This window comes from Gossypium arboreum, chromosome 5 (genome assembly GCF_025698485.1).
Source record: "Gossypium arboreum isolate Shixiya-1 chromosome 5, ASM2569848v2, whole genome shotgun sequence".
In the NCBI taxonomy this organism is placed as follows: Eukaryota; Viridiplantae; Streptophyta; class Magnoliopsida; order Malvales; family Malvaceae; genus Gossypium; species Gossypium arboreum.
The window spans coordinates 80,873,902-80,945,990 of record NC_069074.1 but is presented as its reverse complement, the minus strand read 5'-3'; the positions used below and the strand labels follow the sequence as shown (position 1 = coordinate 80,945,990).

The window sequence follows — 72,089 nt, the reverse complement described above, 5'->3', positions numbered from 1 at the left end:
CAATATTTTTTGGTTAAAATCAAGATATTCACTGTCAGTAAGCAATGACTAATCCCCTCATTACAAGTGCTCTCCAAAGTGGTAAACGACTTATCATGAAATGTGCTTCATTTTCATGAATGAAAATTAAACCCCTAACCTCATAATTAAAAGTTGGAGTGAACAATCATCACATCACACCTTATAATTATAATTATTAATAATTAATAAAATTAAAACCCACCATTATTATTTTTATAAACAAAGAAAAAACACGTAAACTGTTCTTAATTTGATTTATAATAGAAAAGGGAAATTTGGCATAGAAGGAATAGTTAGATAAAAGTGGCTAAACAATTTGGGAAATATCATAGTAGAAGGCTGTAAACGCAAATATGAAAGTGTCCCCACTCCCAATGCAACGGAGCTCATTCAAATTTGACTACTCTATTATTATTATTCACAACTACAGTTATAGAGGCTGATTTCCGCACAGAAGACAGGTGAGATCGTTTTCTCTGCCATAAGTATCAACAATTAACCCATTGTCAATAACAAACCCATTGTGAGTGTCCAGAAAAGGCTAGCAAGTTAAATATTTTATTTTTGTTTGTCCAAATTCGATTTAATTGTGGTTTTGGTAAATTTATATTTTTTTATAAAAATAAGTTTTTCAGTTATTAATAATTTGAAAATATATAAAATGTAAATTTATAAAATGCATACAATTAAAATTTTATAAAAATCTTATAGTATTTTGAAAAAAAACATATAAAATTTATAAAACTATTTAAATATATAAAGGAAATAAAATTTTCTAAATTTCTAAATAAATATATATAAATATTAAATCACTAAAAATCATGCTTGAACAAAAATAGTAAGTACTACATCATGAAATTTTTTACAAAAACATGAAAAATATGTGCTGTCAAAACAAAATATTAATCAATTTACAAATGTTAATGATAAAATTATAAAATTATTAAAATTAAGTGATCTAAAAAATTATTTTAAAATTTGTCAAACGTTTAGTTTTCTTTTTTTTAAAAAATTATTTAAAAAATATAATGCTATTTGACTTTGCCACATGGTAGTTAAATATAGTGACAATGTCATGTAAAATCTATTACATTTATGTCATTAACTAACAACTAAATGATTAAAATATTAAATTTTATTAATTTTAGTGTTTAAATAAAATCTAATACATTTATGTCATTAGCTAACAACCGATGAATAATTTAGTAAGCATATGTATGATTCAATTTTTCCTATCAATTATATACCACTAATTAATCAATGGTTTACAACTAATTTAGGTTATGATGAATTATCATTTTACAATTATTGATATTTATAATTATAAAAGTTACTATCAATATTCATTTTATATTCTATTATTGTTAAATATTTATTCTTTTAAATATGCAATTTAAAAATTTTAAATTAATTAATTATAAATTAATGAACTATATTTTAATTCAATTGATTTATTTTATTTTTAATATACTTAAATTAAGAAAAAAATTCATTTTTAATTTAAACAAAATTGATTATTATTATTATTTAAATTTATTAATTTTGAAGTAGAATAATATAATGTGAATTCTAATTTTAAATATTAATTAATTTAGTTTAAATAAAATATTAAAATTACTTATTTAGAACTATATTTTAATTAAATTAAACTAATTTATTTTTTATACTTAAATAGATAAACTTTATTAAGTTAAAAATTTTGAAAAATCTAATTAAATTTTCAGATTTAAATTTATTAATTTTGAAGTAGATTAATATATTGTAAATTCTATTTTTAAATATTAATTAATTTAAGTTTAAATTAATAATAAATTACTTATTTAGGTAGCATATTTTAGGTGATTCGCTTTTAGTACTTAAAATGAAGTTCACATATTTATATTATATAGATAGATAAAGAGATAGAGAGACAAAAAGAAACAAATATAAATTATTTAAAAAATTAATATCAATTTGAGAGAATATTTTCATAAAACACTTTAATAATTTTGGAGTTGCACCATATAAGATATATTATATAGATATAGATATAGATATATGATATATGATAGTTATTTGAAGAGAAACCGCATCCAAGAAACTAATATGAAACGACTCCAAACGAGTTAATATACTGAAGATATAAAGGCAATTCAACAACCTTAAATGGAAGTTTCTTTTTTTTTTCAAAACTAACCCAAATAAATTGATTATTTATGAAAGTGACTCAAATACAAAATTTTATACAAAAATAATATATTTTTACAATGCATATTGGTGTTGGCAAACTCACCGCCGACACCACCCTCCATCGTCTTGTAATGATTGCTAGATAATTACCTAGATTATAAAAAATGATTTTATGTGTTGACATTGTGTTCGCCAGCACTAGTATGATATTCTTTCAAATATGCTTAAAAATACGGGTATTCTGGGATTAAAATAGAAGAAAAAAAATATTTTTTATAGGTGTTGGCGTTCACTTAGCTGGCACTGCTTCAAATTTAAAAAAAAAATGATTTTTTGTTTTTTTTTTGTGTCAACATTCTCTTTGTTGGCACTGGTGTAGTTTTTGATTTTTTTTTGTTAGCATGCTCTGGTTGTCGGACTGGTGACCATTTAAAAAAGAAAATCCAAAGGCACTTTACTATTGACAAAAGACTGCAGCATTGCCATATTTATTACCGCTAACCGCACCTCCACCACCAGTGTCTTCTTCCTCTACTTGCTACTATCACCACACAGCGCTTTTTGCCGTCTACTTATTGTTCTTGAAGCGATCGACATCGACTTATTCAGCATTGTGGCTTGATTGAAAAAAGCTAAGGAAAAATGAAAAAAAAAAAGAGAGGAAGAGAAGAAGACAAGCCAAATTTGGGTACCCTATGTAGTCCCTGATTTGAAAGTCACTCGAATGTAGGCAGAGGCACTTCCTAAGTCAAGACATCCTGCATATGGGAAACTCATTCACCCAAATACGCAATGTGCATTCCAACATGTACACCTTGTCAATATATTGTTCAACATTCAGATTGGCTAATGCACATTCTACATGGACATGTGCACATGGATATCGAAGCGTCTGGAAACTTCCACACTCGTGTTGGCTGTTTCGGAGATTAACTGTGTAAGACCTATCTAGGACCCCCGTGCGGCGGTTGATGTACTCTTGCACCTGAAAAATTTCTAAGTTCTAGAAATATAGTTTTGCATTCATCGACCTCACCCTCCGAGCTTTGACTTCCATGACCTTCCTAACCTCCTCCACGTACATGTATCCCGCCTCCATCTGCTTCACTTTTTTCAACCCCATTCTTGGCATCAATGTTGCCAGCTTGTAGAACGTAGCTGAGAAAATAGATGAAATTGGCAAATGACCTATCATAGTAACTTTAAGTCCATTTTCACGGCTCCATGCTACCCAACCACTACTGGAAAGGATTCGTTACCCCCACCATATCAGCCTTAAGTCTCGCCAGCCTATGCCTAAATTGACATGGTTCCATCTCGTACTCTACTTATGTATTCCGATATAACACATTACAATTACTTTTAGTAAAGTGATTGAAACTATTTAAAAATAAAATTTTAAAGGGATTTTTCAGCCATGTTCATGAGTTTTTTGCACCAGTCTTTATTCTTGTACTCTCAGTAGAATTTGACAGCGATGTGGCAGATGCAGTAAACGGACCTCTACGGAACCCCAGAACACCTAATCGCAGCAACTAGTCCTTTCGATTTGTCAGAGATAATGCAAAATGTTTTCTTTCCTAACAATATGCTTCCACAAGTTCATTAGGAAATATTCCCATGGTTTTGAAGTTCTCTTAATCCATGATGGCAAAGGAAATTTGTAGTACGTTCTGGTTACTATCTTGTGCAACCGCAACTAGGAGTATTAGCGTATATTTCATTGGAAAAAAAATCTAGTTTGAAAATGGTTTTCTTACACAACGAAAAAAATTAAAATTATGAAAACCGACCCGATTTGTGATATTTGTAGCAATAAACCTTAACCAAATTTGTACTTGTGTTTTTGGATTAGCAGATCCTTGATGTTTCTAACTTTAACCAAATGATCTTTTCCACTATTCTCATACCATGAACTGCTTCAAGTGTGGGCTCGAACTATTTGAATCAAAACACAGAACTAGAAAAATTTTTCTCTCCTTTTGGGGTGAAAAAGAAAATTCTCTCTTCATAATTGAAATTGTTAAAATTGTTATTCTAGAAAAATATATTGAAAAGTTCATAATAAATTCTCTCTATATTTTGGCAGAATAATAATATCTCAAAAGTTCTGTTAATAGCTCTATTGGTGCCATCTATTTATAGGAAGAGAAAGTAGAACCCTTGTAAAGTTGTAGAAGTTTATTTTAATTAGAAAAATAACATCCTACTTAGAGTAGAAGAGGGTGAATGTCCCACCCTAGTATTTATTGTCGCCCCCTTCATGTTATATGAGGGGTTTTGGGTGTCTCTTACATTGGGTCCAATTACGAGTACTTCTTGAGCCCTTTTTGACCCAATGCTCTGTAATATGATCCAACCAGATTCAAATTTTCTATTTTCTATTTTCTAAAATAAATATTAATATTTATATATAAAAAAAATTCATCACTACTTTACCCCCAGCAAAATTTTAATGATTTTAACCCTGATAAATTTTTGAGAAAATATGTTCAATATGTCACAATTCAATATGTTCATTATGATCGAATGATTTATTTTTATTTTCAGGCTTCAAAATAGTCCAAAAATATAAACTCATTTTTCCATTTTTTTAAGTAATCCTATATAGGATTGTAAATTTCTATTTTCATTTTCATTTCCATTTTTGGAAACTTACATTCATTTCAAAATGATTCCATTTCTCCATTTCAGAGAAAACTATAATCATTCCTAAATGTTTCCTACTTCCATTTTCAATTCATTCCATTCATTTTTATTCAAACACGCAATTCATTTCTGGTTTCAACGAGCTAGTAGGTGGACCAGTTGGACATATGTAGTTGAGGTTCAAATGATTTATAATTAAGATCCAGTTTTTTGCCTATTAATTATAAACTCATTTAGTCACAAGTCATTCCACTATAGTATCGTAACTGAGCGGTTCCTTATATATTTGAACTCAGGCTTTTACTTACATCAAAGTGTACGAGTCACACATACATAGTCTGCCATCCATTCAAAATTTAGGTATAAGTTCGTTGTATGACACATCACAGTCACCTTACAACTACTCCACTACCATCTATTTCACCCACCATGCTTTCCTATACGACACCATGTACTTGAACTAGGCTTGCACGTCAGCGATAAGGATCGATACAATAATGGTGGTTTATGAGCGGCATAATATAGTTGCATATTGTTTTTACATCTACTTTGCGGTTGTCTTGTGTTATATATGCAATCGTGCATGTATGGGGCCCTTTTAATCTTCAAATTGTCCACAGTTGAGTCCTTTGTATTAATGCATCCCAAACTTGCTAGTTTCACCCTTCTTCAGCCCTCCAGCATTCCCTAACATATAAAGTCAATGTAAACTTTGCAACTTTGTAGTCCATTGGCACCTTTATGATATATTTCTTGATGGAAAATACATTTTCCACTTTATTCTCGAACTGTTGCTCAATGAACAACTCTCCAAAATATGAATCTACCCCCAATTGATGAGCAGGTATTATATATGGGTACTTAGGGAACTCGGGTGCAAGCATCGTAATTGGGTCTATGCTCAACATATGGGCCCCAGGGTCATTCTATATAAATATACAATGACTCAAGTTCCCGATCGAAAGGAGGTGTACATCTTGACCCTCTTCCATGCCTTAATTGTTGATATCGTCTAGGACTATATCTACATTCTGGTCACTAAATTCTTCACCATCATGATGAGAATGATTATCATTATTAGACCTTTCTTCACCATCTGCGTTGGTTCCCATCTCCTCTGGATGTATCTCTAAACATGGGACCAAGATAGAGTTTTTATACGAACTTCCACCATAGTTTGGATTTTGGGCATTTGTGATGTCCCTCCACAGCCTTACTAAACTTCCCATTTGACATTAAGATCAAACTCAAACCCGTGATGTTGAGTTATTGGAGGGAAAATTTTAACAGGCTTGGAATTGACTAACTTAGTGAATAACTCAACTGGTCGAGGGTTGTAGATCCCAGTCAGGCAATAAATTACAATCATAGTGCCCAGACCACCATCATCTACAAGTTTCATTTCCTCGAATTTCCACGGATCTGAGGAAACTGGAGATTTGTAGAATAATCTTGACATCATCTTCCCATAATGGATAAGTATTTTTGCATTGATCTTTTTTTTCTCAGTTCTTCTAGCATTACAATCTTATTTAATCTTATCCCTACTTTTTGACGACCTTGAAATATATAACCTTCTTCAGTTGTTTGTAGAATTGCTACATCGAAATGAACGTATACCAATAACATTTGGTTCTTCATCTTCAAAAGAAATTGTTTTCTCTTCAACTGAACATAGATCTTTCTTTCTTTTTTTTTCTTTCTCTCTTAAATAGTTAAAGCAAACAAAACTCAACAAAAACCCGGTCGGATGCATATATAGCCTGGTGGCACTACCACACAATTTGTCAGCACAAAAAAATTAATAATATAAATAAAAATCATGGAGACAAAAGTAAAAGAAAAATAAAAGCATGTGAATCTTATTTTTACTAAATAAACATTAACAACTCTCTAAATTCACCATAAAAATATAATTTATTTAAAAAATATAGGCACTAACAACATGTACTAATTTTTTTTAATGTCAATCTTCAAACTTATATTATCTTTTTAAGAGTATAATATAGCATGCCTTATCATTGCATTCAATATTTGTGTACGTATTAACGTTTGTTAATGTATGTAACAACAAAAAATACTTCTATCCATACAACTTCGCATTGTTCCAATTCATTTTCCATACCAAAGATAATGATCTATTGAGCAGTAGTTTGAAGCTTTGAAAATGGCTTTTTACCTGTTTAGTTCATTCCCAATGTACAGCTTCCCATATACTCAAAATGGAAATTTTTCTCATACGAAGGGTCAAGCTTCTGTAGGTTAACTATCTTTTCCACCTCACAAAGTGATGCTACAAACAAAACTTCTATTGGAGACATCATCATAACTAGACGATCGACTAATTACCACCTTCCTATTTGGGAATATGGTTATGTTCAGTCACTTAGAAATGATTTTATTCTAGTATATTTCACATTCTTAGTGCATATATACGTGGAAGTTGACACTATTTTTGTTTTGATTTTCCTATTTTGCCCTAATAAAACTAAATTTGGAGCAAGCTAACAAAAACTTGATGTGACTTGTGTGTATAGGATGAATTGTACATGAAACAAGTAAGAAAACTCAAGGAAGAAGTGAGGATGATGCTTGGAAATATGGTGGATCCTTTGGAAAAACTTGAGCTTATTGATACAATACAAAGACTTGGCTTGTCCTGTCACTTTGAAGCTGAAATAAACAAAACTTTGAAGAATATAAGTATTGATCGTATCAGCACTGTTGCATGGAAGAGAGACATTTTATATGCTACAACTCTTGAATTTAGATTGCTTAGACAACATGGGTAAAAGGTGGATAAAGGTAAAAAAAAAAATTAAATTTAAATGTATCAATTTTTATATCTAATTTAATGATACTTAACATTGAATTATTTTCAGCCACTAAATATTTTCACTTGCTTTATGGACGATGTTGGAAATATTAAATCAAGCCTTAATCAAGATTTCAAGGGATTGTTCAACTTGTATGAGGCTTCATACCTCCTATTATAAGGTGAAACAATGTTGCTATATTGAATTACAATATAGTCCAATCTATACACTATGAAGATCTTAGATATGTTTCAACGTAAGTCTGCCTACTACATACTAGTTCAAAAAATTAACTCGCATATGCGTCAACACAAATATGATTCCGATTGTAGCGACATAAAAATTTCTGCTTTCGGTCGCTAATTAAGGCGATTATTTGAAAATTTAAACCGACTTTTAATTTTATTAGCAAAGGGAGTCGCCACCGATCCTTTTTTATAGGTGTGATCAGACACCTAATAAAATTATTTTAAAAAAAGAAGGCCAAATTTAGGTCTACGTGAAAGTCGAGAGAAAAATTGGGGTTCGAGTCGATTCTGCTGAGGAAGGTATTAGCACCTCGCGACGCGCAAAATTGGTATCTCATAAACATGTGTTGACTTGATTTTCAAAAATACGAGTTCAATATAATATTTAATCGTGATCCGATTGAAAAATGAGAATTTTAGTTTTCGATTTTTTTTAGAAAGGGTGTCCTGTTTTTAACACAAGCCAGCTAATTTCACCCAACATAGCGATGAAATCGATGGCTTAATATTAAATCGGTACATTGCCTTATTTTTGAAATTAATTAAAACATGAGAAAAATATTCCTAAAGTGAGAAATTAAAATTAGATAAAGGACTTAAAAAAAAATGATATCATTAATGAAAAATATTAACATGGAATACTAGAATATTAGAATAACAATAATAATGATATTTACAAAATAAAAACAAATCATGTACTAATAATAAAATAGGAAAAATGATATATTTGGTAATAATAATATAAAATAATAATATGTACATAAAAATACATATATAAATATATGCATATAATAAAAGTATGTAATAATAATAATAATATCTACAATAAAAGAAAATATTAGGAAACGTACATAAAAATATATACATAAAAATTTACAATAATAATATAAAATAATGATATGTACAAATATATATATATATATATATATACATATGTACATAAAATATACACTAATATAATAATAGTTATAATAATACTAGCAATAGTAATAATTTGTAATAATAATATATACACAATATGGTATTTAATATATATATGTATATATAATAGTATTTAAGAATATATACATAAGAAATATATAACTAATGGCATTAAAAATATATACATAATATATATAAAATACCTAAAAAAGAAGGGGAAAGAAGAGAGAAGGGAGGGGGGAAAGGAAATCCGGCCAAGGGGGGGCCGGTCACTGGTCGATCTTTATTTTGTGTTCAAAATTTGAAGGGATTTTTGTGTTTGTCTCCTTTTTCAATCTTTGTAAAATCCCCCCTCCTTTACATGATTTTTGAATGGCTTTTTATAGTTATCTTTTACATGATTTTCTATTATTTCTTTTTCTATTTTGTAGGTGGTGGTGGTAGACAATGGATATCAAAAATGGGAGGAAAAATGGGGCAAGTGGGAAAGTGGCTAGGTGGCTAGGGTTTCTTAGTTTTGTTTTTTTTGGGTTAGGTTTTTCTTTTTTCTTCTTTTTTTTTTGGTTAGGTTTTTTTGGGGGGGGCTTAATGGGCTTTTGAATTGGGTTTAATATTTGGGTTTTGTAATGGGTTTGGATAGATGTAAATGGGTCATGGGTTAAGGGTTTTAATGGGTTTAGAGGTTTGGTTGGGTTTTGATGAAATCGGGCCCGGGCAATTTGGGCTTCTACAGCTGCCCCTCTTTGCTCATTGTCGTGCAACAGGAATAGAGCAAAGACTTTCAAGGAAGACCAAATTTGTCCGGTCTTGCTAGGTATTGACTTGCTTTAGGACTCTTCTTGTTTAGTTAGTCCATTTTCAGTCCACCGCATCTTGTAGCTTTGGGTCAATCCACTGCAAATTCGGAGATATGCCTTGTAGCTTCAATCTGTTCCAATGTAACTTCAAGGATATGAGATTTGTGGCTTCGATCCGCTTCACTGTAACCGGAAAGATAAGATCTACAACTTCAATATGCTCTTCTATCGCCCGGTGAGATAAGGTTTTGGTCTTCTCTTTTGCCACTTTAGAAAGGCAAGATCTGATATCCTCGATCAGCTCCACTGCAACTTCAATTAGCTTCATTGTAACTTCAGGGATATAAAATCTGTGTCTTCGATTAATTCCAGTCTTTATTCTTTACTCGGCATGTGATCTTGAGCTTAACTTATTTCTCGCAATATGAATTGACTCTTTAAAACTAGACATTAAAAACAGAAATTGAAAATAGCTCAAAGACATGAGCCAAGGCTCAACTCACTTCTCATAATATGAGTTGATTTTAAAACAAAATTTGTAAAAGCAGTTATGAAAATACCTCGATATGTGACCCGAAGCTCAACTCACCTCTCGTAATATGAGTTGATTTTTGCAAAGCATAAATTAAAAAAAAAACATCAATTGAAAATACCTCGGCATGTGGCTTGAGGCTCAACTCACCTCTCGCAATATGAGTTGATTTTTTTGACAAACATAAATTGAAAAAAAAAATTGAAAATACCTCAGCGTGTCCGAGGTGAACTCACCTCTCGCAATATGAGTTGATTTTTTGGAAAAACAAAATTTGAAAATGAATTTGAAAATACCTCGGCGTGTGAGTCAAGGCTCAACTCACCACTGCAATATGAGCTGATTTTTTGAAACACGAAATTGAAGAATGAAATGGAAAACACCTCAACGTCTTGAGGTTCAACTCACCTCTCGCAATATGAGCTGATTTTTTTTTGAAAGACAGAAATTAAAAATACCTCAACGTGTCTTGAGGCTCAACTCACCTCTCGCAATATGAGTTGATTTTTGAAACTTAACTTGAAAAGCAGATTTTGAAAATGCCTCGATATGTGACTCAAGGCTCAACTCACCTCTCGCAATATGAGTTGATTTTTGAAAAATATAAATTGAAAAAAAAAATACCTCAGTGTGTGATCTGAAGCTCAACTCACCTCTCGCAATATGAGTTGATTTTTTGAAAGACAGAAATTGAAAATAGCTCAGCGCGTGAGCCAAGGCTCAACTCACCTCTCGTAATATGAGTCGATTTTTTTGAAAGGCAGAAATTGAAAAACGAAAATTGAAAATACCTCGGCGTGTGATCTGAGGCTCAACTCACCTCTCGCAATATGAGTTGATTTTTTTGAAAGACAGAAATTGAAAATAGCTCAGCGCGTGAGCCAAGGCTCAACTCACCTCTCGTAATATGAGTCGATTTTTTTTGAAAGGCAGAAATTGAAAAATGGAAATTGAAAATACCTCGGCGTGTGATCTGAGGCTCAACTCACCTCTCGCAATATGAGTTGATTTTTTTGAAAGACAGAAATTGAAAATAGCTCAGCGCGTGAGCCAAGGCTTAACTCACCTCTCGCAATATGAGTCGATTTTTTTTTGAAAGGCAGAAATTGAAAAACGGAAATTGAAAATACCTCGGCGTGTGACCTGAGGCTCAACTCGCCGCTTGCAATACGAGTTGATTTTTTTTTGACAACAGAAATTGAAATTACCTCAGCGTGTCCTGAGGCTCAACTCACCTCTCACAATATGAGTTGATTTTTTTTTTGAAAGGCAGAAATTTGAAAAACGAAAATTGAAAATACCTCGACGTGTGACCTGAGGCTCAACTCGCCTCTAGCAATACAAGTTGATTTTTTTGACAACAGAAATTGAAATTACCTCAGCATGTCCTGAGGCTCAACTCACCTCTCGTAATATGAGTTGATTTTTTTTAAAATACCTCAGCACGTCCTGAGGCTCAACTCACCTCTCGCAATATGAGTTGATTTTTGAAACATACGAAAAATTGACAATACCTCAGCGTGTCCCGAGGCTCAACTCACCTCTCGCAATATGAATTGAATTTTGAAATAAAACATCAGAATACCAGAACATGTCATCTGGTGGAACTCATGTGTCTTTTCAGCTATCATCACATATTCTTGCTCTACTGGAGTACCTGTATATGTCATGCATGATGTTATCATGATATGCACATGTTTGTCTTAAATGCTTTTATGCCTACATGATTATGCAGTGCTCCTTAAGCATGTTTGTCGTATGTCCATTTAGCCACGATTGTTGAGGATCTGTGTTCATTGCTTTGATTCTCGACTTTCTCTTCAGGCTTTATACCTATCTTCAAGCTTCACGAGTAATTGACGTTTCTCAGATATCACTCTTCTGCCCCCGATTGAACTTTGTTCTTACTTTGAGACTCTTGTGCTTATCAAATTTTCATCCAGGTGATGCTTAACATTTCTTTTGTTTAGAGTATGTCATTTCACCATTTATCATGTAAATAATGAGATGCATGAAAAAGGTCAGATAGGGACAAAAATGATATTTCATATTCATCTATTTCAAATGTGGCAAACAAAGCAAGTTAAACAAAGAAAGAAAGGATCGTATTCAACGGATACAAATGCTCTAGATATTCAACACATGAACTCTTCCTTATTCCTCAATCAAAAATCTTTTCGAGCGCGGCTTCTTGCGTAGAAGATTTCGAGCTTTCAGAAATGCTTCAAATACTATAGCCTCACTGCTTAACCTATCGTTTGACCGCCAGGTTTGTTTCATTAGGACGCCCTCTCGGGTTTTCATCCTAATCTTTTTGTACTAATCAAGACGCCCTTTTCGGGTTTTCGCCTTGATCCCCTTTTTTTTTTTTTTTAAGATGCCCTTTTCGGGTTTTCATCTTAAGCATAATATTTCTTCACAGCATCTGAGTTCACTGGATTCGACAACTCTTTCCCATCCATCTCGGTAAGGATCAAAGCTCCTCCTGAGAATGCCTTCTTTCTGACGTCACGGTCCTTCCCAGTTTGGTGCCCATTTCCCTCGCAGATCTTTTTGTATTGGGAGAATTTTTCTCAGCACGAGTTCTCCTTCATGGAATTCTCTTGGTCGTACCTTCTTGTCATGGGCTGCTATCATTCTTTTTTGGTACATCCGCCGTGACAAATTGCCCCGAGATGCTTTTCTTCAATGAGGTTCGGTGATCATATCGAGCTTGTACCCATTCTCGCTTCTTCTAACTTTGATTCCATTAAGACTCGTAGAGAAGGGATCTCAACCTTGATAGGTAGCACGACTTCCATTCCATAAACCGAGAGAAAGGAGTTGTTCCGTAGATGTTAAATGACAGATGTGCGATATGCAAACAAAGCAAATGGAAGCTTCTCGTGCCAATCTTTAAACGTCTCAATCATTTTCCCAATGATCCTCTTAATATTTTTATTGGTCGCTTCAAACCCTGTTCATCTTTAGGCGATAGGCGAGGAGTTATGATGCTCTATTTGGAATTGCTCGCATACTTCCTTCATCATCTTGTTATTGATTCATGGTGTTATCTCGAAATGATTCTTTCAGCAAACCATATCGACAAATGATTTCCTTCTTCAAAAACACGCAACTGCAGTCTTGGTCACATTGGCAAGCAAGCGGCTTCTATCCATTTTGTGAAGTAATCAATGACCACAAAAATGAATCGATGTCCATTAGAAGCTTTCGGGAAAATAGGCCCTATGACATCCATGCCCCACATAGAAAAAGGCCACGGAGAAGTCATGACGTGAAGGGGCGAAGGGGCTACATGAATTTTATCGCCGTAGATTTGACATTTGTGGCATTTTCTGGCAAAACTAATGCAGTCGCTTTCCATCGTCAACCAGTAGTAACCAAGTCTCATAATCTTTCTGGCCATATTGAAACCATTGGCATGTGTCCCACAGATTCTTTCATGGACATCTTCAAGTATCTTTCTGGCTTCAACATCATCCACGCATCTCAAAAGTACTTGATCCTTTCCTCTTTTATACAGGATATCCCCATCAAGAACAAATCCCACTGCCATTCTTCTGATTGTTCTTTTGTCGTTCTCATTCGCTTGTTCGGGATAGCTTTGATTCTTGATATATTCTAAGATATCATGGAACCATGGCCGTCCGTCTGCCTCTTTCTCAATGCTACAATAGTGTGCAGGGACCTCGTATATGCTCATTTTGAGGGGCATTATTTCTGCTTCTTTACTTGCTTTGAACATTGAAGCCAAGGTGGCCAGCGCATCAGCCAATTGGTTTTCTTCTAGCGGGAAGTAATGAAAAGTTATTTCTTTGAATTCTTTGATCAATTCAGCTACTAAATCACTGTACGTAATCAATTTTGGGTCCCTCACTTCCCACTCTCCACGGATTTGGTAAACCACTAGGGTTGAGTCCCCGTACACCTCTAAGATTTCGATGTTTCGTTCAATAGCTGCACGAAGTCCCATGATACAGGCCTCATATTCTGCTATGTTATTGGTATAGAAGAAATTTAGCCTGGCAGTAAGTGGGTAATGATTCCCTTCTGGCGATATTAAGACTGCTCCAATCCCATGCCTCAATGCGTTCGATGCACCATCAAAGCTCATCTTCCATGACTTCTCTTTTGGTGACTCGCATTCTTTTTCCGTAATGCACATCAAGTTTTCATCTGAGAAATCAAATCTCAATGGCTCATAATCCTCTGTTGTTCGAGTTGCTAAGAAGTCAGCTATTGCGCTCCCTTTTATCGACTTCTGACTTACATAGGCAATGTCATATTCCGAAAGGAGGATCTGCCATCGTGCCATTCTTCCTGATAGTGCCGGCGATTCCATCATGTATTTTATTGGGTCCAGCTTTGAAATTAGCCATGTCGTGTGATACAACATATATTGTCTGAGTCTCCGAGATACCCAAACCAGAGCGCAACAGTATTTTTCAATGAATGAATACTTTACCTCATATTCAGTGAACTTTTTACTGAGGTAGTAGATCGCCTTTTCTTTCTTCCCTGACTCGTCGTGTTGCCCCAGTATGCAACCCATTGAATTTTCGAACACGGTCAAATACAATATCAATGGTCTCTCCGGAGTTGCCGGTACTAGCACTGGAGGACTAGACAAATATTGCTTTATCTTATCAAAGGCCACCTGACATTCCTCATTCCAATTTCCCGGGTTATGTTTTCGAAGAAGCCGAAAGATTGGGTCGCATTGGTTGGTAAGTTGAGCGATGAATCGGGAGATGTAGTTTAATCTCCCTAAAAATCCTCTAACTTCCTTTTGCGTGCGTGGAGGTGGTAACTCTTGAATGGCTTTTACTTTATCTAGATCAACTTCGATACCTCTTTCACTGACAATGAAGCCTAGCAACTTCCCCGAGGTAGCCCCAAACGTACATTTGGCTGGATTAAGCTTTAGCTGAAACTTTCTCAGCCTTTCGAACAACTTCTTGAGGTTCACTACATGCTCTTCTTCTCCTCGAGATTTAGCAATCATATCATCGACGTAGACCTCTATTTCTTTATGCATCATGTCATGGAATAATGTCACCATAGCCCTCGATATGTTGCCCAAACATTCTTTAACCCGAATGGCATCACCTTGTAGCGTAACGTTCCCCACATTGTTATGAAGGTAGTTTTCTATATCCTCGGGGCCATCTTGATCCGATTATACCCGAGAATCCATCCATGAAAGAAAACAATGAATATTTTCTTTGTGTTGTCCACCAACGTATCAATATGTGGCAAGGGAAAATTATCTTTTGGGCTTGCTCGGTTCAGGTCACGATAATCCACGCACATTTGTACTTTGCCATCTTTCTTTGGTACTGGGACTATGTTAGCCACCCATTCTAGATATTTGGAGGCTTGTAGGAAGCCAGTATCAAATTTCTTCTTGACTTCCTCTTTTATTTTCAACAGCATTTCGGGTCTCATCCGTCTTAATTTTTGCTGGATGGGCTTGCATTCTGGCTTTAATGGGAGCTTATGGACCATTAAATCTTCATCTAGCCCTGGCATGTCCTGGTATGACCATGCGAAAACATCTTTGTATTCGTGGAGTAAAGTGATCAAATTATGCCTGGTACTCTCTGAAATAGAAGTCCCAATCTTCACTTCTTGTTTCCTCTCTTCAGTGCCCAAATTTATTGTTTCCACAGATTCTTCGTGAGGCAAAATCTGTTTATCCTCTTGTTCCACCATTCTTAACAATTCAGGAGACGAGACGTAATCTTCAGCATTTTCTTTGGCTTCAAATTCTCCTAAGCAAACAGCCTTCTCAAAATCAATTTCAAGATTCATGACGGGGTTATTCATGTCGTCAATATCTGAGCACCTGAAAGTTGAATGGAAAAGGAAGCTATAGAGGGGCATCCAAGTATTGGAAACAACAAACAAAATGTTATGTCATGGCAATGAGGCAAATGTAAGGATAGGCTATGAAATGAGAAAATGATTATGAAATTAGTGATAATGCGAAAAATCGTGACAAAATGCATCTTCATTGATATTCATTTAAATGATAAAGAGCGAATGCAAGCTCTTACAAAAGAATTCTATTATATCTAAGGACATAATAGAAGGTTAATGTTTAGCATTACTCTGAAGACTTATAAACTACAAGAAGCTCCTCGGCGGTCAATTGTTCATCATGAAACCGGGAGGGCAAGGCGTATCCCGAGACATCTTTACTTGACCAGCCCCTTTGTCAATGACATTTATATCGACATTCGAAAACCCCTTTCAATTAACCCCAGCATGTTTCGTGGATCATCTTGTCCAGGGTATATCATTCCCGCAGATGTAAATGTTTTTGACAAAGGAGGGTACTATATTGGTTCCCATTCTGGTTCTCGGCCCAAAGTTCTTGCAATCCTTCTTTCCTGATCCTTCTTCCACTGTCTTCTTCTTTGACGCATGTCAGGCTGGAACCCCAAACTGTATCAGGCCTTGTGGTGCGCTGGCTTTAAAGCCCTGACTATTCCTTGCAGATATCTACCTAAACCTCTTCTTGCTCGAGCTCCCCTTCCTACGGTCAATTTGACCCCCATTCTAGTATTTCTCGACAGTTTTGGCACCAGAATTTTGTTTCCCTCAACAACAAAAGTGGCATTGACAAATTCAAGGGATCAAAAGGAACATTCCAGTGCGTCTTTGTTCACTTCCAAGTACGGTGCATCGGTAGAGACAGATGCGACAATATCTTCTTCGCCCTCGACTGTGACCAAACAGCCGTCCATGATAAATTTCACCTTTTGATGGAAGGATGATGGGACTGCTCCAGCAGAATGGATCCAGGGTCTTCCCAAAAGGCAATTATAAGAGGGCGTAATGTCCATGACTTGGAACTCAACATCATAAATATAAAGGCCCACCTCCAGAGGGATCTCAATCTTTCCCATAACTTCTCGCCTTGTCCCGTCAAATGCCCTTACCGTGGAATGACAGGGTCTTAAGTAGGACAAATCCATTGGTATTCTAGAAAGCGTGGCCAATGGCATAACATTTAACGCTGACCCATTATCGATGAGCACGTTTGGTATTATGTAGCCCTTGCAGCGAGTCGTGATATATAGCACTTTCACCGAGCCTCTACCATTTGGCGGTATCTCATCATCACTAAAAGAGATGAAATTGTCCACATTCAGATTGTTAACCCACCTATCAAGCTTCTCAATGGATATGTTGTTAGCTACGTAAGCTTGATTTAACACCTTCAACAAAGCGTTCCGGTGTGGCTCTGAATTTAAGAGTAGAGATAAAACTGAGATTCGTGCTGGCTGCTTGCTTAATTGTTCCACCACACTATACTCATCGTGCTTGATAAATTTCAAGAATTCTGAGCTTCTTCCTCGTTCACGTGCTTTTAGTTTCTTGCAGGTGGAATTTCTTGCTCGACTTTGACTTCGTGCATCACCGCTTTTCCTTTTGCTTCGAGTCACTACTTTTCTTTACGGTTCAATTTCTTTAGAATAGCACCGTCCACTTGTGTAAAATGACCTACCTCTCCCACATCTTCGATTATGGCTTTGAATTTCCAACTTCCGATGTGAAAATATTAACATCGTATCTCCACAGTCTTGTTTTATTGTTCTTATAAGGGAAAGGAGATGGTACTTCGATTATCATTTTGGCTTCACCGGCTCTTTCTTCACGTCATAATAAATTATTAACGGTCGGTCGGCGCTATATGGGAAACCTGATGATTGATTTTCAGAAGCGCATATTTCTCCTCTATCGGCCTCCTCGCTTTTATAAAAGATCCCAATCTCCTTGTTATCCATCATACTTTGCAGTAATCCTCTGAACTCATCGCAGGACTGAATGTCGTGCCCTTCAATGCCATGGAACTCACAAAAACTGTGACCTTTTGCATCTTTTCCTTCGAATACTCCGTTAAGAGGATAGAGCAACTCTTTTTCAACTAGTACCTCCCAGATTTTCTACAGAGGTGTTCTTATTTCAAAAACCCATCTTCTACTTTGCCGTTCGTTTTCCTCTTCTACTGCGCTCACATCCCCTTTGGTGTGATTTGGGAATAGATTCTCGGTTGTACTGCCAGTACCATCAAATCGCAAAATGCCCGCATCAATGAGTCCTTGAACTCTCCTTTTGAAGGCAAGACAGTTCTCCGTAGAATGCCCCTGATTCCCAGCATGGTATGCACAACTAGCGTTTGGATCGTACCATTTTGGGTATGGAGGTTTAACGGGTGCCATGTAATGGAGGGATATTAACTGTTTCTCCAAAAGTTTTGGGTACAATTCCCCATACGACACAGGGATGGGAGTAAACTGCGGTCTCTCGGGATTAGACCTTGCTGATCTTGGTTCATTTCTGGGTTGGCTTTGAGCGGGTATAGTGTTTTGTGGGAATGAGGTGATGGGTCTTTGGTTGTTCGTGGCGTAAACGGGATAGGAAGGAGGTGGTGCTTGGTAGTAAGGGTTTTGAGGGGGATAATAGAAATTTAGAGGTGGATAATTTCGAGGTCGGGGTTGGTTCGGATATGGATTAGAGGCATAACGGCTTCCCATTCCTACCATGTGGGCTTCTGGTTCTTTCTTCTTCATAGGTGCTGCCCTTTTTGAATCTTTTGAGCCTTCCATTCTACCGCTCTTGACGGCATTCTCTATGAGCTCACCAGATTTTACAATATCCGCAAACTCTTTCGTGGCACTTCCCACTAATTTGTCATAAAATGGCACCTTTAAGGTGTTGATAAAGAGAACGGTTATCTCCGTTTTTCTTAGTGGGGGTTCCACTTGGGCCGAGACGTCTCTCCATCTCTGCGCATACTGTCTGAAGGTTTCTGATGGCTTTTTCTCCATCATTTGCAAGGTCATCCGGTCTGGCACCATATCCGACACATGCTTGTACTGCTCGTAAAATGCTGACGCCAAGTCCTTCCAGGATCGAATCTTTTCTCTACTGAGTTGGTTGTACCACCGAAGAGCTGACCCTGTTAGACTATCTTGAAAGCAATGTATAAGTAGCTTATCCTTGTTCACATAACCGGTCATTTTCGTGAACATGATGAGATGTGCTTTTGGGCACCTTGTCCCATCATACTTTTCAAAATCAGGCGCCTTGAATTTCGGAGGCAAGATTAGATCAGGTACCAAACTGAGTTCTTTGGCACCTAGTGCGGAGAAGACTTCAGTGCCTTCTATTGCTTTGAGTCTTTCCTCTAGACTTCTATATTTTGCATCATGATTATCCAATTTCAACTTGGCTACCTCTGCTGGGTCGTCCGGATCTCGAACTAGTAGATCGCCAGGCTTGCCCTCGGTTCGACACGAATATTCCTTGCCCAGCATTAGTGGGTGGGGCGGTGGCATAGGTCGTTGTTCCAAGACCTGTAGGTTCCTCTTGAGTATACCCTCTTTGTGTTGTATATGCGGGTGGTGGAGTGAATCCCGGGGGATAGAGTGGATCCTGATCGTGGTGAATTCTTGACTGAGGTTCCATAACATCGAGGTTTTGCACGGGTCCTTTTCTTTTGACCAAAGTTGTCATCATCTCCATCATTTTGGCCATCTGATCTCTTTGCTCGAGTGATTCCTCTCGAGATCTCACTATTAGGTCTCTCGTTTCTTGTTGCGATTTGGCCAGTTGCTTTTGTAATTCCTTTTGAGCCATTTCCATCCTTTCAATTCTCTCATTGAATTCAGCCTCCATTACTCTAGCTTGTCGGCGCGTTTTATATGGATGACGTGGTTCTAGTCTTGTGGTATTACAACTGTGAATTATATATTTTATCTTAGCGACCGAGTATGGGATATGCAATGTATGAATGAATGCATGAATGTCAAATGAATGTCAGTCATGAATGAATATGCAAAAATTTGGTGTTAATTTCAAGATAGCCCCTATTTAGGCATTTCCTTAATCAAATGAGTATTACACAATGTTTCGGTCACTCGTATAATTGACTCCTCCATTAGAAACCCGTTTTTGGCAACCAATCTCTAATCAACACCTTCCTAACAAGATGCCTTCGATGCATAATGAAAAATAAAAATACAGACAAACGACCTTGGTTAGCGCAACACATATAAACAGAGAAAAACTGTGGAAAATCTAACAAATTAAGCTACTTGGTCCAGTGGACTCGATTCCCTTGCTTAGAAAGCACAAATGTAAAAGAAATAGAAGGTAAGATGTGCTTTTCCCGTGTACTTATTTCGGTGACTACTAAATGAGCGGAGGTTCGGCATGGCTCTAGTTGGGTGGCTCGTATGGTTCACTATATGCGGTTTTGGTTCTAGACAGGTACTCGAATTGCTCGTACTATCATCTACTAAGATTAGCACGAAGCCTCGGTCATAACCCATCACACGCTCACGAGTTCAATTCGAGGGATTACATTTACTTATGCCTATGCGGAGGGACAAGTTAACTCACGAAAGCATAAGTCATATGTAACTCGAAAGTATTCACTAGGCTGTGCGGAGGGACGAGTTAACTCACGAAGGCATAGCGTTTACTTTCACTTAAACGGGCAGAGCCCGGGTAGAGAGCTTATGTTATGCAAAATGCAAGTGCACGGTGTGTGGGAGAAACTTACAATCCTTCCATTTATTTTAAAACTACAAAACTAAAACGAAAGATAAAACAAATTAGGAGATACGTATGTATGATTTTTTCGAAAACAAAACTTAAGGATCATGATTAAATATTAATTTGAACACGAAAATTTGAAAGTTTTGACAACACGCGTTTAATTCAACTCGACTCTCAAAAATGGAGGTCCCCAGTGGAGTCGCCAGCTGTAGCGACATAAAAATTTCTGCTTTCGGTCGCTAATTAAGGCGATTATTTGAAAATTTAAATCGACTTTTGATTTTATTAGCAAAGGGAGTCGCCACCGATCCTTTTTTATAGGTGTGGTCGGACACCTAATAAAATTATTTTAAAACAAAAAGAAGGCCAAATTTAGGTCACGTGAAAGTCCAGAGAAAAATTGGGGTTCGAGTCGATTAAGCGAGGAAGGTATAAGCACCCTCGCGACGCCCAAAATTGGTATCTCATAAACATGTGTTGACTTGATTTTCAAAAATACGAGTTCAATTTAATATTTAATCGTGATCCGATTGAAAAATGAGAATTTTAGTTTTCGATTTTTTTAGAAAGGGTGTCCTGTTTTTTAACACAGTAATTTAATTTCACCCAATATAGCGATGAAATCGATGGCTTAATATTAAATCGGTACATTGCCTTATTTTTAAATTAATTAAAACATGAGAAAAATATTCTTAAAGTGAGAAATTAAAAATAGATAAAGGACTAAAAAAAATGATATCATTAATGAAAAATATTAACATGGAATACTAGAATATTAGAATAACAATAATAATGATATTTACAAAATAAAAACAAATCATGTACTAATAATAAAATAGGAAAAATGATATATTTGGTAATAATAATATAAAATAATAATATGTAAATAAAATACATATATATATATATATATATATATATATGCATATAATAAAAGTATGTAATAATAATAATAATAATAATATCTACAATAAAAGAAAATATTAGGAAACGTACATAAAAAATATATACATAAAAATTTACAATAATAATATAAAATAATGATATGTACAAAATATATATATATATATATATATATACATATGTACATAAAATATACACTAATATAATAATAGTTATAATAATACTAGCAATAGTAATAATTTGTAATAATAATATATACACAATATGGTATTTAAAATATATATATATATATATATATGTATATATAATAGTATTTAAGAATATATACATAAGAAATATATAACTAATGGCATTAAAAATATATACATAATATATATAAAATACCTAAAAAAGACGGGGAAAGAAAGAGAAGGAGGGGAAAGGAAATCCGGCCAAGGGGGGGTCACGGTCGATCGTCGATCGATGCTTGATCGCAAACCACCACATACACGGTGGCGGAAAAGATAATTTTTTAACAATATATGTATATATAAAGAAAGAAAAAAAACAACACAAAAAAAGAAAGAAAAAAGATTCGAAAGAAGAGGAAAAAAAGAAAAAATGCAACCTTTTTATTGATGTTTATTTTGTGTTCAAAATTTGAAGTGATTTTTGTATTTGTCTCCTTTTTCAATCTTTGTAAAATCCCCCCTCCTTTACATGATTTTTGAATGGTTTTTTATAGCTATCTTTTACATGATTTTCTATTATTTTTTTTCTATTTTGTAGGTGGTGGTGGTAGACAATGGATATCAAAAATGGGAGGAAAAATGGGGCAAGTGGGAAAGTGGCTAGGTGGCTAGGGTTTCTTAGTTTTTTTTTTTTTGGGTTAGGTTTTTCTTTTTTCTTCTTTTTTTTTTGGTTAGGTTTTTTTTGGGGGGGCTTAATGGGCTTTTGAATTGGGTTTAATATTTGGGTTTTGTAATGGGTTTGGGTAGATGTAAATGGGTCATGGGTTAAGGGTTTTAATGAGTTTAGAGGTTTGGTTGGGTTTTGATGAAATCGGGCCCGGGCAATTTGGGCTTCTACATCGATTTTTTTTTTAACTTGTATTATTTAGATGGTGGAAGGAACTCAGTATTGGTAAGAGGTTTAACCTTGCTAGAGATAGGCTGATGGAAAACTTTTTATGGGGCGCGGGAATGATAATTGCTCCTCAGGATGGAAAAAGTAAAAGAATTCTTACAAAGGTCAATGTGTTAATAACAATCATAAATGATGTTTATGGAGCCTTAGATGAGTCGGAGCTCTTCACGGATGTTGTTGAGAGGTCTGCACATCTGATTTTATCTATTCTTGACAATTCTTACCAATGCTTAATAAGTTTTAATATATATGTTCGTGTAATTTCAAATGGGATATAAATGCAATACAGAGGCTTCCAAACTATATGAATATATATTACCATGCTCTTTACAATTCCATAAATGAAATGGCTTTTGACACTCTTAAGGAACTAGGGATAGATGTCGTTCTATTTCTTAAGAAAGTGGTATTAAACCAATTTCTAGTCTTTTTCTTGTTTTTCCTTATCAACTCTATCTGTTATTCATATAGTGGACAGTTCTTTGTAAAGCATATTTGGTGGAGGCAAAATTGTTAAGAAATGGAATTTGAAGAATACTTCTCAAAAAATTAAAAAAGAGTAAAAGCCATTACATCTATTTATATACAAGAAAAAATAATTGAACTAACTACTAACAAACTTTTAACTAATTAACAGATCCTAATCATAACACTCCCCTTCAAGTTGGAGGTTGAAAGACATATTTAACTCCTAACTTGCTAACCAAATAACCATGTTGCTGAATTCCCAGAGCTTTGGTCAACATGTCAGCCAACTGTTCTTCAGAAGCAACATGTTCAGTTTGAATCAGCCCTTCTTGTATCTTCTCTCGAATGAAATGGCAGTCTATCTCAATATGTTTGGTGCGTTCATGGAAAATAGGATTAGCTGCAATTTGCAAAGCTGCTTTACTGTCATAGAATAACTTGGATGGCTTGATCAAATTCGCTCCTAATTCTTTTAGCAATCCATTTAGCTAAACAATTTCTAAAGCTGTAGCTGCCATGCTTCTATATTCTGCTTCTGCAGATGATCTTGTGACTGTATTTTGTTTCTTTGCTTTCCAAGAGATCAAGGAACTCCCCAGCTTTATGCAAAAACCTGTGATTGACTTTCGGGACATAGGACATGAGGCCCAATCTGAGTCACAAAAAGCAATAAGTTGACAAGAGCTTGAAGAACTTAATAAAATTCCCTGCCCAGGAATGTTTTTAATATATCTGACCGCCCTTAGTGCAGCATTCAGATGTGAGACCTTAAGATGTTGCACGAATTGACTCAAGCAATGAACAGCATATGTTATATCCGGCCTTGTGTGTGTTAAATATAGCAATCTGCCTATTAGCCTCTGGTAAACAGTCTTGTCTTGCAATAATGAATCTTCTTTCTCTTCTTGTCCTATTCGTTGATTATACTCGATTGCTATAAGTTTTGTATTTTGCTCAAGAGGGGTTGTGGCAGACTTAGCTCCCCCTATCCCACTGTCTGCAATTAATTCTAAGGCATATTTTCTTTGATTCAGAAATATTCCATCCTTAGATCTCAGAATTTCCAATCCTAGGAAATATTTCAACTCACCTAAATCTTTCATTTTAAAATTCTGATTTAGGATCCCTTTTAACTCTTTGATCAAAACCTCATCATTTCCAGTTATGACCAAATCATCAACATAAATGAGTAACAAAACTACCTTGCCTCCTTGTCATTTTGTAAACAAAGAGTAATCATACTTACTTTGCTGAAAACCAGCAGAAACCAATGCTTGTGTCAACTTCAGATTCCATTGCCTGGACGCCTGCTTCAGCCCATAAAGAGACTTTTGCAGTCTACAAACAGTGTTCCCCCTTTGACTGCAAAAACCAGCTGGCAACTCCATATAAACCTCCTCACACAAATCACCTTGGAGGAAAGCATTGAAGACATCCATCTGAAATAAGGGCCAATGGAAAATAGAAGCCAATGCCAAAACAACTCTTACAGTTACCAGTTTAGCAACAGGAAAGAAAGTGTCCCCATAGTCAACACCCTCCTTCTGACTATAAGCTTTGGCTACAAGGTGAGCCTTAAACCGTTCCACCTCACCAGATGCCTTGTACTTGATCTTATAGACCCATTTACAGCCAATTGGGAACTTTCCCAGAGGTAGAAGAACCACAGACCAGGTGTTATTTGATTGTAAAGCAGAAATCTCCTCTTCAATGGCTTTGATCTAGGCTGGATTCTAAATAACTTCAAAGTAAGACTTAGGTTCAACCAAAGAAGAAGTGAAGGACAAAAACAACTGGGTATGAGTAGGCAAATGGGAATAAAAAATATGATTTGAAATAGAAAACTGACTAGAAGAAGGACCAGTAGAAGTAATAAAATCATGTAACCAATTTGGTGCTTAGAAATTCGAGAGGACCGACGTGGAGGAACAGGTGGAGAAGAAGAACAACCTGAATACTTGTTGAAGTAGGTGAAGTGAATGAAGGTGTAGTGGCTGGATTAGAATCTAGAGTAGGTGGTAAAAGAGAGTTAAAGGAAAGAGAAGCAGGTGAAGGAGAAAGGTGTAAAAAATCAGAATCCAAGATTTGCAACTGTGGTGGAAAAAACACAGAACTGTCTGTAGGCGCAAAATGAAAAGGGAAAACAGTTCATGAAACTTCACATCCCTATTAACAAAAAAAGATTTTGTTTCAAGATTGAACAGAATGTATCCCTTTTGAGTGGGTGAATACCCCATAAAGATTGAAGGTATAGCTTTGGGAGAGAATTTGTCTTTGTAAGGAGTTTGTGCAGCATAACAGAGACAGCCAAAAACTTTGAGATGTGAGAGATTTGGTTGTTTATTGTAAAGAATCTCAAAAGGACATTTATTATGAAGAACAGAAGAAGGCAATCGATTTATCAAATAACATGCAGTTTTGACACACTCACCCCAGAATTTAAGTGGTACTTTAAACTGAAATTTGAGTGCTCTAGCAACCTCAAGGAGATGCCGATGTTTCCTCTCGGCAATCCTATTTTGCTGAGGGGTGTGAACACAGGAGCTTTGATGTATAATCCCCTAATCAGTAAACAAGGAAGAACACTCTGAATTAAAGAATTCAGAACCATTAACAATTCTGAAGTATTTTATAGAAGCAGAAAATTGATTTTTAACTAGGTGAATAAATTGTTTTAGGTAAAGAAGAGCTTCACTTTTATGCTTCAACAAATATACCCAGGTCATCCTAGAATGATCATCCACAATAGTCAAAAAATATCTATGGCCATTATGAGTTGATATTCTATAACGGCCCCAAATATCAAGATGAACTAGATCAAAAAGCTTAGCAGACCTAGTTACACTATTAGAGAAAGGTTGACAAGTTTGTCTAGCTAAAGGACACACAGCACAAGAATGAATCAAATTATCATCAAAGGATAAAGATTGCAGAAAAGGAACATGATGCAATTTAGAAGAAGGCACATGCCCTAAACGAGCATGCCAAAGACTGGTATTATTATCGAGCACAGAGTGCATACAATCAATAGAATGAATTTTAAACAAATGAGAGCTAGAAGAAACTGGAAAAGACAAACTAGAAGCTAGACTTGAAGAATCAAACAAATATAACCTGCGAGATTCTTTACCAATCCCCTTCATCTTTCTATCGAAGAGACCCCGTAAAACACAGAAGTCAGGAAAGAAAGTAACAGAACAATTGAAATCATGAGTTAATTTAGACACAGAAAGAATATTGTGCTTAAAATGGGGAACATGGAGAACATTAGTGACAGAATGATCAAAATCAAAGACATAAGAACCTACAGAATTGACAGGAACGATATTACCATTAGGAAGATGACCAAAGCGAGAACCACTAGCACAAGAAATTGGAGATATTAAACTCTGAGAATCAGATATCATGTGATCTGTGGCCCCCATATCCAGTATCCAACTAGGAGAATCCTCAGAAACAGAAAGACAGTGGGATAGACCTGCTATATTCGAAGAAGAATCAATAGAGGAGACCTTATTCAACAATTCAAAATCTGAGAATACTACTCCGATGTGAATGACGGAGCTGCAGCCAGAAGAACACCAGGTGAATCTATCGATCCAGAAACTAGATCAACTCTATAATGCTGGAACTAGTTGTCATGGACCCTGAAGGTCCTTTCTTTCAAGTAAATTTGAAAACGGCTAGATAACCAATGAGCCGATAACAGTTTTCTTTCTTGTGACCCCGAATCTTACAAAAATCACACAAACCATTGAATCGCCGACGATCCATGCCACCACCAGCAATAGAAAGCATAACGACAACTTCAGAGAACGGTGCAAGTCCCGATAGTTAAGTCCGTTGGGACTCCTCTTGAACAAGCATCGAATATGCTTTATTGACTAAAGGAAGCGGCTGCATAAGCAAAATTTGAGAACAGATGGCGGAGTATGTCTCATTGAGGCCCATGAGGAACTAGAAGAGTCGTTGTTGAATCAGATGCTTGAGATTATCCTGAGAAATCTCACACTCACAAGCCGAAAAAGGAACAAGAGTATGATACTCATCCCACAAAAGCTTTAGACGCGTAAAATAGATTGAAATCGTCATCTCACCTTGATGCAAAGTGGTGATCTCATGATGGAGAAAGTAAACCCTAGATCTATCCACTTTATCAAACCGCTCATTGAGGTCTTTCCAAACAAAAGCGGCATTGGAGGCAAATACTATTCCGGCAGAAAGTTCCTTGCTAACCGAGTTAAGAATCCAGGACAAGACGATTGCATTACACTGCTCCCACTGTGATTGCAATTCCTCTGCGTAATCCTCTTTCTTGCTGTCTCCGTCAACAAATCCAAGTTTATTCTTAGCGAGAAGAGCGATTCGCATAGATCGGCTCCAGACATTATAGTTGTCAATGCCAACGAGTTGGTGAGACACCAAAACAATCCCAGGTGTATCAGAAGGATGAAGATACAGTGGATGATTGAAATCAATGGTGGCTGCCATTGACGTAAAAAAAATGTGAGAGAGAAAAGAAATTTGAAAATGGCCCAAGAAACCCTTAAGTCGTGGCTCTTAATTCCATGTTAAGAAATGGAATCTGAAGAATACTTCTCAAAAATTAAAAATGAGTAAAAGCCATTACATCTGTTTATATACAAGAAAAAATAATTGAACTAACTGCTAACAAACTCCTAACTAATTAACAGATCCTAATCATAACAGGTATTACATTGGATATACGCCAACTCTAAGAGAGTACATCGATAATGCTTGGATTTCAGTAAGGTGTTCTTTAATGCTTGCTCATTCCTATTTGGTAACTGATGATATAACAGAAGAGGGATTGCAAAACATCCAAGAAACTTACTCTGATATATATATATATCAATCCTCCATAATTACATGATTAGCAAATGATTTAGGGACATCATCAGTAAGCAATATATAGTTGTAAACTTGAAATTTCCATTAATTAATTACTCTAATACTAATATGCGTGCCTTATTTTTTATTTTTTATTTTTATTTTTTGGGCTAGTATAAGCTAAAAAGAGGTGATGTTCCTAAATCAGTCCAATGTTATATGTATGAAAGAGGAACATCTAAGGAAGAAGCTCGTGATCACATAAGGAAGTTAATTGACACAACATGGATAAAGATAAATGAAGATCAAATGGCTAAACTTCCTTTCTCTTGGACGTTTATTGAAATTATTAAGAACATTACTAGAGTGTCTTTATTAATTACAAAAATGGCGATGGTCATGGTATTGAAGATAAGAAAACAAAAGATAGAGTGTTATCATTATTTGTCCACCCAATTTTTTTTCCCAAATGATTAAGAACATTGGAATTATTGCCAAAAAAATTCTTAGTTTTTAGTGAATGTGTCAAATCATTTTATGATCTGTTAGAATGGTTTACAATAAACTTAGGATAGTGTAAGGACTATCTTAATACATGTTGATCTCCTTTGCTTTTGATGGTTTCTGCTTCTCTCTCCTGTTCTATTTATGAGTCTTTTAAGTCTTTGCTTATAATTCTATTCTTATAAAAGGAATGCTACATGTTTACTAAAATTAAAAGAAAAAAAGAAAGGAAAGAAAAGATCAGTGCCAAACATATCACATGAGCCCTTGACCAAAAGAAATTTATTATTATGTAATTATTATTAACTTATTTTTAGATTTTAAATTATTTTTAATAAATAATAGAATAATTAAATATAATTTTAAAAGTTTATATAAGCCATTAATATCAATTATTTGGCATCAAACTATTAAACTAATCAATTTAACCACAAAAAGTAAAGATGTTGAATTTTTATTATTCATGTGTTAGTTACTAATTATTGTATAAAATGATAATGTAACAACATCGACCATATGTTATTTTCACAATGTTTAACATGCCACATATCCGCATAGCATTATTACTGTTCAAAATATTTTTTTCCTAAAATTAAAATTAAAATTTTGATCATTTATCTTTTAAATAATTTTATTTAGATCATTTAACTTTGAAAAGTTTACAATTTAGGTCATTAACTTTTTAAGGGATGGATTCTTTATTTTGATTTTATGAAATTCTCACATTTTGATTAGAATTTCTTTATTGCCTTATATAATCTATGATAAACACTTAAATATATGATGATTTAGATATCAAATACTTCACTAATGAATTTGGACATCAAATACATGTGTCATAACATTGCTACACCATCCAGTCGTTAGTCTCTAACGGTTATGTGACCAAAAATTTTTATGTACCATGTTACTGCCTAAATTGATATTTTTAACAGTTGAATGTTTGAGCCTAAACTCCTCGGATCATTAAATTGTTATCAATGTAATTTATACATAAAATATAATAAACTTCTTAACTAATAAAATAAGTAATTATAAAATAGTAGCATATGATAAAATAATAAATAATTGATAAATAGTTGTAATTCTTAATAGCATAACAGTAGCTAATAAAATTCTAGTAGAAATGCTATAACAGTACATGATAGATATTTGATAGTATAGAAATAAGTTATTGATTATATACCATAATTTTATAATATCAAAGTGTAGTTATGTTTTAGGATTATAATTTTAAAATTTGAATTGATGTCGATAACATGGACGCTGAAACTTATTAAAACCATTATTTTTATATCCCGAATACTAGTATTATTAAAGTGTATTTGAAAAAAAAAAATACACTGGTGTCAATGAACATAGTGCCTAACTCTAAAAATAATTCATTTTTATAGACCGAGCAATCATCAAGCGATGATTACAGGATGATGGAAGGTGGTGCCGGGGGTGAGATGACTGGCACCAATATACACTGTAGAAAACAAGTCATTTTTGTACAAAATTTTACTCTTGGGTTATTTTTAAAAATAATCAGTTATTGAGGACAATTTTGAAAAAAAGCCTGCATGATGTGGTGTATTACTGAAATTTGTCAGTTTGTCTTCATTAAAATAATTACCATTTGTGTAGAGGTCCACAAAGAAATAAAACTTCCGTAAACAAAGTTTGATCATAGATCATCTGAAATATCTTAAGGAATTATTTTTGTATTCTAATTATTTAAAATAATATAATATATTTTTACTTGAGAATATCACTCACATAAAAACGAGTAAAAATTAATAATATAAATAAAAATCATCAAGACAAAAAGTACAAGAAAAATAAAAGCATGTGAATCGTATTTTACTAAACAAACATTAACAACTTACTAAATTAACCATAAAATATAATTTATTTAAAAAATATAGGCACTAACAACATGTACTATTTTTTTAATGTCAATATTTATAACTTATATTATTTTTTAAGAGTAAAATATAACATACCTTATCCGCCTTCAATATTTTTTTTTTACATATTAATGTTTGTTAATGTATGTATCAACAAAAAATACTTCTATATATACAACTTCGCATTGTTCCAATTCATTCTTCATACCAAGTGATAACGATTTATTAAGCAGTAGTTTGAAGCTTTGGAAATGGCGTTTTGCCTGTTTAGTTCATTTTCATTGTGCAGTTTTCTCGTACACTCAAAATGGAAAAGCTTCTCATACAATGGGTCAAGCCTCCGAAGGTTAACTGTTTTTTCCGCCTCACAAAGTGATACTACAAACAAAACTTCTATTGAAGACACCAACATAACTAGACGATCGGCTAATTACCACCCTTCTATTTGGGATTATGGTTATGTTCAGTCACTCAGAAATGATTTTGTATAAGTATATTTCACATTCTTAGTGCATATATATGTTGCAGTTGACACTATTTAATTTTGTTTTGATTTTCCTTTTTTTTCCCTAATAAAGATAAATTTGGAGTAAGCTAACAAAAACTTGATGTGACCTGTGTGTATAGGATGAATCGTACAAGGTACGAGCAAGCAAACTGAAGGAAGAAGTGAGGATGATGCTTGGAAATATGGTGGATCCTTTGGAGAAACTTGAGCTTATTGATACCTTACAAAGACTTGGCTTGTCCTATCACTTTGACACTGAAATAAACAAAACATTGAAGAATATAAGTATCGATCGCATTAGTACTGTTTCATGGAAGAAAGACAATTTATATGCTACAGCTCTTGAATTTAGATTGCTTAGACAACATGGGTATAAGGTGGGTCAAGGTAAAACCAAAAATTAAAAAATTGGATGTATCAAATTTTATATCTAATTTAGTGATACTTAACATTGAATTATTTTTATCCACTAGATGTTTTAACTTGTTTTATGGATGATTTTGGAAACATTAAATCAAGCCTTAATCAAGATTTCAAGGGACTGCTCAGCCTGTATGAGGCTTCATACCTCATATTAGAAGGTGAAACAATGTTAGAGAGTGCTAGAGAATTAGTAGCTAAACTTCTCAAACAATATTTGAAGGAGAACAATGATCATCAATATCTTTGGATGCTTGTGGACCATGCCTTGGGGCTTCCTCTACATTGGAGGATGCCAAGGTTGGAAGCTAGATGGTTCATAGACGTGTATGAGAAAAACAAGGACAAAAATCCCATTATCTTAGAGCTTTCCATATTGGATTACAATATAGTCCAATCTATACACCGGGAAGATCTTAGATATGTTTCAACGTAAGTATGCCTACTACATATTAGACCAAAATTAACTCGCATGTGCTTTAGCACAAGTATGATTTTGTTTTTCTTTTTACTTTTATTATTTAGATGGTGGGAGGAACTTGATCTTGGCAAGAGGTCTAACTTTGCTAGAGATAGGCTGATGGAAAACATTTTATGAAGTGCGGGAATGATAATTGCTCCTCAAAATGGAAAAAGTAGAATATTTCATACAATGGTCAATGCGCTAATAACAGTTATAGATGATGTTTATGATGTTTGTGGAACATTAGATGAGTTAAAGCTCTTCACGGATGTTGTTGAAAGTTTTGTACATCTAATTTTATCTTCTCTTGGCAATTCTTACCAATGTTTAATAAGCTTTAATATATATAATATTGGTGTAATTTCAGATGGGATATAAATGAAATACATAGGCTTCCAAACTATATGAAGATATATTATCATGCTCTTTACAATTCCATAAATGAAATGGCTTTTGACACTCTTAAGGAACAAGGGATAGATGTCATTCCCTTCCTCAAGAAACTGGTATTAAACCAATTTCTAGTCTTTTTCTTGCTTTTCCTCATCAACTCTATTTGATTTGTTTTATTCATTTAGTGGACAGATCTTTGTAAAGCATATTTGGTGGAGGCAAAATGGTATCACACTAGATATACGCCAACCTTACAAGAGTACATTGATAATGCTTGGATTTCAGTAGGGGGTTCTTTAATGCTTGCTCATTCTTATTTGGTAACTGACCATATAACGGAAGAGGGATTGCACAACATCCAAGAAAATGACTCCGATATAATATATGGGTCCTCCTTAATTATACAATTAACAAACGATTTAGGGACATCACCGGCAAGCAATATGTAGTTGTAAACTTGACATTTCCATGAATTAATTACTCTAATACTGATATCCTTGCTGTATTTTTTTTTTTGGGGGGGGACTAGCATGAGTTAAAAAGAGGTGATATTCCTAAATCAGTCCAATGTTATATGTACGAAAGTGGAGTATCTGAAGAAGAAGCTCGTGGACACATAAGGAAGTTAATTGGCGCAACATGGAAAAAGATAAATGAGGATCAAATGGCGAAACTTCCTTTCTCTCGAAAGTTTATTGAAATTTGTAAGAACATTGCTAGTGTGTCTTAATTGATGTACCAAAATGGCGACAGCCATGGTGTTGAAGATAAGGAAATCAAAGATAGAGTGTAATGTGTGAAATCATCTTATGATCTTTTACTATGGTTTACAATAAACTTATGGTAGTGTAAGGACTATCCTAGTACATGTTATTTCCCTTTGCTTTTGATGGTTTCTGCTTCTCTCTATTGTTCTGTTTATTAGTCTTTTAAGCCTTTGCTTGGAACTATATTCTTAAAAAATGAATGCTACATGTTTTCTAAAAACAAAAGAAAGAAAAGAGAGGAAAGAAAAGAAAAATGTCAAACATACTACATGATCCAATGACGAAAAAAATATTTATTATTATGTAATTATTATTAATTTATTTTAGATTTTAAATTATTTTAATAAATATTAGAATAATTATATATAATTTAAAAATTTTACATAAACTATTAATATAAATAATTTCACATCAAACTATTCAAGTAACCAATTTAAGCAGAAAAACTAAACATGTTAAATTTTTTTATTATTCATGTTTTTGTTACTAATTATTCGATAAAATGATAATGTAACACATCTATGCTATTTTTACAACGTGTAACATGCCACATATCTGCATAGCATTACTACTTTTAAAATTTTTTTTCTTAAAATTTAAATTACAATTTTTATCATTTATTTTTAAAATATTTTATTTAGGTTATCTAACTTTGAAAAGTTTATAATTTGGTCACTAACTTTTTAAGTGATGAGTTCTTTATTTTGACATTATGAAATTCTCATATTTTGATTAGAATTTCTTAATTGATTAATGTAGTCTATAATAAACACTTAAATATATGATGATTTGGATATCAAGTACATGTGTCATAACACTGTTACACCATCCAATCGTTAGTCTCTAATGGTTATATGACCAAAATTTTTATGTCCCTAATTTTAATGCCCAAATTGATATTTTTAACGGTTTAATGTCTAAACTCCTGGAATCATTAAATTATTATCAATGTAATTTATACATAAAATATAGTAAACTTCTTAACTAAGAAAAAAGTAATTATAAAATAGTAGCATATGATAAAATAATAAATAATTGATTAATAGTTGTAATTCTTAATAGCATAACAGCAGCTAATAAAATTGTAGTAGAAATTCTATAACAGTACATGATAGATATTTAATAGTATAAAAATAAATTATTGATTATATACCATAATTTTTATAATATCAAAGTGTAGTCATGCTTTTAGGATTATAATGTAATATTTAATTGATTGATTCATTAAATTACATGTGTTTAGATTTAAAAATTATTAGTAAGTTAACTCAAAATTATTTTAAAGTTTAAATTAAATTAGGATATACTAAAAGTTACTTTTAGACATCCAGTAATAGTTTGGGCAAATTATTAAAATTTTTATTTTAGTTTGTCTCAGGATACATTTAATCATTTATGTTTGAAATGTTATGTTTTTGTCATTTACGTTATCATGTTGTAGCAGTTTAGTCCCTGAGCCATTAATTGTTGTTAACGGTGTAACGATAAGCTGACCTGATACATTAAATCATCATTTCAAACGAAAATTTTAGGCTAAATTCTACAATTGGTCCCTATTTTTTTTATTTTGAGCAATTTAATTTTTTTCTTTTATAATTTTTTAACTTTCTTTTTTTTCTTTTTTTTTCCATTCTCTTCTGCTTCTCTCTCTGTTTTCCTCCCTTCTTTATTTCTTTTAACGTAGTTTTTCTATATTTTCCATTTGTTAAAACTAGTCCACAAGCTCGTCTCACTCGAAAAAATAAAATTGTTCAAAAAAATAAAAGTATAGGGACTAGTCTTAACAAATGTAAAACATAGAAAAACTATGTTAAAAGAAATGGAGAAGGGAAGAAAACAAAGGGAGAAGCAGAAGAGAATGGAAAAAAAGAAGAAGAAAGTTAAAAGAAAAAAAAAGAAAAAATTAAATTGCTCAAAATAAAAAGAATATGGGGACCAATTGAATAAATTAATCTAAAATTTTTATTTGAAATGATGATTTAACGTGCCATGTCAGCTTACTATTACACCGTTAACGACAATTAACGGCTAAGTGACTAAAATGTTACAACACGATAGAGTAAGTGGCTAAAATATAACATTTCAAATATAAGTGACTAAAATGTAACCCGAGATAAGCAACAATGACTATTTTAATAGTTTACCCTAATAGTTTATTGTTTATATCTTTTAAAAAGAATTTTAATTAATATTATATATTTTCTAATAATAAATTAATTCTCCTTAATAATATTTAAATCTTAATTAGTGTTGATTAATTGGAAAAATTAATGTAAAACTTTTAATAAAATTACTAAGGGTTTAAATTATGTTTAGATGATTCTAAAAATCAATTTTAGACCTCTAATAATAATGTGTCACTTTTTATTTTTAATGGAATTTCTAATCAATATACACTATCTAACATTAGATTAATTCTCTTTTAACAATAATTAAATCTGTGTTAATTAATTACATAAAATTAGAGTAAAACTTTTAATAAAATCAATAATAATAGTAATGTAACGTTTATCAGTTTTTTTTCAATTAGATTTATAATTTAGGAAAGGGTTAGATTAGTAAGTAAGCTTTAAATGGGTTTAGAGTTTAGAGTTTTACATTTTATTTAAAAACAATTTAATTTTAGAGTAAAAATAATAATAAGAGTTAATTTGATATTTTTGATGTATTATATTATTTATACACCTTAAAAAATATAATATAATGTGACATGTTACTATTGGGTGCTTAAAATGTTATTTTTAATATCATCCTAATTTAAATTAAATTCATAATTTTGTGCTTATGTTTTTTTATGCTGAAATTTTTTAAACAATATTATTAGTAGAAGATTTATATATTTATATATATCTTCTTCTTTATAATATTGTTTTTATATATAATGATTTTATGAGACAGACCTATCTTTTCATATATAAAAAAAATTTGTGAATGCCAATATAAGGAGCGAAACTAAATTTTGAAAAATTAACGAACACCAATGAAAAGAGGGAAACACAATTTCACATCTCACACATCTAATATCAAATTTTATTGATATAAAAGAGGGAAACACAATTTCACATCTCACACATCTAATATCAAATTTTATTGATATTAAATTAGACTGAACGATTAGAAAATAACAATGGAAAAAATTATAAAAGAAATCTTTTAATTAAGAAATTGAAAAAAAGAAAACTAACAAAAAAAAGTTTAAATCTGTAACGATTCGAAGGTTAGTGGTGTTAAAAATTATGATTTCGGGACCTCGTTTTCGTAAACCAAACTCATAGATATTTTTATTAAATACTTATAGAGCTATGCTAGGAATGAGTTGAAATTTGAATTAGAAATTTTAACGGCTTAGTGATAAATTAGGGACAAAGCCTAAATCACAAAAATCGCAAAAGTTAATTTTATTAATTTCTAATAGTTATGAAATTTAAATATTAATGGTTAGAGGATTAAAATGGAAATTAGACCCTCCTAAGTTTTAGTGGACGGCAATGGCATGATGTACCGTAGAATTTTAGTTAGATTTTATATATTATAATAAGATTTAAGTTGGTAAAAGTGAAAGGAAAGAGAAATGCTGGTCATTCTCTTCTTCCTTAACCGATTCCACCATTGAAGAAGTGGGGGAGAAGCTTCAAAATTTCTTCACACATTCGACCCTTTTATGTGGAGAAATTTAAGATACGTTTTTCATAAAATTTTTTTTATGTTTTTTTAGATTGTTGTAGCTCAATTTAGCTAATCTGTGCATTTGTTTTCAAAAATGTTATGTAATATCTCAAAATTAAGGGTTCGAAGGATTTAAGTGTAACACCAGAAACTCGACCTAGAAGTTAGACCAAATTTCAAAGGTTACATTAACCACCTAAAGAGGTGGAAATAAAACCCTGTTATAAACATGGAAAATTCTTTGCTAAACCATTATGCTTCGTAAATTTAGTGAGTGAAATGAAACGTAGTTATCTTTTGAAACAACATTCAATAGGTGTTTAAAAACAGTTAGGAGTAAATCAAATTGGCGTTCTTGAACAATTTCAAAGTAATAAAAAAGTCCTCGTACCACTGTGCACTTAGACTTGTGTGCATAATTTGAATAATTTATCACAATATTATTTGAAATCAAATTGATCAGAGAACTTCGAGACCTCCGCTATGTCGAGTCCAGCTTTCGAATATGGAAAGTACCTAAAAGAAAGAAACATTAAGGTTAGGTGAGCTACGTGAGCTTAGTGTGAGTCCGAAATAAAAAAAATCGACAAAACAGAGTAACATAAAATATTCCAAATAAGCAAATGCACACGAATCACATACAAAGAAACTCAACCCGGTAATCCAGTTTACAAAAATGTATTCAAAGCATTTCAAACACATATTAATTAACACACTTATTATAATATATTAATCAGTCTTCCTTCTCTTCGCAACCAAAAACCCCAGTTTTATGCAAATGTATGAATGCACACCAAACACTAACAGTCTCACAGATACAAAAACTCATATTCAATCGGTCAATTTCAGAATCAGTTTTACTTGTATCACAACCAATATATAATGATAACAAAAATACCTCAAATTCATTTATCACATCACTTAAGCACATAAACAAACAATTAACTTAAATCTAGTAATTGTAAATACACATTCGCTATCTAAGCGATCGAAAAATAGAGTCCCAACACATTTACAGAAGCATCAATGAACGTTGGACTATAGAGGAATTGAAATGGGTCAACTTACAACACAAAACAAAAATCTGTGAAATAGGGCCATATGATCGTGTGGAAAGGTCTAGACCGTGTGAAGAACAACATGGCCATACGGAGGAGACACACGCTCGTGTGTCTGAGTTATATGGTCGTGTGAGTAGACCGTGTAACTCACTATCCAAAAGTGCCAAAATAAAGAGTAGAGTAGACACAACCGTGTCGAAATCACACATGCCTATGTGGTTAAGGGACAAGATTGTGTGTCCAAGGTACACGTCCGTGTGAAAATAGACAAAATCCCCAAACAGTAGCCACAAGGTCGTATGGCACCAAAAATGTCAAAAACCCTAATTTCCTAATTGCACACGACCGTGTGGACTACCCGTGTGTAGCAACACCTGTATGGCCACCCGGTTGGTTACGAAACCACACCGAAACAAGCTAAAAATTGTGCTTTTGATATCGAAAAGTCCCCAACCCTTTGTAACTCAGAAATATCCCAAAATATACAGAATTTCATACAATTTAATAACAATACAACACTTCAATTAATCAATTTCTAAAACACACAAGAAATTGCCAAATTCCATAGAATCCAATAATAATTTGATACCAAAGTTACACAGGTTTAGAACACACACCTGATATACGCTTTCTACGCACTAACAATTAACCGACGTGCCTCAACCTATCATTCTGAACTTGATTCCGAAAAGGTCAACAATACTTCTACTTAGCCTCATGTAATTGGGCATTTTCTCTAAAGCTTTAACTAGTGGTATATTAATGTAAAGTTGCTTGAAAACCTCTAAAAATCTTTTAAATTGAGCATTTTATTTGGAATTATAGAATTGTTGTGGAAAAGGTAGAGGCGGTCGTACTTTAGGTTGATGATATTATTTTGCTGTGACATTTTTATTGGCAACCTGATCTGGTTTTGCCACAACATTCTTCTACTTACCCTTCTTAAATGTAGTATGTTTTTCAGATGGATCTGAGATCTTTACCTGGTTGTTACTTGTATTATCCTCTCCTATAGCGACATCGTGAACAACATCACTCAACTGAGTCCCACTTCTAAGGGTGATAGCCTTGCACTACTCTCTGCCTTGTGTTCTTGACTTCTCGATATCACTTGGCAATACTTTTTGTGGCATTGAATTTAGAACATTCACTATTTTCCCTACTTAATTATCAAGAGCTCAGAGAGATGTAGCCTAACTTTGAATTACAGCATCATTCTTGGCCATAATTTCCTTTAACAAAACTTCAATGGATTTAAAAGATGATGCTTGACCGTATTTAGTATTTATGCCTCGGCATAAGTTGAACATAACCAAGCGGTGCATTGTTGACATTTTGGCTTACGACAATTTTGAAATTTCTGCACCTTAATTACCCCAACTAAAATTCAGATGTTGCTTCCACCCTGTAGTATATTGATGCTGGGTTTGATAGGCATTCGTCAAACATATTATTTTCCCCACAATAAACACATGACAACTCTGTTGATTTCATCTCATGGACTACAGTTGGATTTTTCATGTTTTTAATCATATTAGCTAGAGAAGATACCTCGGCCATTAACGAAATGATTGCATCAAGCTCGATGGTTCCAGTAGCTCTTTCAGTCGTCCCAACTCTCATGGTCAGATACTAATAATAGTTGTTGGCAATCTTTTCCAAGATCTCGTATATTTTATTATAAGTGTTGTCCAACAACGTACCATTGGCAGACGTATCAACTACCATCCTTGTGTGTGCATTCAGTCTGTTGTAAAACATCTCCATTTGAGTCTAATGTTGGAATCCATGCATTGGACATTTTTGAACTAACTCCTTAAATCGTTCCCAAGCTTTATATAGCATCTCATCCTCCATCTATTGAAAAAATGTAATATCGTTTCTCAACTTAGCATTCATAATAGGCAAGTTATACCGTAGCAAGAATCTCTGACAAAAATCATACCATGATGCCACTATTCCCAATGGAAAAGCATTTAGCAATGCCTTCGCACGATCTTTTAAAGAATATGGGAATAGCTTAAGTCTCAATGCGTCTTCAAGAACACCCTACTATTTAAATGAATCACATACTTCTAAAAAGAGTCTTAAATGTAATCGTGGGTCTTTATTGGGGAGTCCACCGAACTGTCCTATGGTTTGTAACATCTGGAACATTATTGATTTCAACTCGAATTGTTGAGCTTGTATATTTGGTCTAACTATCCCTAGATTTAGATAATCTATAATTGGAACAATATGTTCTCTAATTAGCCTATCTCGATCATCCACCACACGTCTAATGAGAGGATTTTCATTGTGATAATTTGGATTATCGTTAAAGATCACTCTAGTTTCCAGCCATTTTTCTCAATTATTTTCTATTTCTCCATAAGGTTTTGTCAATCTCCGGATCAAAAAGCTATTCTATGTTAGCAGGAATGCCTCTCTTCATGGACTAATAGCAAACTTACCTAAGTACAGGCAATTAATCAAGTCTAAAGGCATGAAATATAACTCTTTTCAAGAGTTATCAGTACACTTATGCTATTAAATATTGTTTTAGTAACACATATGCTATTGAAATATGTTTTGGTATATATATGTTATTTAGGTATGTTTTGGCATGTGGAACAAGTTTGAGAAATATGCTTTTTGAAAAATATTTTGTATGTGCAATATGTTTCGTATAAGATAAGACACATTAAAGATAATCCAATCTTTTTGTATTTTAGAATTTGTTCCTAATACATTATGTTTCGATCCCGCCAATAAGGGTTAAATGTTGCTCATGTTGACATGTATTCTATTTTTAGAAACCAGTTTCAATCATACCACAAATTAATAATAATGGTACAATTCAGACCCATGCCACTGTAATAAATGTGATTTCATACCTTTGTCATCAGGGTAAAGGTGACCATACCTTGTAAAAGGAGTTGTACCACGTATAATTATATATACACTTAGAAATTTTGTTTTGGCTTATACATGTGCATGTTATGAAATTCGATTTTCAATTTATGATGGATTTCTAAAGATGGTTCCATACATGCCTTTAATCAATCATTTTGGCCTAAACATTTTTATGTTTGTTTAACCCAACTGAATGGAATATTAGTTACTTACTGAATAGTATGTACTCACTTTCTCTTTTATTATTTTTCAGGTTCAAATTTTGGTTGTGTACATGAGATATCTAAAGAGAGACACTTTTAGACTTAATGAATTGTCGTAACTCTCTTAGTTTACTTTGTTTATTTTAAAATTTATTTTCGGATTCTCAAACTTTATTAATGTTTATAAATTGTAATTAGATATTTTTATGTTACAAAAAAAAACATGTTTAGCTTATTTGATTTTAGTTCCTTTTTTAGTAGCCTAACATATATGTGAGATTCTATCTCACAGATATGTGGCATCTCCTAGTCCTTGGTTCAGGGTGTGATAGGGACCTTTTTGTTATTTGCTTTTACTTTTGTCCAAGTTAATCATCAAATCAGACCAAATCATCTCACTACAAGGAAGAACGCTAATTGGGCTTGCTCTCCATTATTGTTGTGGTTGAAAATTGCTTATCAAAAGTTGTGAATAATAATTTTAATGTTGTGAGTAGTCAAATTTGAATATGTTAGGCAGCATTGGGATTGGGGAACCTTTTGTTATTTGCTTTTACACTTGTCAAAGTTGGAGACCAAACCAGATTAGATCATCTCACTGTAAGGAAGAACACTAGTTGGGCTTGTTCTCTATTGTTGTTTTGAATGAAAAATATTTTTAAAAGTATTTTTTCAAATGCTTTTTAAAAGGATAAAGGCTTAACCTTTTATAGGTTAGCTTAAATAAGGGCCAAACCTTTCAAAATACTCATTTAAGGGCTTAACATTTGTAAAATTGTTTAAATAAGTACTTTTCACACACTTCAACCTCATTTGAGTAAAAATTAGGTGAATTCTAAAGTATTTAGAGTAAAATACATTATAGTTGTGATGTGTCGTTGAGAGCACCAAAAATATCTTATTCCCTATAAAATAGTAAAAATAACAGTAAAGGGGAAGTAGGGTCGAATCCTCAGGGACCGGATTGTACGAATTCACGTTTCTTGAAATCCTAGACAATTTCTTGGCCAAGAAAACCTGCATTCCTGAAAAATAAAAAAAATAAAATTAAGAATCTGGAAAAATAAAAATAGAATTTAAAGTGAATTGAAATTGCAAAATTAAATAAATTGCAGAAATTAAATGAGGAAAAATAAATAGAGTTGGGAAAAGAGAAAGTTTCTTATGTGGCAAGATTCCAGCCTCCGGTTGTCTCGTTCCGCCTTGGGTTCAATCCTTGACTTTTAAATAACCCTTCTCGAGCAGAATAAGCCAGTTATAATGGAAGAGGATGCCTACGACCACCAGCTCCAAAGATTTAGACTTAAGATTTGGCGGAACCTGACTCTAGCCAATAATAGCTTTTGTGAGACTATCTTCTGCTAGATCACCACTTCCCAACGGCGAATACCACACCGTTTTGTCTCTTGGATTCGCCAACCTCTAACGCAGAAAGCCAACGAACCGACAATGTAATCTTCACAAAACGTACAAAGCGACTGTTCCTTGCACAAGTTGAAAATATCACCTATTAAGGGAGATGGATAGAAGCGTCAGCCCCATAGTGCGGAGAAGCGATGAATACCCTGTTGAGAAGGCTAAGGGCGGATTCTAAGCCTCATGAACCTTTTTGGACAACCTTCGGCTAGATTGGTTTAGTAGCTCATGATTTGTGGGAAAGAAATAAATAAAATAGATATGGGATTTTTATTGAAGAAATATGGAGAGAACAAAAAGACAAAGTTTTTGGGAGAGGGAGTGTTTACAGGAAAAAAAAAGATGTCAAATATGTGCCACTCCATCCCCTATTTATAGTACTAGAAAACTTAGTCTATTTCTAATAAAATTCTAAAAGATAAATACAAATAAATAAAGATAATTAAAGATAAATAAAGATAAATGAAAATAAATCCTAGAATTAAATCTAAATAAAATCCTTAATAATTATCCTAATATAATTGAAATTAAAATATATTCTTGTGCTATAAAATATCTTCTTTTGCATTTTAGTCCTTAGGTCTTCCATGTTTGCATTTTTGGCACCACTTCTCTGCTTCTTTGCATGTTAGCCTATTATATCTTCAAATTGGCACTTTTTACCCTTAAATTTTCTCTTGCCTCCAATTTAGTCCCTAAAAGATAAAAGACCATAAATAGCCCAAATTAGTAGCATCATACTCAAAATAAATATATAATTAGCACATAAAAATATGACGTTCTAGAGTATTATCAAATTCCCCCTACTTAGCCCATGCTTGCCCTCAAGTATGGTTCCTGCCCACCGTGAAAATTAAATCCTGCTATGAAAGAAATTCTACACCAAAATTTTATAAAAATTAGTCAAAATGCATACGAAAAATAAAGAGAACCTTTAGCTTGATTTAAATAAAATTGAAAAAGTGTTCCAATTAACACACACAAAATTAAGATCGACTTGGGTTATTTCATGAAAATTAGGTAATTTACCAAACCTATCAAGACACCTAATTTATTTCTGCCTTTAGTCCCCAAATTTTATTAATGCATCTTTTTTTCTTTTTTTTTATAGAATTTTAATTTTATTTATTTATTTTTACTTAGGAATATATTGAACCTTTTGACTTGAAGAGAGATGACAGCCAAGCACTCCACCCCGGTTACTCAGCCCAACATACTCCTAATTTTTATTTTTCTTAAGAACATATTAAACCTTTTGACGCGAAGAGAGATGACAGCCAAGCACCCCACCCCGGTTACTTAGCCCAACATATTCTTAGATAATTAATTTCGGTTAGTGGAGTTTTACCTAACACGTCACACAACCTTTTGACGCGAAATAAGATGATGACCCAAACACCCTACCCCGGTTACTCAGCTAGTCATGTCTTAAGCTGCACTCATAACCACGGAAACATTATTATTATTAAACGAAATTTTAATTTTGAAGGACTTAGGAAAACCAATCAAGTGTCAAAAATAAGTTTCAGTAACACCCTAATAGTCATGAACATATTTTAAGCATGCAATTGTATTAAATGTAGACTTAATGAAATTTACCAAAATCAAGATAAGGTTAACTTCATTAATCATAATTATTTAAAATAAAAGAAATAAAATAGTGGAGATGAAATCTATCAAGCAAAATCATAATTAACTCAGTACATAAGAATCATGCATGTGGGTCAAACAGTGGGCAAGTTGTGATCAAATTCTTGGGCATGAAAAGAGGCAAAATATTCGTAAAAAAAATTATATGGGCAGCAACAACCAAATCAGCAGCAACAAAAAAAATTCAGCATCTAAAATGACAGAAATAATGAGGACTCCCCCTACTTAAAGCACATAGTCCTCAATGTGGAATAAAATAAAATTGTAGAAAAAGGTGTAGAGGAACTCCCCGTGTAATTACTGTCGTTCGCGTATGATGGCAATGAGATCTGCTAGTTGCTGGTCAAAAGTGTCGAGCCAGGCCTCGATACGCTCAAGGCGTTGTTCAACTGTCATCGAAGGTTAGGCTTGAGTGGGTGCGTTGTCATGATTTCGTCGTTGAAAGACTCGTTCAGTTGGTGCGGTGCGAATGCCTGGAGGGACAAAAAGGAAGGAGGATGGAGTGCCAAGAAGCAGTCCCATCGAGTCGAGACATCGAACATCCAAAGAATCGGCCTGACAAGTAACATGTAATTCTGAAATAGGAGCATTAGTACCATGCAGAGAAAATAACAGCTGCGTAATAAAAGAGCCCAAAATTAGAGGTCGTTTTGCATTTATAACATGTTTGAATTGAAGCGCATACCAATAGCCCAAGTAACAGTGTATGTAACATAAGGCGGGGTTACGAAACCACAAATTCTTTAAGGTTTTCGGGCTATATGTGGATTCGGCATTATCAGTCAATAAAGCAAAGGCCTCGTCCGTGCCAAAATCTACAGGAAAAGTACATAGACTGTTTTCATAATCGTTGGTCATAGAATAGTCCTCAATCACAAAAGATAGTGCAATATTAAAATCAGTAATGGACAAACGATGCAAGGTACCTAGTAATCAAAACCGAACCACACTAGGTGTATCTAATGAAATATTACTGTGTCGCTGAAAATGAAATGTGGAGTAAAATTCCAATACCAATTCATAATAAGCACAGTGAATAATATCAAAATTTCCATTCCAACCAACATTGCGAAAATAATTGGTAACATCAGGTCCAATAAGTAAAGCATCCAATACAGGCAGTGATAAACACTTGCAAGGTATGAGTTGTTTATGGCGTAAATGATCATACCTATTTCGGCTAGTAGTAGTATCGAAGATTAAGTTACCGTGTAAATGGCACTCAGGTGGTAGAACAGATGCAAGAGACCGATAGGTTCGTCCACGAGTGGGAAACGGTGCTGGTTATGGTGACTCTCGGTGCTACAAGAACGTTCGGCATTTTTAAGGGCGTCGATGGTGTCGGTGGTAGAGCTCGTAGCTGCGGTTGCTGGTTGGGCTAAATGGCGTGGTCACCTTCATAGGCGATTGTATGGATCGGGTTGTCAGCCGTGGTGCCTCCATTCGCACCGGTGGTAGTAAGCTGAGAATGGGCTCAGCATTGAAAAGGGAAGGCGACGGAGATGGGGTCAGCACTGACATTGTGTGACTTGGAGAATAAGAAACCACGTTGTTGGGAGGGGGCGAAAAAGACCGTGGCACTGTGGCGTACGCTAGGGGTACGATGGCACGGTCGGTGTTGCACCGAGTGAAGAGAATGAAGCGACTTCGGTGAGGTTCAGCGATGGCGTGGGAGAAACGAAAGGTGAGGGAAAGGCACCGTGCATCAAGAAAGAAGAAGAAGAGGAAGAAGTAGCGTCACTCAAATTGATTGATTGGGGAACAGAGAAGCAGCGCCAACAGTGGTTCATGGTGAAAGAGGGCTTGACGGTGGCGCAACTGCGAGTTCGCACCATGGTGGGCGGCCTTCGGCGGTGAGAGGGGTTGAGGAGATGGGTTCGGCGACTAGGGGATTTGAGAAAAAGATTTGGGGGTAAAAAATAGGTGAAAAATGTTAGGGTTTGGGGTGTTTTAGTTGCTGAAAGGTGGTGTTTGGCTGCAGGTATAAGGTTACTTGACTATAGGTTAGGGGTAATCTAGGGCAGGAATAAGGCATTCTAGGCTAGAATAGGGTTAGAATAAGAGCTGTTTGGCTGCATGTGTGTCTTTCCTCCTTTCTCCCTATTTATGTTTAGGTTTACCTAGAAAAAGAGAATTTTATAAGTATCCAAAAATGAATTAGTAAATAATAAAATAATATAATAAAATAAAATAAATAAATAATAATAATAATAAAATAAAAAAAATAAAAATTGGGTTGCCTCCCAACAAGCGCTTGTTTAACGTCGTTAGCTCAACGCCGTGAATGGTTCTATGGTGGTTCTAACTGAATTTTTTCGATTGTGTAGCCCTGGAAATTCTCGTAGAATGGCTTCAATCGTTGGCCATTGACTACGAACCGCTTCTCTGTTTCTTCACTCTCTATTTCAACTACACCATTTGTGAAGACTTGAGTCACAATAAAAGGTCCTTGCCACCGAGATCGAAGCTTACCTGGGAATAGCTTTAATACGGAGTTATAAAGAAAAACTTTTTGCCCTACCGAGAAATGCTTCTGAGCTATTTTCCTATCATGAAACAGTTTTGTTTTGTCTTTATAAATACGAGCATTCTCGTAAGCATCATCACGGATTTCCTCTAATTCTTGAATGTCCAATTTCCTGGCTTTCCCTACGGGCTTTATCTCCATGTTACATTGTCGAATAGCCCAATAAGCTTTGTGCTCCAGTTCTACTGGTAGATGACACGCCTTGCCAAAAACAAGTCGATATGGGGTCATGCCAATCGGTCTCTTATACGCCGTCCGATAGGCCCAAAGTGTGTCATTGAGCCGAAGACTCCAATCCTTTTGGTTGGGCCGAGCTGTTTTTTCCAAAACAGACTTGATCTCCCTGTTCGAAATCTCTGCTAGACCGTTTGTTTGGGAATGGTAAGCTGTTGCTATACGATGATGAACTCCATATTTTGATAATAGTGCCTCCATGACCTTGTTGCAAAAGTGGGTGCCATGATCACTGATCAAAGCTCGAGGTGTGCCAAACCTAGAAACAATAGTTCATTTTAAAAACTTCACAATAGTTTTAGCATTATCATTGCGAGTAGGCTTTGCTTCTATCCACTTAGAAATATAGTCTACTGCAAGAAGTATATATATGTTTCCAAACGAAGAAATAAAAGGGACCCATGAAATTGACGCCCAATACATCAAAAATCTCACATACATGAATTGGGGATAGGGGCATTTGATTTTTTTTAGTGATGTTACCTGTATGTTGGCATTTATCGCAAGACTTATAGAAGTTATATGCGTCGCGAAAAATTGTGGGCCAATATAGCCCACACTCCAATACCTTGTGAGCTGTTCATTTAGGGCTGAAGTGACCTCCACAAGCTTCTGTATGACAAAAAAGTAAGGATAGAGGTTACCTCAGTTTCTGGAACACATCGTCTTATTATTTGATCTGAACAATGTTTCCACAAGTATAGGTCATCCCAAATGTAATACCGAGCTTCCCGTCTAAGCTTGTCTTTCACGGAACATGCTAACTCAGTGGGTAACGATCCTGTGGTTAAGAGATTAACTATATCCGCATACCATGGACAGTAAGCCTCAGTCGAAAATAAGCTTTCATCAGGGAACTCATCCTTTATAAGAACATCATCAAATGGAGTTTTTATCCTACTCAAGTGGTCAGCCACCAGGTTTTCACATCCCTTTTTGTCACGAATTTCGATGTTAAATTCTTGGAGCAGCAGAATCCATCTAATGAGCCTTGGTTTCGCCTCCTTCTTTGCGATCAAGTACTAAGAGCTGCACGGTTAGAAAAAATAATCATTTTAGATCCCAATAAATAAGATCAAAATTTATCTAAAGTGAATACAACTGCTAAGAGTTCTTTTTCCATAGTAGTGTAGTTGCTTTGTGCAGCATCTAGGGTTTCTGAGGCATAGCAAATGACATGAGGTTCTTTATCTATCTTTTTCCCTAACACACCCCCCACACTACGTTCGCTTTCGTCGCACATAATTTCAAAGGGGTAGTTCCAATCTGGTGCTTGCACTATAGGAGCGGTCACCAACTTCTGCTTGAGTGTATCAAAAGCCTCCTTACATTTTGAGCCAAACTCAAATTTCCTATCTTTCTGCAATAACTCGCATAATGGTTCAGCCACTTTTGAGAAGTTTTTTATGAAACGCCTGTAAAATCCTGCATGGCCAAGAAAAGAACGAATTTCCCTTACAGTGAAGGGATATGGTAAAGAATTAATAATGTCGATTTTGGCCTTATCTACCTCAATTCCCTTGGTAGAAACTATATGACCTAGAATTAGACCCTTGTCTACCATAAAATGACACTTTCCGTAGTTCAAGACAAGATTAAATTCTATGCACCTATTCAAAATTATTGTGAGGTTTTTAAGGCATTCATCAAAATAATTTCCATACACAGTAAAATCATCCATAAAAACTTCAATAATTTTCTCCACATATTCAGAAAATATACTCATCATGCATATCTGGAATGTGGCTGGTGCGTTACAAAGTCCAAATGCATCTTTCTGTACGCAAAAGTATTGAATGGACATGTAAAAGTGGTCTTTTCCTGACCCTTTGGTGCTACTGGAATTTGGAAAAAAACCTGAGTATCCATCAAGACAGCAAAAGTGAGTTTTACCTGATAAACATTTAAGCATTTGATCTATAAAAGGAAGAGGGAAATGATCTTTTCTAGTGTAAGAGTTCAACTTCTTATAATCAATACAGACATGCCACCCATTTTGGACTCGAGTTGGTACCAAGTCACCTTCGGCATTTTTCTTTACTATCACACCCATTTTCTTGGGCACGACTTGAACCTGACTTACCCATTTGTTATCAGAAATGGGGTAGATTATGTCAGCATCCAACAGCTTGATTATCTCCTTTTTTACCACCTCTATCATATTCGGGTTTAATTGCCTTTGGGCCCTCGCCTCAGTTTTGTGTTTTTCTCCAAGTAGATTCTGCGTGTGCATGTTAAGGGGCTTATTCATTTTAAATCGGCAATGGTCCAGTCAATCGCATCTTTATGACTTTTCAATACCTGGATCAAACTTTCTTCCTCGAGCTTAGAGAGTTTTTTGGAAACTATGATTGATAGGGTATTACCTTTCCCAAAAAATGCATACTTAAGATGTTCATGAAGCAATTTCAATTCCAATTTTGGAGCCTGTACAATAGAAGGTAAAAGTTTAGTATTTGATGGAGACAATAACTTATTAATAGATTCATAGTCATCATATATAAATTCATAATTATCTTCATAAATCAACTCAAAAGTCTCATCTACTAATGAGTTGATTATGTCGACACGATTTACGCTCAAAATTTTGCTTGGATGGCTAATGGCATCATAAACATTAAACTTCACGATCTCCCCATCAAATTCTATCGTAAGGGTTCCGCTTCGTACGTCGATCTTAGTGCTAGTGGTACTAAGGAAAGGTCGGCCCAATAGGAGGTCCGAAGATCCAGTAGTGTTATCTTCCTCTATTTTTATCACATAAAAATCTGCAGGGAAAGTAAGTTCGTTAACTTTTACCAGGACGTCCTCAAGGATTCCTTCGAGATCTACAACAGACCTGTCTGCCAACTGAATTATAACACCTGTTTTCGTCAAAAAACCCGCGTTAAGTGATTCGCAAATAAAATAAGGCATAACATTTATAGAGGCCCCTAAATCACACATGGCCTTCTTGATCCCCAAATGACCTATTTTGCATGGTATAGCGAACATACCCCTATCTTTGCAGTTTGCCGTCATTTTTCACTATAACACTACGGATACATTCTCACTAACACTTACCTTTTCATTACCTATTAGTTTTCGTTTGTTGGTGCAAAGATGTGTGAGGAACTTGGCATACCACAAAATCTGTCTGATGGCATCCAACAGTGGTAGATTGATCTCGACATTCCTGAATGTTTCGAGGATCTCCTTGTCTTCTTTACTTTTTCGACATTGATTTAATCGTCTTGGGAATGGAGGTTGGATTTTTGGCAGTGGGGGTTTCGTTGGGACCTGTTCATCATTTTCGGGTTTTTCCTGAGCAATTTCTTGGCCAAGATTTCTGCTAGGAATTGGTTCCAGTACCTTTCCACTTCGCAGCGTGACTGCATTAGCGTTTTGCCTCGAGTTTGGTTCTGTTTGTGATGGTAGCTTCCCTTGAGAACTCATCTTCTCAATTGATGTGGTCAATTCTCTTATAGACGCTTTGATTTTCTGTTGAAAATCAAGCATGTTAGCCGTTAATTTATTGACCAAAGTTTCTAGAGAATTATCTGAATCTCGTGGCTGTTGTGGAATTCGGTTCTGGTATGGCTGGTTATATCATGTGTTGGCCTCATAACTTAAGTTAGGGTGATCCCTCCATCCTAAGCTGTAGGTATTAGCGTAAGGGTCGTATCGCCTTTGTGGTGGCCAAGGAAAATTTCCCAGAGCATCTAAATGAGCCATAGTATCATCATTCAAACTGGGACATATATCAGTTGTATGTTCAAGGGTGGCACATATTCCGCATGACTGGGCTGTCTTTACTTTTTCTGCAACAAGAGAATTCAAAATATTAGCAATTCTATCAACTTTATCTTCTAAGGTTGAATTACTTAGCTGATGAACACTTCTAGGGGATTTAAGATTGGCTCGAAATTGTTGAGAATTTGCAGCCATCGTGGAGATTAGGTCTCTTGCTTGTTGTGGAGTCATGTTGACCAACGCTCCTCTACTAGCGGCGTCTACCATATTCATCTTCATGGGTTTCAGGCCTTCATAAAAGTACTGGAGCAAAGACTGTTCCGTTATACCGTGTTGTGGGCAACTTGCACACAACTTTTTAAATCGCTCACAATATTCGTACAGAGACTCTGCATCTTTTTGCCTTATTCCCACGATTTCTCTTCTTAACTCCGCTGCACGCGACGTTGGGAAAAACCTATTAAGAAACAAACGAGACAGATCAGCCCAAGTTGTTATAGATCTAGGAGGTAAATAAAATAATCATTCCCTAGCAGAATCTGCTAAGGAAAAAGGGAAAGCACACAGTTTAATTTGATCCTCAGTTACCCCCTGAGGTTTCATACTAAGGCAAACCAAATGGAATTCTTTCAAATGCTTATGGGGATTTTCGTTTTGCAACCCACGAAAAGTTGGTAGAAGTTGGATTAAGCCTGACTTTAGTTCAAAATCTGTATCCATAATAGGATACGTGATGCATAGTGGCGGTTGTTCTGTCGGCGCTTCGGCCAGTTACCGAATTGTCTGAGCCATAGGTTGAGGTGCTAAATTAGGGTTTTCGTCAACCTTAGCGTTAAGTACTTCTTCTGGGGAATCGACTTCTACTTTTTCTCTTTCAAAAGTTTGAGTAGGATTTTCGTTAACCCTAGACTCTGCTTCGTCGTCGATTCTGATTTCTGACGGTGGATTACTTTGAGTCCCAACCACCGTTGACTGCTTTTTCCTTAGCTTTGTTTTCTCGCGATTGGCTCTCGCAGTCTTTTCAATCTCTGAATCAAACGCAAGAGTTCCTGGAGCAGATCTAGTCATAAGAAACAAAAAACAAGATTAGTACATTACCGATCCCTGGCAACGGCGCCAAACTTTGATGTGTCATTAAGAGCACCAAAAATATCCTATTCCCTATAAAATAGTAAAAATAACAGTAAAGGGGAAGTAGGGTCGAATCTTCAGGGACCAGATTGTATGAATTCGCATTTCTTGAAATCCTAGACAATTTCTTGGCCAAGAAAACCTGCGTTCTTGAAAAATAAAAAAATAAAATTAAGAATCTGGAAAAATAAAAATAGAATTTAAAGTGAATTGAAATTGCAAAATTAAATAAATTGCAGAAATTAAAATGAGGAAAAATAAATAGAGTTAGGAAAAAAGAAAGTTTATTATGTGGCGAGATTCCAGCCTCTGGTTGTCTCGTTCCGCCTTGGGTTCAATCATTGACTTTTAAATAACCCTTCTCGAGCAGGATAAGCCAGTTATAGTGGAAGAGGATGCCTACGACCACCAGCTCTAAAGATTTAGACTTAAGATTTGGCAGAACCTGACTCTAGCCAATAATTGCTTTTGTGGGACTATCTTCTGCTAGATCACCACTTCCCAACGGCGAATACCACATTATTTTGTCTCTTTGATTCGCCAACCTCTGACGCAGAAAGCCAACGAACCGACTGTGTAATCTTCCCAAAACGTACAAAGCGGCCGTTCTTTGCACAAGTTGAAAAGATCACTATTAAGGTACATGGATGGAAGGGTCAACCTCGTAGTGCGAAGAAGCGATGAATACCCTATTGAGAAGGCTAAGCACGGATTCTAAGCCTCATGAACCTTTTTGGGGAATTTTGACAACCTTCGGCTAGATTGGTTTAGTGGCTCATGATTTTTAGGAAAGAAATAAATAAAATAGATATGGGATTTTTACTGAAGAAAATATGGAGAGAACAAAAAGACAGAGTTTTTGGGAGAGGGAGTGTTAAAAGGAAAAAAAGATGTCAAATATGTGCCACTCCATCCCCTATTTATAGTACTAGAAAACCTAGTCTATTTCTAATGAAATTCTAAAAGATAAATACAAATAAATAAAGATAATTAAAGATAAATAAAGATAAATAAAGATAAATGAAAATAAATCCTAGAATTAAATCTAAATAAAAATCCTTAATAATTATCCTAATATAATTGAAATTAAAATAGAGTCTTGTGCTATAAAATCTCTTCTTTTGCATTTTAGTCCTTGGGTCTTCCATGTTTGCATTTTTGGCACCACTTCTCTCTTTCTTTGCATGTTGGCCTATTATATCTTCAAATTGGCCTTTTTACCCTTAAATTTTCTCTTGCCTCCAATTTAGTCCCGAAAAGATAAAAGACCATGAATAACCCAAATTAGTAGCATCATACTCAAAATAAATATATAATTAGCACATAAAAATATGACGTTCTAGATTATTATCAAGTTGAACCAAATATTGCTTGAAAATAAAAGAATAAGAAAAGCCTAATTTCAGACCTAATATACAACATTTATAAAGCCCTTATTTGATCACTTTCAAAAAGATTAGGCTTTTATTTGAGTACTTTCAAAAAGTTTAACCCTTATCTAATCACTTTGAAACGTTTTTCTTTCATTTGAGCACTTCTATAAAAGTTAAGCCCTTATATGAGCATTTTGAGTTTTGACCCTTTCGTGAGCAATCACTAAAAGGTTGGGTTTCAATTTGAGCATTTATCCTTTTAAAATGGTGATAGATAAGTATTGTTAAAAAGTATGTTTATTAGTTTTTTGTGTTCATTATTATTACCAAAAATTGCGGTTAAAAGTTAAAATGTCATTTTTAGACATGATAGTAGAAATTAAAAATTAGTTAAGTTATATAATATTTAAATAATTTAATATAATGATAAATGATATTTAAATAATTTTATATAGTGATATATAAATTATAAATTAATCTAATTTTATATACATTTTAAATAGTTAATATAAATAAGGGTATTTTAATAATTTTCACTTTCAAACTCAAAAGCCATTTAGGTTGAAAAGCACTTTTCAACCCAAACCTTGATTTTAAACAAATTTTCTTTTATAAATAAGCAGCTTCTCAAACCAAACATTGATTTTAAATTAAGATTTTAGCCCAAGCCAAAAAGCTAATTTTTTTTTTAATTTTTTAGCTTTTGGCTTTTGGAAAAGTATTTTTCAATGAAGTTAACTTTTTATCCCTTACTAAATCATCTACTTTACAACATAATGTCTAAAATTAATATTTTCTCTCCTCAAAAGCACTTTTTGATTGAAATGGTAAGCACTATTAAACTTTTCAAAAGTATTTTTTAAAAGCCTTTTTTACTGTACTTTCTAAAAGCAATTTTCAACTTTTGCATTGGGGTGAAAAAAAACATTTTTTTGACAGCGCTTTTGACTGCAAAAAAGTTCAAGTTTGATTTGAGATAAAAAAAATTAAATTACTTGAGTTTAAGAAATTTGATTTATGTATTTGATGCAAAATTTTAAAATGATATTAAAATAGATAATTAAGATATTCAATTTGATTTTTCCATATTTTTAGGTTAAATTCGCTAGTAGTCCTTGTATTTTGCAAATGTTGTGAATTTAGTCTCTATGCTTTTTGAATTAGTCAATTTCAGTTCATGTATTTTTGAATTCTAAAAACCCAAATAGTAGTATTTAACTTTATTTGGTTAAATTAAATTACTAGTCTAGTACTATGCATATAATTGTAAAATTAATTTATATTCTTAAATCAGATCATTCTAAGTCTTGTCTTGTTTGAATTTTGAAATTTCAGTTTTGATACAAATTATAGTTGTTAAACCATTAACTGAATTTTAGTGAGTAATATGTGGAAATAGCACGTGACATAACATTACATATATGATAATATACTTATCGCATTAGATTTTAGAAATACATAACTTAATTTAATGATAGACTAAAATTTAAAAATTAAAAATTAAAATTAAAATTAAAAATAACCAAATTAAAGTCTAAAACGTAAATGCACAGAATTTGCAAATTATAAAAATTAATAATAAAATTTAATCTATTTTTATCTATTCAAGTTTGAAATAAATTATTATTATTATTATTATTATTATTATTATTATTATTATTCACGACTTGAACTAAAACTATGGGAAATCATAAGCTTATGGCAATGGGAGACTCCGAAATCATGAGCTTTACAAAATGGGAGACTCCATCTTACAAATCACGCGAATTATAGTTAAATATATTAATAAATCTCACAATTAAATATGAATTTCAATTTAATGTGTAATTATATACATAAATTTTAATTTTGTACAATTATATAAGTGAAATTTTAATTTTGATTCAAATATATATTTGAAATTTTAATTTTGTTTTAATCATGTATAATTAAATAAATACATCAATTTATTTTTATTGAATAAATATAATTATTTATGTATGCAATATATAAACATAAAATGATGTTATATCAATAATTATATTAATAATTTACAAGAATTGAATCAAAATAAAATTCATGTATAAAATTACATAAAATCAAAATTTATGTATATAATTATACATTAAACTATATATATATATATATATATATATATATATATATTCACAATTTGTTGGAAATAAGGTGCAAAAGAAAACTTTACTTTTGTAATTACCATTCTGTTGGGAATTGTAGCGAATGCATAGATAACTCATTAAAATTTCTTATAAACTAATATATATATATATATATATATAATTAATTTTAACCAAATTTTTAACAGATATTAGGGCGTAGTCCGGGAGTTGGCATGGGCCCGGCCCCCTAAAATAAAAAATTTCATTTTAGGCTCTTGAAATTTTTAAAATTTTAAATTAGTTAAAGCAAAATTGCACTTTGGCCCCCTAAAATTATAAAAATTTAATTTAATCCTTTACAAATTATAAAATATAAACTATAAAAATTAATATTTCATCCGCTCCTAAAAAAATTTTCTGACTTCGCCCTTAACAGATATATAATATCACATAATTTAAGTCAAGATTTTAAAAATAAAAATTTTGGCTGTTTAATATTATTGCAATTAGGAATATAACACATAAGAAAAATTCGTGGCCATTATGATTTATAAAATACGTTAATTATCTTTATAATGTCAATAAAATAGTATAAATTTTGTACAAGCCCAATTTTAGGCCCAAATAAACATAACCCAACTACCCAATTAAAACCCAATACAAACCCAAAACCCTTAGCCCAAAACTTAGCCCAAAACATTAACCCAACCCAAAAAAAAATCAGAAAAAGAAAACCCTAATCCCACCTACTCCACCACCCTTGTTGGCCACCTACTCCACCACCCTTGTTGGCCACCACCTTGGCCACCTACACCACTATGCTACCACTCCACTTGCACTTACAAAAGGAAGAGAAAAGAAAGATAATATAAAATAAATCATGTAACAAGGCTATAAAAGCCATCAAAATACAATGTAAAAGGATCTTTTTTCTTCATCAATACAAAAAAGAGGAGGAAATAATTGTATTTTTGAAAGGTTTTTTGATAAAAAAAAAAGAATGTAAAAGCAAAAGGTTTGCAAGCAAATCTGAAATAAAAAAAAGCGAGTATTGAAGAAGAAAAGATTCAAACGCGTTAAGATTTTTATTTCTTTTTTTCCTTTTTATTTTCACTTTTTTGTACATATAAACATTTTTTCTTTTTTTCTTTTCTTTCAAAAATAGTATACATATATTTAGATATAAAAATAAATAAGAAAAAAATAATAATAGATTTTTAAATTCGCCATCTGCGCATTGGTGGTGGCGATTGATGGCAAAGATTTACGGACGATGGCCAGTCCGGCGTCTGAGTCTTGAAGGACCATGGTCGGAATGGGGAAAGAGGGAGAGAGTTGAGAGCTTTATTTTATTTTTTTTATTATTTTTACTATTATTTATATTATTATTATTATTTCTCATGTATATATTATTATTTATATTATTATTATATTATATATACCCTCTCCATATTTATTTATATTATTACTATCATTATTGTTACTTCTATTATTTTTTACCCTCTCCAACTGTTAGTGAATCAGTGACTGACAAAGAAGCCAAGAAATTCTTAAAATTTCTAAAGCACAGCGAATATAGTGTCGTGAGAAACGGTTGCACAAACAACCGGTAGCATATATCGATCATCGGCCTTACTTTTAAGCTCCGAAACCCATCGCAGCGCATTGATGAAGGTGCTGAATGAAACTTATGTTGCTAATGATATCTTTGTAAACAAACTGGACCGCTTAGTCAACAATATAAGTGCCGACAACTTCATATTCTTCAATGACGATGAGGTACTGCCAGGGGGCCGAGGATTAACTAAAGCTTTGCACATCACGACTCGCTGTAAAGGGTACACATTACCGGGGGTATTGATCGACAATGGGTCTGCACTGAATGTCCTACCCCTATCTACGCTGAATAGGTTGCCAGTGGATAGTTCCCACATGAAGACATGCCAAAGTGTAGTGAGAGCATTTGATGGCAAGGAAAGGAAGGTAATGGGAAGAATTGAAGTACCCCTCTTAATCGGGCCGAGCACGTATGAGGTAGATTTCTTGGTCATAGACATTAAGCCTTCATATAATTACCTATTGGGGAGACCATAGATACACTCGGCAGGGTAAGTCCCTTCATCGCTGCACCAAAAGTTGAAATTAGTGACTGAAGGTCGGTTAGTAATGATCAATGCTGAAGAGGACATCATCGCGACAATAACCAGTGACGCCCCATATCTCAAGGCAAATGACGAAGCAATCGAGTGCTCTTTTCGATCTTTGGAGTTTGTGAACGCGACATTTATCATCGAAGGAAATAAGATTCCAATCCCTAGGTTATCTGAGACTACAAGAATGGGACTACGGCTAACTATTGGAAAAGGAGCTCTACCCGGAAGAGGACTCGGGAGATACCTCAAAGGAAAGATTAATGTACCAATGATGAAGGACAAACAAGACCATTTTGGGTTAGGGTTTAAGTCGGACATGAAACAAAGAAAGAAGGAACTTGAGAAGAAGCAAGAAAGAAGGAGAACGCGATTGAGCGGGGGAGAAATCGAATGGGAACCAATGATCTTCCCCCATATATCAAAGACTTTTGTGTCTGGAGGGGTCATTCACTCCGAGCGGAAGATGTCAGGGAAGGAAATATTGGAAGGAATGATGGAGAGTTTGGACATCAATGCCACGTATGAAGAAGGAACTGGGGTAGAGAATTTGTCTGGCATTCGCCCCTATGAGCCGAGAAGCGTTCTGAATAATTGGACTGTGTAAGAGATTTCTGTAGTCTTTAGAACTAACTCAGAGTAATGTCCAAAACACACTTATTGCTCTGGGCCTAGGAGTAACAAGTGTCCTTTTGTGAAATAGGCTTATGTTCGAAATCGTTATTTCAATGAAATGCATCCTTTTGACTTATTCCATACAAATATTCTTTTATTCTTTCATTCATGATCACACCATACATATTTTTGTTCTTAGATTCTCTTGTTCTTTGTATCTTCCTTCGTACCTACAACAGGTCTCCAAATATCAATGATGTGAGTGACGTTGCTACTCATTCAGAGTCTCTTTTTGAGCGGGATATGTGTCTAGAAGGATCTCAGGACTTTGAAGATGACGGAGACTGTAACTTATCCCCTGACTTGTTAAGGATGGTGGAACACGAGGAGAAACAGATTCTACCCTACAAAGAGACCGTAGAAATCGTGAACTTGGGAGATGAACTAGAAAGGAAAGAAGTAAAGATCGGAGCTTGCATTACCACAGAGACAAAGCGGGACCTTATTGAGTTACTCCAAGAGTTCAAGGATGTCTTCGCATGGTCATATCAAGATATGCCTGGGCTAAGTACTGACATTGTGGTACACAGGCTCCCCATCAAAGAAAAATGCAAGCCAGTTCAGCAAAAGCTTCGAAGGATGCGGCCCGATGTTTTGTTGAAAATAAAAGAGGAGGTCAAGAAACAATTTGAAGCAGGCTTCTTACAAGTAGTTAAGTACTCGGAATGGGTAGCCAACATCGTCCCCGTCCCTAAAAAAGATGGAAAGGTACGGATGTGTGTAGACTACAGAGACTTAAACAAAGCCAGCCCGAAAGATAATTTCTCGTTGCCTCATATTGACACTTTAGTGGATAACATGGCAGGCTACTCACTCTTCTCCTTCATGGATGGTTTCTCGGGGCATAATCAGATCAAGATGCATCCTAAAGACATGAATAAAACCACATTCGTGACTATGTGTGGAACCTTTTGCTATAAGGTGATGTCGTTCGGATTGAAAAATGCGGGAGCAATATATCAGAGAGCTATGGTAACCCTATTTCATGATATGATGCACAAAGAAATTGAAGTCTATGTTGACGACATGATTGCCAAATCTCGAACTGAAGAAGAGCATGTGCAAGTCTTGAGGAAATTATTTTTAGGTTGAGGAAATTCCAGCTGAAACTCAATCCAGCAAAGTGTCCCTTCGGGGCCAGGTCTGGAAAACTACTTGGATTCGTAGTTAGTGAAAAAGGGATTGAGATTGACCCAGATAAAGTCAAAGCCATACAAGACTTACCTCCGCCGCGTACTCAAAAGGAAGTTCGAGGATTCCTAGGAAGATTAAATTACATCGCTCGGTTTATTTCACAACTAACCGAGAAATGTGACCCCATATTCTGTCTTCTTAAAAAACACAACCCTGGTATTTGGGACGAGGAATGCCAGAAGACGTTCGACAAAGTTAAGCAATATTTGTCTAATACCCCAGTGTTGACACCACCTAGTCCAGATAAGCCACTGATACTGTATTTAATGGTATTTGAAAATTCTATGGGATGCGTGCTTGGCTAACACGATGAATCAGGAAGGAAAGAAAGAGCGATATATTACCTCAGTAAAAAGTTCACTGAGTGCGAGACGAGGTACTCGTTCATTGAAAGGTTGTGTTGTGCCTTAATCTGGACAACTCGAAGACTGAGACAATACATGTTGTACCATACAACTTGGCTGATCTTTAAAATGGATCCTCTGAAATACTTGATGGAGTCGACTGCCTTGAACGGGAGAATGGCTCGATGGAAAATTCTACTTTCGAATTCGATATAGTCTATGTGAACCGAGGGTAGTAAAAGGAGTGCGATAGCGATTTCCTAGCCGCCAGAGCCCTAGAAGACTACGAGCCTCGAACTCGATTTCCCAAATGAAGATCTAATGTGCATAGCAACCATCGAAGAAGACCCTCAAGAAGGTCACCCTTGGAAGCTAAACTTTGTGAGCATCAAATGTGTGGGTAACGGAATCAGGCGATTCGTGTCCCCGACGGAGATTATTATCCATTCACTAGTAAATTAGATTTTGACTGCACGAACAATATGGCAGAATACGAAGCATGCATCATGGGAATACGTGTAGCCATAGAACGTAAAATCAAGGTGTTAGAGGTATATGGAGATTCTGCCCTAGTGATTTATCAACTCAAAGGTGAATGGGAGACAAGACACCCCAAATTGATCAATTACCGGAGGTTGATCCTTGAGTTAATTAAAGAGTTTGATGATATTGTCTTCTACTACCTCCCATGAGAAGAAAATCAGATGGCTGATGCCCTAGCAACTTTAGCTTTTATGATTAAGATGAACCAACCAGAGGATGTGAAACCAATCTAAATGAGCATTTACAAGGCCCCGGCTCATTGTTACAACCTCGAAGAAGAAGAGAAAAATGATGATCACCCTTGGTACCACGATATCCTACGATATGTGAAGAATCGTGAGTACCCCGACCAAGCTACTGAGAACGACAAGAGAACGTTGAGAAGACTAGCCAGTGACTATGTCTTAGATGGGGAGATCCTGTACAAAAGAAGGAAGGATCAGGTACTATTAAGATGTGTAGATGCCATTGAGGCTAAGAAAATCTTAGAAGAAGTCCATGAGGGCGTCTGCGGGACACATGCTAATGGTTTTACAATGGCCAGGCAAATTATGAGGTTCGGTTATTATTGGTCCACCATGGAAGGAGACTGTATTAACTACGCCAAAAGATGTCATAAGTGCCAAATCTATGGAGACAAGATTAATGTACCTCCCTCACCTCTGCATGTCATGACTTCGCCATGGCCTTTCTCGATGTGGGGCATGGATGTGATTGGGCCAATTTCGCCAAAAGCTTCAAATGGGCATCGTTTCATCTTTGTGGTCATTGATTATTTCACCAAATGGGTGGAGGCTACTTCATATGCCAATGTCACTAAATCAGCAGTTAGCAAGTTCCTAAAAAAGGAAATCATCTATCGATATGGAATGCCGGAAAGAATCATATCTGACAACACATTGAATTTGAATAACAGCACGATAGCGGATGTCTGCAGTCAGTTCAAGATCGACACCACAACTCGTCACCAGACGCTCAAGATGAACAGTGCAAATCGAAGCGACCAATAAGAACATCAAGAAGATTGTAGGAAAGATGATGAAACTTATAAAGATTGGCATGAGAAGCTACCATTCGCCCTCTATGCTTATCGAACGTCTATCAGAACTTCTACTGGGGCAACGCCTTTCTATTAGTCTATGAAATGAAGGCAGTTTTACCTATCGAGGTCGAGATTCCTTCCCTCAGAGTTTTGTCAGAAGTAAAGTTGGATGAAGCAGGATGGATCCAGTCCCGATACGATCAGTTGAATTTGATTGAAGAAAAGAGGCTATGGGCTATTCGCCATGGTCAGATGTACCAAAAGTGAATGATGCGAGCTTACAACAAAAAGGTTCGTCCCAGAGAGTTCCACGAGGGAGACCTAGTACTGAAAAACATCCTGCCCATACAAAAAAACTTTAGAGGAAAATGGATGTCGAATTGGGAAGGGCCTTATGTGGTGAAGAAAGCCTTTTTTGGTGGAGCATTGATATTGGCTGAAATGGATGGCAAGACCTTATCCAATCCCATGAATTCGGATTCGGTTAAGAAATACTTCGCCTAAAAAAAAAAGGAGAGGCCAAGGTGAAAACTCGCAAAGAGCACCTTGAGACCAAAGGGATTTTGAATTGAAAACCTGTAAAGGGCGATTCAAATATTGATCAAAGGTGGGGCATGCGATGGTCTTATGATACCTAAAATTAACAAGGAGGAGAGATGTTACATTTTGGGGCATCTACAAGAGTACTCTAGATCCCCTAAACACATATTGGGCAAAAAAGGAGTCCTCAAGAAGCCAGTACAGAGAAGCTCATGTTGCGATATCTGGGGCACCTATTCCCTTCTTATTCATTTTGTATTCCAGTAATGTTTGTTGACCGTGATGAATCTATTCCCTTCAAATTTTGTTTCTGATAAATTTCAATTCCATCATTACTATAATCTTTTTCAAGCATTTTGCATTGAAATGATGATTAATTGACTAAAAGCCATTTTCACAAAAAGAGTTCTGTATATTGCTCTGAAAGTTTCTAAATAGTACAGGAACCTAAAACAGGACTATTATTTAGAACTAACCAAACTCAAGATTGGAAGCATATGAGAAGAAAGAGTTTAAATTGAGACTACCTCTTCGGGTTTTCTGTTCAAAATTTGAGTTGAACAAGAAGACAATATACCATTTCAGTGGAAGAACCTTGATGAACAAAGAGCAATGGCAACCTAAACATTAAAAGGGATTCTCGCTCACAACATGTTGCACCTATACATTCATAGATTATTCATAACGCATCTAATTAGGAGCATTTGATTCATTTTGATCATAGCATCCTAATTCGTTGGCATAAGCATAAATACATAGAACTGATTCTATAGGTCATCAGTGAATTCACCAGACCTTAACCCCCTAAGCAGTAGGGTAATAGGCTGAAAATTACAAATCTCGTCTCCCTAAAGTTGCAGTGGAATAGATCAAATCCAGCGAATCCTGTCTTCTTGAAGCCTCAGCGAAGCAGATTGAAGTCACTAGCCTTATCTCCCTGAAGTGCAGTAGAGCAGACTGAAGTTACAAGTCTCATCTCCTTGAAGTCGCAGTGGAGCAGACTAAATGTACAAACCTTAAACCCCTAAGTAGTAGGGTAACAGATTGAATTCAAAGGGCTTTAACCCCTAAGCAGTAGGGCAACAAGCTGAATTTGCTGATCTTATCACCCTAAGCAGTAGGGAAACAGATCAAAGAAGATGGGCCTTAACCCCCTAAGCAGTAGGGTAATAGGCTGAAAATCACAGATCTTGCCTCCCTGAAGTTGCAGTGGAGCAGATCAAATACATCGAATTTTGCCTCCTCGAATGCAGTGAAATAGATTCGAACCACCAAGCTTTAACCCCCTAAGCAGTAGGGTAACAAGCTGAAGTTTATAGATATTATTACCCTAAGCAATAGGGTAACAAGCCAAATTTTTAAACCTTAAACCCCTAAGCAGTAGGGTAACAGGTTGAGTTTACAGATCTAAACCCCTAAGCAGTAGGGAAACAGATCAATGATGACAAGCCTTAACCCCCTAAGCAGTAGGGTAACAGGTTGAAAATCAAATATCTTCTCTCTGAAATGGCGTTGGAGCAACTAAAAGCCACAACAGATTTCCTTGAAGTTTCAGTGGATTAATCGAAGCTACAGCAGATCTCCTTGAAGTTTCAGTGGAATTGATTGAAGTCACGTGTCTTATCTCCATGGAGTTGCAGTGGAGTAGATCAAAACAAACCTTACCTTCTTGAAGTTGCAGTAGAGCAGTGAAGCGAAGCGAAGCAACAAGATTGGAATAAAGCTACCTGGAGAAAAGGAGCACTAAACAAGTCCAGACACAGTGAGACAGGGCAAAATTGGTCTTTCTTAAGTCTTTTCTCTGTTCTCGTTACACGACAACAAGCAAAGAGAGGCAGCTGTACAAGCCCAATTTTGGGCCCAAATAAACATAACCCAACTACCCAATTAAAACCCAATACAAACCCAAAACCCTTAGCCCAAAACTTAGCCCAAAACACTAACCCAACCCAAAAAAAAAATCAGAAAAAGAAAACCCTAATCCCACCTACTCCACCACCCTTGTTGGCCACCCACCTTGGCCACCTACACCACTATGCCACCACTCCACTTGCACTTACAAAAGGAAGAGAAAAGAAAGATAATATAAAATAAATTATGTAACAAGGCTATAAAAGCCATCAAAACACAATGTAAAAGGATCTTTTTTCTTTATCAATACAAAAAAGAGGAGGAAATAATTGTATTTTTGAAAGGTTTTTTGATACAAAAAAAAGAGAAGAATGTAAAAGCAAAATGTTTGCAAGCAAATCTGAAATAAAAAAAGCGAGTATTGAAGAAGAAAAGATTCAAACGCATTAAGGTTTTATTTCTTTTTTCCTTTTATTTTCACTTTTTGTACATATAAACATTTTTCTTTTTTCTTTTCTTTCAAAAATAGTATACATATATTTAGATATAAAATAAAAAGAAAACAAAAATAATACATTTTTAAATTCGCCACCAGCGTCACATTGGTGGCGATGATGGCAAAGAGGCAGAGATGGCCTTGATCCGGCGTCTGGTACTTAACCGGACCATGACCGGAATGGGGAAAGAGGGAGAGAGTTGAGAGCTTTGTTTTATCTTTATTATTATTTTTACTATTATTTATATTATTATTATTATTTCTCATGTATATATTGTTATTTATATTATTATTATATTATATATACCTCTCCATATTTATTTATATTATTGCTATCATTATTGTTACTTCTATTATTTTTTATTTCGACTACTATTATTATATATATATATGTATTATTGTTTGTATTATTATTATTATTATTATCACCCTATTGTTATTACTTTAATTTTGTATTCTAATATATTATTAATATTACTCATATTTTCATTATTGTTGCTATTACTATTATTATTATATATTAGTGTATATTTTTATGTATATATATATTTATATATAGTATTGTTTTTTATTACTTTAATTTAATATTTTTATTATATTTGCTTTTGTATTTCTACATTTATTATTATTATTTTTATTATATAGTAGTGTGTATTTCTATTATATACATATATATATATATATTTATATAGTATTATTATTTACTTTACTTTAATATTATTATTATCATTATATCCAACCCAATAATAATTCTTTCATAAAAGTAATATTCAGTATTTGGTAATTCGAGACAATCGTGCCCTAACTTACTGGGTTTCGATTTTCTCCTTTAACCTAAATAATGAATACTCTTTTAAATCGCGACATGAGTTTTGAAAAATGCTTATTCTCGAGATACGAGGTGTTGTGCCCTAACTTACCAGGTATGGCATTTTGTTACCTCGAAATAAGATTTTTGCAAGTAAAGGCAATATTCGGTGTTCGGAAATTCGAGGAAACTTGCCCTAACTTACTGGGTTTCGATTTTCCTCGTTCACCTTAACTAACTGAATAACCTTTTGAAATACACGAATTTTTATATAAAAGGCAAGCTCCCTCTCGAAAATTCAAGATGCCGTGTCCTAACTTACTGGATGTGACATTTTATATTGTGAGACGATAAGGTCTTTAACATTTGAGCATTTTCTTTACAAAGAGGGATCGTATTTTAAATTCTTTCAAGTTTTCAAATTTTCGACACTAAGACACTAATTAATCAACTAGGTACCAATTTTGGGCGTATCGAGGGTGCTAATCCTTCCTCGTGCGTAACCGACTCCCGAACTCATTTTCTAATTTTCGTAGATCAAAAATTATCGTTTTAGTAAATCTTAACTTTTATTAAAATGATTAATTTAAGGTGATCCAATCACACCTCATCAAAAAGATTGGTGGCGACTCCTCTATTCATTTTCATTTCCAAAAATCTAAGTCGATTCCCGTTTTTTTCCAAAAAAATGGTTACGACAAATTTCATTGGATTCTATATTCAAATAATAAAGAAAGATTAGAATAGTAATTTTAAAAACTTTTAAATGGATTGAATTTTATTTTTGTTGATATTAATATTATTAGTGTAAAAGGATATCGGTTTAAGTGTACTTCAATATATTTTATCTTTTTATCTAAAAGTTAGAGAGGGATTGTAGATAGTTTTAAGTCTTACATATAAAAATTCTTAACCCTATGTTTGGATTGATGTAATACAAAAGGAAAGAAAGAAATCGAGAGAAAGTAATATCATTTCTCTTGTTTGGATAACCTTTTTCTTTTTCTATTTAGGTAAGAGAAAGCTACGAGAGTTAAAAGTATCTTTTGCTTTCCCTCAAAATGCAAATTAAAAGGAAAATAAATAAATTTTTAAGATACAAAATAACTTTTTTACCCTCTTTTATTTTTACATAATTATATTATGTAAAAGTTATAATTGTAAAAATCATTATATTTAATTATTTTAGGTGAAAAGAAACAAACTAACTACACATAAAACCTCTAGGCAAAACTATCTCTTGCTTTAACAACATTGGAATCTCTTGAAAAACCTTCAAGGCTTGTCCTGTATTGAACGCGATTTTAGCTAAACAGTTGGCAATATTGTTTATCTCTCTGGCTTCTTTCCTTTGCAATTACCAGTTCAAACACATTGTAAAACAAATAATATTAAAGAAAATATATGCAAAGAAGTATTATTACCCCATAAAAAGAGTAAAAGACCTAAACCATCTGAAAATGTTAAAATTTTAATCGAAATAAAATATTTAAATTTACTAATAGAATTTAGCATCACATTCACATGAGCTCTCTCTCTCACACATGGATCAAAGAGAGAGAGAGACTCACTGTACTGACCCATCAATCCTCTTGCCTGAACGTGACTCACTGCTCATTCCCCTTTCTTTCCTTTCCTTCTAATATTTAATATCCGTTCCTCCCAACTGCTCTATCTCCATTGCAAGTTTATAATCTCAACTGCAATTTGAAGCTGTTTCACAAAGTACAGTGTTTTTCCAGCTTTATTTATATGTAGGTCAAACTATGGCTTTCATCCCTCTAGGCTCAAATTGGATATTTAATACCAACATTTTAATTTGACATAATTTAATTTCTCTACTTTCACGTTATTAGTTAATTTAAATTGTCCTAAAAAATATCCAAAAAAAATTCATAGACAATATGATGAATTAGAAGAGATGCTTTTAAGAAAAAAATCTATGTCAACATTTTAAATGAAATAATTAAAAACTAACTAATGATGTTATAAAAGAAAGTCGAGAGACCAACAAGTGGTTGGAAAAAGTAGGAGTGAACTTATTTTCTAAGCATTTGAACCAAGCTCAAATTTTAGTGTTGACATTATTGGAATGGCTTTATCTGAATATCATCTTCAGCCTCCAGCAATAGTTATAAGAAAAAAAGTAAAGGACTAAATTATATCAAATAAAAATATAAAGATTAAATTTCAAATTTAAGCACAATAAAAATATTTAAACTAAAATTTGACCATTTATATGCCACAACTTCCATTATTGTCTAATTTTCACCGATAAATATTAGTACCAATGGCAAAACCCATTACATTTCTAAAAGAACTAGAATATTAGAGGCAATATTATTAAAAAGTGTACTGCAAATTTTGAAAAAATTAATCTTATAATCAGTAAAATGAATATAAAACATTAAGTTGAAACCTTCATGGATATGACAAATCAAATAAGCAGAGTAACTTCAAAACACCAAGAATATGCTTAATTCATAAAAGAAAAAAGAAAAAAAAACTTAGAAAACTATTGCCAATGCTAACAGTTTAGGGTCCAAAAATTACCTAGTCATGGAAATACTGTAAAAGCTTAAAAACAGCCAAAAATATTGAGTATAATATTGCATTTACCTAAGCTTATATAAGGAATTTCTTGAAATATAATTAGTTAATTTGTCAACTCGGAAATGTTATATACCAATTCTCAGTCATCATGGAATAATTAATTGTAAAATAAAATAAAAATGAATTTTTTCTTTGGATATTTTTCAACCTGGCGGCCAGTAACACAAAAGTTTTATTTTCTTCATTTTAGCCAACTGATAAAAATAATAACAACAAAAGTCCACTTTGAAGAGTTTAAATTTACACTCGGACAAAACAAGTTTAAAATAAAAGCAGCCAATACCTTGAACGATGTGCAGAGTTTGAAACTTAGAGTTGAAGAAAATAAGAGATGCTTTCAATGGTGCCCTGATTGGATTTGGCGATATTAATTAATTAAGGAGATTGAAACGAAGACATTTCATATCACTAATCTCCTTGAAAAGTATAAATTAATTGAAACAGTCGCCCATCGTGCTGAGCTTCTTGGGTTAGAGTTGATTGCACAAAAGGATCTTATCGATTCTAAATCTTCAATTGCTGCTTGTCGAAATTTTTTTTTTATTTTGAAAAATGGGGATCGACTTTAAAATAAAATATGGAGTCGTCACCAATCCTTTTAGCTTAGGTGTGATCAGATCTCTTAATAAAACGTTTTGATTTATTAAAATATTGACTTTAACTTACAAAAGTCAAGAAAATGGGTTCGGGAGTCGGTTACGTACGAGGAAGGATTAGCACCCTCGCAACACCCAAAAATTGGTACCTAATCGATTAATTAATGTCCTAATGTCGAAAATTTGAAATGATTTTAAAATACAATCCCATTTAAAAATGTGTGAAAATACTCGAATTAGATGCTAAGATTCTCTTGCTCCGAAGGAATAAAATATCACATCCAGTACGTTAGGATACGACAATTCAAACCCTCGAAACCAAGATCATCTCATGATTTCCGAAATTCATGCATTAAAATTTCAAAAGGTTATTCGGTTATTTGGTCAAATGGTAAATTGAAACCCAGCATGTTAGGGCACGATTTCCCGAATTTCTAAATATTGCCTTATTTTCGAAAACTTTTGAACAATAACATCAAGTGCTTTGCTTTAAAGTGGTGTATTTTTTACTTTGAAACCATGATATGTGAATGCAATTGCCACATAAACAAGATCGAATGCACTAATAAAACAATTCGTAATGGTCTCCTAATATACATTATTTACAAACTAACATGATAATCAAAGACAAATGACTTGAAAGACATATATAACAAATTTAAAAAACAAAGCAAATTGAAATAGAGTATAAAGACAAAATGATAATAGATGAGTTCAAAATAATAATGTGAAAAAAGAATCGAAAATCAATAATATACAAAATGATTTTTTTTAGAAAAGGAAAAAAATAATATATGACAAAATCTAAAATAAGTAATGTATATACATAAAAAAACAAAATAAATCGCATGAAGAAAAGTTTAAAATAAACAATAAATACATTTAAAATAAATGATATGTATAAGAGTTGGAAATAAATATTATGTAAAAACTTGAAATAAATAAATAAAATAGAAATTTGTAAAAAATAAAAATAAAATGAATTTATATATAAAATGATAAGTAAATAAACAAACGAATAAATACTAAGTATTTGGCTAATTAATTTAATAGTATGATAATAATAATAATAGTAACAAAAATAATAATGACAAAATAATAATAATAATAATAATAATAATAATAATAATAATAATAATACAAATAAAAACAATAGTAATAGCAATAATAGAAATAATAATACTCAAAATAATAATAAACATAATAATAATAAATATAAGACTGAAATTAATCAATTGTATAGTAAAATGGCAAAAATAATCGAGAAGGGACCACATTGAATTGAAAATGGAAGTTTTGGGGCCAAATTAGAAATAAAAGAGAGGGGAAGGACCTAATTAAAACATGAGCAAAACAGGGAGGGACCAAGAAAACAAATACCCCTTTCCCTAAAAGCGTCGTTGCCAGGGGGGACCAATTTGAAATTGTAGCAAATCCGTGGGGCAAATTTAGAAATACAAATAACTTTAATTGAAAAATCATAAAAAAGCAGAGGGACCAAATTGGCAAATAGACCATCACTTAAAAAAACACGTAGATCTCCTAGCGGGTTGGGTCGGTCGGACAGGTAAGGCTCAAAACGAGGCTGTTTTGGGGCCTGGGAAAATAGGCCAAAACGACGTCATTTTGGATCCCCTATATAAGTCAAATTTTCCTTAAAAAAATCATTTCACTTCCGTTTTCAAAAAAAAAAAAAAACTTAAACACCCTCTCAACTCTCTCCCTCCCCTCTAAACCCGGCCATGGCTTCGGCGACGGACCACCGTGGCGGCCGTCAGTCCCCGGCGATGGCGTCGTCGTCCATGGTGGCCGGAAAAAGAAAAACCCCCTCTTTTGAGCCCTTTTTTTTGAATAAAGCCTAGATTTGGGGTGTTTTAGCCAAAAATCGAAAAGAAAAAGAGATAAAAGCACAAAAAAACCCTTTAATCTAGGTTTTTTCTTAAAAAAAAAAAGAGGTCACTTTTCATCGGACGTGACGACCTCGGCCACTCTCGGTGGCAAGATTCGAAGCAACGGGTAAGCTTCTCCCCTCTCTTTTTATTATTATATATACACTAATAACAGTAACGAAAATAAAAAAAATCACCTTTAGGGTTTTTGTATTGAATTTCTCTGGGTATATTTGTGTATTCGAAAAAAACATCCCCAATACAATCATTGTTCAGGCTTTTTATAGCTAAAAGAGAAAAGAACAAAAACGAAAACTTCTTTGTTGTGCTATCCCTCTTTTTGCGTTTGCTTGCAGATACGTGGATGGGCATGCCACTGATGTGGCATGGTGGAGCGGCGCACAACGGGAAAGAGTGGTGTCCGATGCGCAAGGGAGGCTTGGTCAACCAACCTAGGTGCGGTGCACCTAGAGTTTTCTGTTTTTGCTGGTTGTGGGTTAGTGCTAGGTGGGCTAGGGTTTTCAGCCTAGATTTTTAGGGTGCTAGGTGGGCTAGGGTTTTCAGCCTAGATTTTTAGTTTAGGTATTTAATTTGGGCTGTAATTTTAGACTAGTTCAGTTATTTTGCACTTTGTTTTTTTATTTGGTTTTGTTTTTGGGCCTGGGCTAAAATCGGGCTCTATAGCTACCCCTCACTGCTTGTTGTCGTGGAACGAGAACGAAAAAAAGGCTTTAAAAGGGCTAATTTTTCCTGGTCCTATTGAGTATTAACTTCTTGATACTTCTTTTCCTCACGTACCCTCGCTCTAACCCATTGTATCTTCAAGGGTACGAAAATTATTGCTTCTGTCCATTCAAATGTAATTTCAGGGAAAAAAGATTTGTAGTTTCGATCTACTCCGCTGGAACTTCAAGGAGAATGGAATTGGTAATTTCAACCTGCTCCACTGCAACTTCAGGGAGATAAGGTTGGATATGATCTGTTTATTTAACTTCAATCTATTCCTCTGCATCTTCAGGGAAATAGAATTCGCTATCTTCAGTCTGCTCCACTGTAACTTTTAGAGAGATAAGACTTGTGGCTTAAATCTGCTCTATTGCCGCTACATGGAGATAAGATTTGCCCTCTTCGATATACTCCACTATGGCTTAGGGAGATAAGATCTGCAATTTTTAGTCTACTCTACTGCAACTTCAGGGATAAGACTTGTATCCTGAGCCTGCTCCATTGCAACCTCAGGGAGATAAGGCTGGTGGCTTAAATCTGCTCCATTGCCGCTACATGGAGATAAGATTCACCGTCGTCGATCTACTCCACTACTGTTTAAGGAGATAAGATCTACAACTTTTAGTACGCTCTACTACTACTTTAGGGAGATAAGACTTGTATCTTGAGCCTGCTCCACTGCAACCTCAAGAAGATAAAGCTGGTGGCTTAAATCTGCTCCATTGCCGCTATATGGAGATAAGATTCACCGTCTTCAATCTGCTCCACTACTGCTTAGGGAGATAAGATATGTGACTTCACAGGTATTACTACACCGTACTCGAGGGGACATGTCCTGTAGACTCGGTTTCATATGCCTATGTTTATGCCAAATGATTAGGATGCTATGATCGGAATGAATCAGATGCTCCTAACCAAAATGTGCTATTAATGATATGAATGTAGAAATGTCATGAGAATGATTCCTTTTTAAATGTTTAAAGTGTCATCACTCGTTATTCATCAGAGTTTTATCACTGACGTATTATGTGGCCTTCTTTACTCAGCTAGTATCTTCGACAGAAAATCATCTTCTTCAATCCATCCCACTATAACTCAGGGGTATAGGATTTGAATCATTCCATCAATTTGGTCTATTTCACCATTCCTCGGGTGCCATGACCAGATGTGTACATCCGATATTTGCATGAAAGAGGAATATCATTTCTCTTTTCTCAAGAATGATCCCCTTTTATGCTTAGGTTGACCTCGCTCGTTTCCGTTATTGACGCGATATCTTGTCTTCTTGTTCAATCGATATCTTTGACTGAAAATCCGAAGAGATAATTTCAATTTGGACTCAAATATTTCCAACCCTTAAGTTGGGTAAGTTCTAAACAATAGTCCTGTTTCAGGTTCTTGCACTGTTTAGAAACTTCTAGAGTAATATGCAAAACTCCTTTTATGAAAGTGTTATTAGTCCATTAATCCTTATTTCAATATGAGCGCTTGAGAAATATTATAAAGATAGACAAAACTGAAATTCATTAGGAACAAAATTCAAAAAGAATGGATTAATCAAAGAAAGTAATCATTACCGAAATACAAAAATAAGAAAAGGAAACAAATAAGTG

General features: G+C 34.3%; 1 non-coding gene and 1 pseudogene across 1 annotated transcript; both read left to right on the top strand.

Moving 5' to 3' along the window:
- Window positions 1–30,674: 30,674 nt before the first annotated feature.
- LOC108482754 (terpene synthase 10-like) lies at window positions 30,675–33,048 on the top strand (annotated as a pseudogene).
- A 6,484-nt stretch (window positions 33,049–39,532) lies between these two features.
- LOC128293529 (small nucleolar RNA R71) lies at window positions 39,533–39,639 on the top strand. The gene has a single exon (XR_008283710.1). It is a non-coding gene; the product is annotated as a small nucleolar RNA R71 (small nucleolar RNA).
- Window positions 39,640–72,089: the final 32,450 nt, after the last annotated feature.